The sequence below is a fragment of the Mustelus asterias genome, chromosome 24 (assembly GCF_964213995.1).
Source record: "Mustelus asterias chromosome 24, sMusAst1.hap1.1, whole genome shotgun sequence".
NCBI lineage: Eukaryota > Metazoa > Chordata > Chondrichthyes > Carcharhiniformes > Triakidae > Mustelus > Mustelus asterias.
In genome coordinates this window covers 25,251,211-25,313,594 of record NC_135824.1, presented here as the reverse complement: position 1 = coordinate 25,313,594, position 62,384 = coordinate 25,251,211, and the positions used below count along the sequence as shown (strand labels likewise).

At 42.8% G+C, this 62,384-nt stretch overlaps 1 protein-coding gene across 1 annotated transcript; it reads left to right on the top strand.

Annotated features, from left to right (window-relative positions):
- The first annotated feature begins 9,680 nt into the window (after positions 1-9,680).
- On the top strand, positions 9,681-43,545 carry pdia3 (protein disulfide isomerase family A, member 3). The gene is made up of 13 exons (XM_078241478.1): positions 9,681-9,948; positions 19,070-19,148; positions 20,595-20,712; positions 22,760-22,867; positions 25,810-25,939; positions 28,908-29,024; positions 31,659-31,784; positions 32,853-33,035; positions 34,708-34,816; positions 35,863-35,991; positions 36,084-36,163; positions 36,248-36,305; positions 38,619-43,545. Exons 1-13 carry the CDS (start codon positions 9,683-9,685, stop codon positions 38,739-38,741), a joined length of 1,626 nt encoding a protein of 541 aa, XP_078097604.1. The 5' UTR covers positions 9,681-9,682; the 3' UTR covers positions 38,742-43,545.
- The last annotated feature ends 18,839 nt before the right edge of the window (positions 43,546-62,384 follow it).

The following is a 62,384-nucleotide window of genomic DNA, read 5'->3' as shown; positions in this document are numbered from 1 at the left end:
GGTGCTCTGGTTTCCTCCCACAGTCCAAAGATGTGCGGGTTAGGTTGATTGGCTGAGCTAAATTGCCCCTTAGTGTCCCGGGATACGTAGATTAGCGGGTAAATATGGGGGTTAGAGGGATTAGCAGGTAAATATGTAGGGATATGGGGATAGGGCCTGGGTGGGATTGTTGTCGGTGTAGACTCGATGGGCCGAATGGCCTCTTTCTGCACTGTAGGGGTTCTATGGTTCAATTGAAGTTATTCACAGGTTATGCACAATCATGTTTACTTTTGACAACCCCAGAGGGTGTTTTAACTCTCCAAAAGATGTCCTGGGATCATATCAAAAGGAGAACCTTACTTCTCCTTTCTTCTGACTGTCCAAATGAATCCACCAAGTTCAGATGCGCTCTTACCTGGTCCAATCTGCAAACATCAGGTGTCACACTGCTCGTCCATCAAATCCCACTTCAGTGGAGGCAGCTGATGATTTAAATGGCCAGCTGCCTCTGTAACGCAAGCATGTGCTTACCCTGGTCCAACTTCAGGCCCACATCCACAAAATTAGGAAGTGCTTAATTCAGGGTGCAGCCTGAGAATTTCCGGGCTCATCCACCATTTTTACCATGATGGAAAGATTATCTGAAGTGGCTAAAATCTGCACCAATGTTCTGATAAGATTCTTTAAAGTTGCATTTCAATATACTCTATGCATAAAGTGGATAGTGTTCTGTATACTTAAGTTGCATACCTCTCCTCTCATATTTATTTTTCCAATTTAAAACCCTCCCTTAACAGTTTACAGGGAAAAAGCTTCACATAACAGGAGCCAGGATAAGACAAGAGTGAGGAGAGTGTGTGATCATTAATGCAACAATATTAGACTTGTTATGAGAAGTGAGCAAAGAGGTTATTGACATGGAAGCTATGGAGGAAGTGGGGAATGTTGAAGCCAGAGGCCTCCCTAGTGGCTGGTACGTTTTATTTTTATTTTCTTCTTCCCTTATCCATTCCCTCCCTTACACAAGTAGCTTTGTAGCATTTAAAACAGTGAACTAAATGTCTTACCATAAAAAGCTGCTTCAAGATGCATCTTACTGCAAGTACAGATGCGAGTTGAAAGTGAAGCACAGAATTTGGGAAAGGAAGAGCAAATTTAGATTTGCAAGCGATGTGATATGCAGATGATCTCCTTCAGGGCATTTTCAGTTGTTGAGTTCAGGGATTGAGTATTAAGAAGACCTATTTACAAATCTACCTTGAAAGCTCTGCTTCTGCACACCATGGAATCATTTGAGAATTTGCCAAGCAGGCTGTGCAGTTTGCAGTCATCAATTGCGGATCTTCTGTCCTCTGTGTAGCACTGCAGGACAGCTGATTGGAGCAGGCTACTTGGCAAACTTCCCATTCAGTTGTTATTACAGAAGCCCCACTGGCTAATGTTATTAGCATAAGTAAAGTAAGGAAAGTCGTCATTGTCCCAGATGACCCTAGACTGCTATCCCCTTTAAGGGGGAGAGCTGACTGGTGGTGATTTCACCTGACGATCACCACACCTCAGGTGAGGGGCAAGTTTGAGAAGGCAGGGCCTTCATGAATAACCTCAACTGGTATGGGAATTGAACCCACGCTGTTGGCATCTCTGCATCATGAAACAGCTGCCAATCAAACATAGCTATCATCATGAGTGTTAGTGCAGGGACTCTTGTGCTCCAATTTACAAGTTTGTATTAACTATCTTGGAGAATCAACTTGTGGTTACCATCACACAGGGATTCAACATTCTGATTTTATTGCAGCTATGAGTGCTTGGGCCTTTCTGCTTGAGGATACATCATCATTTGGGATTTCAACATCATTCTGCTACAGGACACTCCCTCAGCATGTCTACAGAAACTGGATCTGATGTTGAATCCCAAACGATGGTGCTACATCAATATCATTTCATTCATATTGCTAAAGATGTGTCCTCAAGCAGACAGGCCCAAGCAGTTATCGCTTCAATGCTTATGGTGCCTACAGTTGCAGGATCATTTTCAGATTCAATATTGCAATTCTGAGCCATCTCTACCTCTACAAAGGCACACTGAAACCCATTGCTATCCTTTAGCCATTGAGGGAACATTTAAGAGCACATGGTGAGGAACATAGAAGGCATATAAGCTACACGGTCACAGAGACGTGAGAGGGTAACTGAACATACATATACCATCCCTGTACATAAATAAAATAACAAGTTCTAATGTACCCTGCCAGTTGTTTTGACATGAGGTAAATGAGAGTCATTGGAGAGGAATAGGGCAGCACAGTAGTACTGGTTACCACTCCTGCCTCACAGCCAGGGACCCGGGTTCTATTCCCGCCTCGGGTCATTGTCTGTTTGCACGTTCTCCCCGTGTCTGCTTGGGTTTCCTCTGGGCACTCCGGTTTCCTCCCACTGTCCAAAGATGTGCAGGTTAGATTAATTGGCCATGCCAAATTGCCCCTTAGTGTCAAGGGGATTAGCAGGGTTAATATGTGGGGTTACAGGGATAGAGCCTGTGTGGGATTGTTATTGGTGCAGGCTTGATGGGCCAAAAGGCCTCCTTCTGCACTGTAAAGATTATATGAAAGGTGCAACAGTCTTGGATGTGGAATCAATATTTCATGTAGCAAGAGTTCTGTGCATGCAGAAAAGTGTACGGTATTGAAATAATGATTTAGCCTATTAGACTCCACCTGATGACTCACACTCATGGGGTTATGTATTGCACAACTAATTTCTCTGTCTTGCTTTCATCCTCTGCTTATTGCCATCTTTCTTCATTTGTTTGCTTTATGATTGGGCTCAACAGCAGGGCAGAAATTGCGCAAAGTACAAATATACTGCAGTAATTCGGGTGCCCTTGGTTGTATGTGTTGTCGCATTCCATCCAATCTATTCAACATCAGAGGATGTGGAAAGTCAGCTCCAGTAAGAAGCACAGGCCACAGTATAACATCTGCAGCATATACCTTTGTTTCCCAAACAGCGGAACCTGTTTTTAACATTTTGAATAGTACTGGTACAACAATGAACTGGTTCAGAAATTTAGAGAGCTTCAAGTTTCTAGGTGTTACCAACAACCTGCCCTGGTCCCCCCACGCCAACACCATAGTTAAGAAAGTCCACCAACGCCTCTACTTTCTCAGAAGACTACGGAAATTTGGCATGTCAGCTACGACTCTCACCAACCTTTACAGATGCACCATAGAAAGCATTATTTCTGGCTGTATCACAGCTTGGTATGCTCCTGCTCTGCCCAAGACCGCAAGAAACTACAAAAGGTCGTGAATGTAGCCCAGTTCATCACGCAAACCAGCCTCCCATCCATTGACTCTGTCTATACTTCCCGCTGCCTCAGCAAAGCAGCCAGCATAATTAAGGACCCCACGCACCCCGTGACATTCTCTCTTCCACCTTCTTCTGTCGGGAAAAAGATACAAAAATCTGAGGTTATGTACAAACCGACTCAAGAACAGCCTACTCCTCAAGAACAGCTTCTTCCCTTCTGCCGTCACACTTTTGAATGGACTTTCCTTGCATTAAGTTGATCTTTCTCTACACCCTAGCTTTGACTGTAATAGTACATTCGGCACTCTCTCGTTTCCTTCTCTATGAACAGTATGCTTAGTCTGTATAGCACGTAAGAAACAATATTTTTCACTGTATACTAGTACATGTGACAATAATAAATCAAATCAAATTAAGAAACCATTGGAGGTACTAGGATAACAGACATTTTCAGGCATACTTTGCAGACTAGCTGAACCTTTATGAAATGGACAGCCTGTTGTATTCATGAATGGAGTAGCATTAGGAGTAGGCACACATAAGAACCTGCGTGTACGGTAAGTTATATCCTGCAGTCCAGAGAAAACTACAATAGGGTTGAAGTGGAAAGCGGTTTTCTGCTGCTGGCTAATGGAATATTGATGGCATAACTAAAGCTGGCAAACAATGCTTCATTGATCTATATGATGCAACTCTGCATTCAGGTTAGATTTGGCATTAACCTTCTGCGGTTGCTTGGAATAAAGTTGTAACCTTCACAGCCACTGACAGATATCCGCGTGCATAGTTCCCTTTAGGTGGTCTTCGGGTACTTTAGTCTGGACATGCAACTAACTTTGGATAGGTCCAGATACAAGGGTACGGCATTGCACACACCTGACAGCATAAGGAAGAATCATCTAAGGTGCAAACATGTTTACCTGCTATGCTTTATCGGTACCTCCTCTTCCTGTTCCAATGGTTGAAGGTAAAGAGGTATGAGGACTATGAACCAATGTTCACAAGCTCAGCACACTAATAGATTCTACTGTAAAATGAGTTTGGATAAGCGATGCAGCCAGGAAGGTGCAAGAAGCACATGGTATTCAGTGTCTCCAATCACATAAATAAAGAACAGCAATTTGTATTTATTTAAGACCTTTCATAGAGTGAGACATCCCACTGCACTTCACAGCAGCTTTATCATACAAAAATGAACATCAAGTCATGTAAGGATGTATTAGGACAGATGACCAAACATAGGTTTTAAGAAGCGCTTTCGAAGAGCAGAGAAAACTAGAGAGATGGCAAGGTTTAGGGCAAAAGTTATAGAGCTAATGGCCTCAGCAGCTGAAAGCACAGATGTTAATGCTGGAATGACTGAAATCAGGGATGTGCGAGAGACCAAAACTGAAGGATTGTAATGATCGCAAAGGGAAAACAGGTTAGCTCAGTGACAAGTGTGTGGTTCAGAATAACACCAACAGTGTGGGTTCAATTCCTGTTCTGGCTGAAGTAGACTCGGGACCCGACCCCCCGCCAGCACTTGATGCTGAGTGATGCCCACAAGCTACTTAGCCAATTGTCTCTTTGATAGAGATCGATGCCTATGGACTATGGCTCATAATCTTGTGATCTCGTAGGGCTGGAGATTGCAGAAATAGGGAGAAATTTGAAAACAAGGGTGGCACAGGGAATAATGCTATAATTTGATCAGTTTCCTTTCTTATGATTTATAATTGCAGTTTATTGTGTGGGTCCCTTTAAAACGGGGACACTTTTATTAAGTTGATTTTGACTGATGACACCTGGCTCATTATAATTGGAGGAGTCAAAGAGTGAGCTGCTAAGAGATACCATTAGCGAGTGCCCAACTAATACACCATGGAGTTACCTCTTGGCATTTTGAGATCCTTATCTGCATCAGAGCTGAATGGCGAAAGAAGCGTATGCACAGACTGAAGCATAAAGGAGAAAGGTGAGGCGGAGGTTCGGCTGAACAACTGCAGAAGATGCAGCACTGATCAGGCTTTGTTGAGTCTTACAAATGGATTTGGCGCTTCTGTTCATACATTTTTTTCTAAGACCAATAATTCAGAGGCACCTCTGATGCTGATCATAAGAAGATCTTGTACATTGGTCTGCTGTGGTACTGTGCTTTCATGTACAGTAGTTGCAAAATAAAATGGGGTTTTCAGGAATAGAAATTAGGTCATTCCCAAATTAGTGCTGTTCCTTCAATAGGCCTTTCATGAAGCTTATGGACAGTGCATGTTCAAGCTTCAAACATTTGTGGGCCACAGTTACGCACACAGTTGAAACAAAATTAACTCTGGAGGCTTTTAGATGGGGTTCCAGCATCTGAAAAGCCAATGCTATAGATCCCATAGTTTTTTAAACTTTTGCTAGTCATGTATATCAAGCTCCACTATATTGAGAATTACCTATACTTTCCTGCAAAGTTTGATGGAATTTACGTTTTTTTCATTCAGAAATAACCATTTAAATACTGTGGTTAAAAGAGCAGGTCAGAGGCTAGGAAGCTCGGAAGCCTGTGGCGGGTAGCATAATTCCTGGCTCCCAAAAGCCTGTCCACCAACAACAAGGCACAAATCAGAAGTGTGATGGGATACCCTCAATTTGTCTTGAATACAAGACGTTCAACACCATCCAGGACAAAGCAGCCCGCTTGACTGGCCAGAAATATTTGTAAGATGTTCCCGATCGTGTGAGGATCATTCAGCCTCACTGATTGTGACCAAGCTCTCTCATTTGTGGTCGAAGATCTGGGCTTAAATTTCTGAATCACACTGAAGGATGATGAATAATGAATCTCTGTGGCGCAATTTGTTCACGCGTTCGACTATTAACCAAAAAGTTGGTAGTTTGAGACCATCCAGGGGCATCTGCCTTCTCCGTTTGGGGTGGCATGGTGGCACAGCTGTCTCACAGCGTCAGGGACCTGGGTTCGATTCCCAGCTTGGCTCACTGTCTGCATGGAGTCTGCATGTTCTCCCCGTGTCTATGTGGATTTCCTCCGGGTGCTCTGGTTTCCTCCCACAGTCCGAAAGATGTGCTGGTTAGGTTCATTGGCCATGCTCAATTCTCCCTCAGTGTATCTGAACAGGCGCCGGAGTGTGGCAACTAGGGGATTTTCACAGTAACTTCATGGCAGTGTTAATGTAAGCCTACTTGTGGTACTAATAAATAAACTTAAACTTAATGCAATTGACACAAGTTTCAAGTTTTGAATAAGAGTATGTTTATTATGTACAGCAAATCCAAATATGGCACAACCGAAGCCAAAAGTTCTAATATGGCTAATAACAAAACAGATTATTTCCCCTTGGACTTTACTAAACTAAGGCCCTCTGGGTTCCCTAACTCACCGTTGTTAAATCCCCAACATTATCTAGTTTGGTCAGGGGATGTGGGGCGAGTCTCCACACGGTGTTGGGCTGAGTATTCTGCAGACTCCAGATGAAACATTCACCCCACCATGTCCGCGCTGGTCAAAGTTTTCTGCGAAAACAAACCCAAATTTTAACGATTGATCCCCCGACCAATAGCTTTATTCAAATGTATATTGTTTTCCCGCCCCTCGTCCAACTGGTATTGTGGAACAATGGGAGCTCCTGATCTTGAATATTACACAATGATCTGCCTTCCGATGGCTTCTATTGTCTCCTTGATCACATCAGACCAGTGGGACTTTAACCTGGTGTTGTTAGACTTCTTACTTGGTGTTTTAAACAGGGTCCCTTTTCCCAAAACCGGGATATTCCCTGGCGAAAAATGATGACCCTTCACATTCAGTCACTCCACCACCAATGCACAGAGTCAGCAGAGTGTACCATCTAAAAGATGTACTGCAGAATTCACCATAGTTTCTTCGGATAGCACTTTCCCAACCCACAACTGCTACCATCTAGAAGGTCAAGGGTAGCAGGCACATGGGAACTTTGCCACCTGGATGTTCCCCTCCAAGTCACTCACTATCCTGACTTGGAAATATATCACCATTCCTTCACTGTCAAGGGTCAAAATCCTGAAACTCCCTCCTTAAGAGGTGTACCTATGCCAAAGGGACTGCAGCAGTTCAAGACAGCTTAGCAGCGTCTTCTCAAGGTCATTTAAGGATGGGCAATGAATGCTGGTGTAGCCAGCAATGTTCACATCCTACGAATGAATTTTGTAAAGAAACAACCTCCTTAATCTTTCCTTTACTTCAAAGAAAGAAAGTATTTAGTTTTGGTAAGCCATCATCATAAAGAGGAAAGAAGATAATAAAATTAATTCTGATCAGTTTCACTTTCCACATATGCTGCCTGTTCTGCTGAGCACTTTTCAACTTTAGAGTCTAGTAAGTAATTTGCTTTTGCAATAAAATGAGCTTATTTGATTAGCTTCTGTTAATATTTTGCTGATTAAAATGTTGCGAATGAAGAATTCTACCTGTTTCATGTTACTTCTCAACTCAGGGATCTGAGTTCAATTCCAGCCTTGGGTAACTTGTCAGTGTGGAGTTTGCACATTGTCCCTATGTCTGCGTGGGTTTCCTCTGGGTTTTCCGTTTCCTCCCACACTCCAAAGATGCCATGCTAAATTATCCCTTAGTGTCATGGGATTAGCAGGGTAAGTACGTGGAATAGGGCCTGGGTGGGATTGTTGTCAGTACAGACTCAATGGGTCGAATAGCCTCTTAGATCATTGAATCACTATGGTGCAGACGGAGGCAGTGCAAGGCAGCTCACCAGTGTCTTCACAAGGGCAATTAAGGATAGACAAAATGCTGGCCTAGCCAACGATGTTCATGTGCCATGAATGATTTTTTAAAAAAAACTTCCTTAATCTCGAAACGTTGGCTCCACATAGATGCTGTCAGACCTGCTGAGTTTCTCCAGCATTTTCTGTTTTTGTTCCTTAATCTTTTCTTTACTTCAAAGATAGAAAGTATTGAGTTTTGGTGAGTCATTATCATAAAAAGGAAAGGTAATAAAATTAATTCTGATCTTTTTGCACTACAGGGATATGTCAAATTGAAGAGCTTTTTACATACTTTCATTTAGTTAGAAAGATCTCCTTCTACAATATTTGCACCAAAAACTTTCTAAGTACTTTTCCACATCATCATAAAAAGGAACGGTAATAAAATTAATTCTTATCTTTCTGCTCTGTAGGGATTCTATGTCAAAATAAAGAGCTTGTTACCTACTTTCATGAACCTGCAAAGTTTTTGTTGCAAATACTGTTGAAGCAGGAAAGACCCTTCTAAGCTCTTCAACTTGACAATCCTTGCAGCGCACAAAGACCAGAATTAATTTATTTCCTTAAAGATAGAAAGTATTTAGTCTTGATGAGTCATTATCATAAAAAGGAAAGGCAACAGAAGTAATTCTGATCTTTCTACATTATAGGGATATACCAAATTGAAGAGCTTTTTTACATACTTTCATTAAGTCAGTGGTTCCCAAACTTTTTTCCACTGGGCTGCACTCTCGTAATAAAAATTTGCTTGTGCCACATCTCCTAGCAGTGCTTGATTCATAACATAGAACACAACTACTTTATAATATGATCATGGGACATCCAGAAAGTATAAAACAATGCTTTTTTAAACCATGTTTAAATGTTTCTTTAATTGTCCTTGAATCTTCCCGCCACACTTGCCATCCTCTCTCGCCGCACCCCTTGGGAACCACTGCATTAAGTAGTTAGAAGGCTCTTTTCTGCTTCTACACAGTGTTTGCAACAAAATCTAAGTACTTTTCCAACATAGAAACCCTACAGTGCAGAAGGAGGCCTTTCGGCCCATCGAGTCTGCACCGACCACAATCCCACCCAGGCCCTACCCCCACATATTTTACCCGCTAATCCCTCTAACCTACGCATCCCAGGACTCTAAGGGACAACTTTTAACCTGGCCAATCAACCTAACCCGCACATCTTTGGACTGTGAGAGGAAACCGGAGCACCCGGGGGAAACCCACACAGACACGAGGAGAATGTGCAAACTCCACACAGACAGTGACCCGAGCATCGAACCCGGGACCCTGGAGCTGTGAAGCAGCAGTGCTAACTACTGTGCTACCGTGCCGCCATAGCAGGAAATGTAATAAAATTAATTCTGATCTTTCTGCACTGTAGGAATTCTATATCAAATTGAAGAGAGTCTATATCAAATTAGAAGGGTCTTTTCTGCTTCTGCGGCGTTTGCAACAAAAACTTTCCAGGTACTCTCCCAACACTTTTGGGACATTAGCACCAGCATAAATTGCAATGACAGGGCACCTTTAGAGGGTCCGACCTCACTGCGCAGAATCCTGACCGGCCTCGCCATTGGTCCAGGTCGCGGTCCGGGCGCCGGTGATTGGTAGGCCGGCCGCCCACGTGGGACGGGTGCTGTCCAATGGGCGGGCGCCACACTCGGGGCTCTGGGCGGCTTTCGGTTTGCGGCGTCGCCGCGCGGACACAAGAGCGCAGCGCGAGCGCCGGACACTCACTGACTCTCCCTCTCTCCCCTCAGCCTGTCCCCGCCGCCATGATCCGCTTCCTGCTCCTCGCCTGCACGGCCGGCGCGGCGCTGGCTACCGACGTGCTCGAATTGACGGACGACGATTTCGAGGATCGGGTCGGCGAACACGACCTGATGCTGGTGGAGTTCTTCGCCCCCTGGTAAGTGTCCCTCCCTCCCCGCCCGGCCTGCCTTCCGACTGGAGACCCGAGGCCTCCCCACCCCTCCCTCCTCTCTCAACCCCCATTTTGCCGACGGTGTGCAACTGCTGAATGAGTCCTGAATGGCGATGGCATCAGGAACCGCCGCCTTGCCTCGGAGGCCGATGGCGCACTGACCCGGGGTTTGGAGCTTTGATGTGTCGGTGGGTGGATGGCGCCTTGCTCTTCCCCCACCCTCCCCGGTTACTAACCGTCCGGGCTCCGCGCTCCCTTCGCCCCGCCCCCTCCTTTCGCCCTCCGAACCCGATCTGGACGCGCAAGGCTCTCTGGGATTTGTGGTGCCCCCCTGACTGGGCCGGCCGGGACTACAACTCCCAGAGTGCCCCGGACCAAGCGCGGCCGGAAGCGGAAGTGATGAGCACCAGCCCCGTGGCTCAGGCCCATTGGCTCGCCAGGACTTTGGTGGCTGGCACTGATTGGGTCCCACTCGCCCCACCCACTTCCCGGTAACGATGACGACGGCTGGTTCCAGGTTAGGGTGGCCTGAGCCCATAGAAACTAGTGCAGTGTTACCTGGATATACATTACTGCCTATAGATAAAAGGCAACTGCTGCAGTGTTACCTGGATATACATTACTGCCTATAGATAATGGGGAACTGCTGCGGTGTTACCTGGATATACATTACTGACTGTAGTGCAGTTAAACGTAGAAAATAAATGCAGGAGTAGGCCATTCGGCCATTGAGCCTGCACCACCATTCAATCTGATCATGGTTGATCATGCACTTTCAGTATCCCACTCCTGCTTTCTCTCCATGTCCCTTGATCCCTTTACCCGCAAGGGCCACGTCAAGCTCCCTCTTGAACATATCTAGTTAACTGCCCAACAGCTCTCTGTGGTAGAGAATTCCACAGGTTCATATATCTGGGTGAAAAAGTTCTTCCCCATCTCAGTCCTGAATGGTTTACCCCTTATTCGTAGACTGTGACTCCTAGTTCTGGGCTACTGCAAAGGGCAACTACTGCAGCGTTACCTGGATATACATTACCGACTATAGGGAGATACTGCAATGTTACCTGGATAATCACTGCTGTCAATAGGTAAAAGAGTGCAATCAACACAAAACAAGAGGAGCTTAGTAAATTGAGTAATAATTCTATTGTCTCTCTCAACAGTAAACTCCAATCCTGGTGGTAATTCTAGAGTGGATTACTAACTGGTAATCATAGAATCTCTACAGTGCAGAAGGAGGTCATTTGGTCTATCAAGCCTGCAGAGACAACAATTCCAACTGGGTCTAATCCCTGTAACCCCATGCAATTACCCTGCTAATCCCTCCTGACACTAAGGGGCAATTTAGCATGGCCAATACACCTAACCCGCACATCTTTGGAATGTGGGAGGAAGCTGGAGCACCTGGAGGAAACCCCCACAGACACTGGGAGACGGTGCAAACTCCACACAGGCAGTCATCCAAGGTCAGAATCAAGCCCAGGCCCCTGGCACTGTGGATAGTAGTGCCAAACACTGTGTTGCCCACAGGTTAATCTGGTTAGATGCTATAACTTCTCTTTCTCTTATTCTTTCATGAGCTGTGGGTAGGCCAGGTCAGTACTTTTTGCCCATTTTCGAGTTGCCCTTGAGAAGGTGCTGGTGAGCTGCTTTCTTGAACCACTGAAGTCAGGTCTGTGTAGGTACACCCAACTACTCACCTGATGAAGGAGCAGCTCTCCGAAAACTTGTGATTCCAAATAAACTTGTTGGACTTTAACTTGGTGTGTGAGACTTCTTACAGTGCTCTTTTAGAGAGGCAGCTCAGTGACTGAAGGAATGACCATATTGTTCACTGTCAAGATGTTGTGTGGCTTGGAGGGGAACTTACAAGTTCCTATGCATGTGCTGTCCTTCTATGGCATTTGGGTAACTAGTGTAGCCAGATCTACTACCAGCAACTAAAAGCATATTTTTCATGTGTTTACATCCCAAAGACTTTTATGTAACATTGACTTGGTCTTCTTTGGATAATGTTGTGACATTTCTTGGCTTATGTCATCTGATCACACATCTAAACCAGGACTACTTAGCCTTTGGTTTGTTTTAATTATTTCATGGAACATGGCCAGCATTTATTGCTAGTCCCTGAGGGTGCTGAGTTGTTGTCTTGAACTGTTTGCTGAAGGTACAGTGCTGTTTGGGAGGGAGTTCCAGAATGTTGGTGTGGTTTCAGGTCAGATGATGGGTGAACAAGTTTTTGCAATCTTTGTGGGCCAGATGTAGGATGAGAATGAACGGAGTCCAACTTAAATCCAGTGATATGCTATTTTAACCAATCCCCAAACTCTATTTGGAATGATCAAGGACAAATTCAAGAGATTATAAACACTTGCATAACTTCCCTTCATGTAACAGGCCATTGACGGTTGAAGTTGCTCATCAAAAAGAGGGGGGTCGGTTTAGGACAGAGTTGAGGAGGAACTTCTTCTCCCAGAGGGTGGTGAATCTCTGGAATTCTCTGCCCACTGAGGTGGTGGAGGCTACCTCGCTGAATATGTTTAAAGCGCGGATGGATGGATTCCTGATCGGTAAGGGAATTAAGGGTTATGGGGATCAGGTGGGTAAGTGGTACTGATCCACGTCAGATCAGCCATGATCTTATTGAATGGCGGGGCAGGCTCGAGGGGCTAGATGGCCTACTCCTGCTCCTATTTCTTATGTTCTTACAACATATCTAGTTCTTTTACCATATCAATGGTCCTTTAAAACAAAAGTTATGGAGATGTCATTGCAATCAGTCTCCACTATACAGCAGACACAAATGTGAGGTGGTGAAACTGTCCAATGGTGGTAAGCTTTGGAGGTCATTTGTCCAAGTTGCATAGTCCTTTCAAGCATGCAATACTTTTCTTGTATCATGGCTCAAATTATTCATGCTGTAATGTTTTCAAGTTTCCTTTGTACTTTGATTTTTGTTCGGGCTGTTCCCCCTCCTTTTGGGGAGCTGCCCCTTTTACTTTGTCCTGACTTAATTTGAGTTTGTTTATTTGGTTTGACCTAAAAAGAGGCCAAAAATATTGTCTGAAAAATCTATCTGCATTTGAATGAATAGATAATATCTGCTTTTACTTTTTTCTCTAAGGAGCTTCTTCCATTACCATTTTCTTACTTGCGATTGTTTTTGATTTGCTTTAAATTTCTCTCCTACCGACACCTCCAAGTGCCTGTTGTGCCCTGTGGTTTGACCTATGCTGGATGAGGTAATGCTACAACAGCAAGCACTCCCCTCTCAACATCCTGTTTTTCCAATGTGAGCATGTCCAATTTGTTAAATTGCTGTTCATGATTCAATCCTCACATCTCCCGCTGCTGCTGCGTTCTGAGGAAAAGAATCATCAGAAAGATGATATTCTGACAACGCAGTTGTCCTCCGGTATCAGCAAAGATAATGTGGGAGTTCTGGAGTGAGGTTTACAGGCAATCTTCTGACTTAGCCCAGTGATAGCACTCTAACAGGCTGTTGCCACGCTATCAGATAACCAAACATTTCCTAAACCGTCAAAATTCAGAGTAATTGTGAAACTGAAAGTTCATTCCCCCTTGCATGTTCTGAGTTTTGAAAAGAAAATGGTGACAAACACCAGAATCTCTTGGATCTTGCATGGTTTTTTTAATGTTGGGACAACAGAGGGATGCATTAGATGATATGAAACAGTCTAATTGATTTTAAAATCTTGCATCATTATTTGATTTACAAATTAACAAACTATTCTCATCCAGTGATGTCATGAGAGCATAAACTTTATTGAGCAATAGTGCTCTATTCAGTGTCAAGGAATACATTTTATTGTAAGTCCTACAAATGGATTAATCTGATTACTGACTTTTTTTTCTCATGCTACCTATATGCCCAATGTGCATAGCTTTCAATATTTATCTTGGCTGCAGTTATGGCACTTTATATTTCAGTTGTCAGTTATGCATTTCTTTTACAATGCTCTAATTTTCAGCTGCTAATCCAATAGGGAGTACATTTATTTGTTGGATTCCTCATTGCATGTGAATACAATGGAGCTTCTGCTCCTTTGCTGGGCTGTGGAATTTGGCAATGAGCATTATCCCTGGTCAGCACTTCCTAGAGGAACAGAGTACAGCCAGCTTTTTGCTAAAAGCCTTTAAACCAACTCCTTTGAATTTTGGCACTATTTTATTAAGTCCTATGACAGTGACTCAATAGACATTAACTGACATAAAATATAGAATACACTTAAAACTGTCAAGTGGAACTGTGTAAATATGTAAATTAGGTGGGAGTGGAAATGGAAGGTGAGTGAGTAGCTTATTTTCAACTCTGACATAAGTGGAGGGTGACACCAGAGTAAGCTGTGCCAGACCAAGTTGTAAATGCCCTCCTGCTTCAGTGCCCTCTCCTAAGCAAGCCACCAGAGAAACACACATACTGACCTATAAAAGGGTTGTGGATTCAAGCAGACCTTGCAGTTCTGATTCAGTGCAAAATGAGTGGTGAATTCCTGTCTCATGCGATCATTGAGTTGGTTGAATTACAAGGTTTGAAATCATGTGGGACCTGGCTGCCTTTGATTAATGCTGCTGCCGCATTGCAGGATGCTGCCAGCTTGAGTTCAGCTAAAGGTAACAATAGAAAATGAAAATTTAGAAGTCCAATTTCCCCAAGCCAAAGTTTTTAACAGTTGAAATAAATAGCAGTACCAGAGGAAGGTTGAAGCCATCCAATCAGCTGCCAGTGTTGCCTCCCTCCTTTCCACTCACCCACTTTAAAGCTTCCCCTGTCTTAGCCCTGAATTCGGAAGTTTCTGTAATTTCTCTCCAATGTCTCCTCATCTTGTCCACGCAATTCACTTTCCCTCAACCTTATTCCGACTAAATTGCTGCCCACTCAACTTCTTCCTTCTGGTCTCCATGTTGACTGATGTCTACAGTTCACTTCAGGTGTTGTGTTCCTTTTCTTTAAATCGGCTGTCAACATGCTTTTCAAAAACTAACCTTGACCTGTTGTCCTTGAAAATTGCCATCCATCTCGACACTCTTACCTCGAGTCCTTGAACATGTTGCCTCAAATCTGTGCCCATCTTTCCAGGAATTCCATGTTTGAATCCCTCAGGTCAAATTTCTTCCCTTCCACAATACTAAAACAACTCGTCACAAATTATGTCCTATGTGACTGTGACAAAAGTAAACGTTCTCTCTTGGTCCTTCTTGACCTGCCTACAGCCTCTGACATGGTTGACCGCACCATCCTCTGCTCTGCTAATGCTTCTACACTCTCATCCTGCTGGGAGGGACTGCTGTCAACTGGTTTTGTTCTGATACCCAGTGTCAGTTGCTTCCTGCACTTGCACAGTTCCCTCTGGTGTCCCGCAAGGGTCTAATCTTGCTCTCCTATTATTCCTCATCAATGTGTTGCCGCTCAGCAACATTGTCTGATGGCACACTGGTAGTTTTCAAAAGTAGGCTAATGGCGCAGTTCTTAACTCGCCACCGCATCGTTGATTTCTCCACTGTTGCCAAATTATCAGATTCTCATCATAAGGTCACCTATCTGCAACGTCATCCCTGTCTCAGTTCCTCTGTCGCTGGGACCCTCATTCATGCCCTTGTTACCTCTAGTCTTAACTATTCATGTGCCCTCATTTACGCTCGAGTATTCTACACTCTAAGGTCATTCAAAACTCTGCTGCCCTTCTCACTCAAACCAAGTCCCATTTCCCTATTACTTCTGTGCTCGCTGACCTACATGTCTTCACTAGAAGCCAGTGCCTTGATTTTAATTATTACCCTTATTTTCATATGTTTCCATGCCCTCACACCTCTGTCTAATCTCCTCGGCCTCACAACCATCAGATACTTGTACTCAACAGATTGTAACCTCTTTGAGCATCCCTGTTTTATTTTTAAATCATTTTACCATTGATGACTATGCTTCAGTTGCCTAGGCCCTGAATTCTGGAATATCCCCCTGCCTCTCTCTTTTGCTTTCCTCCTTTAAGACACTCCTTAATACCTAACTCTTTGACCAAGCTTTTGGTCGTCTGACTTAATATTTCCTTTTTGCACCAGGATCATGTTTTGTTTTATACAATAATGCTCCCTGGAATGTTTTTATGTCTAAGGAAAGGAGTCAATGGAAAAATGGTAAATTATACATAAGATGTAAGAGGTTGGAACGAAAAGCTCAAAATGGCAGCATTGCCTTTGGTTCTAATCTCGGGTGGACTAGCATTGGAGATTGAGTGGTTTAAGGATGTAAATTTGTATGTGGCAATCACCTGAGAAGAAAATCTGAAATATGAGCCTCTTATTACTAGAAGTGACAGTGAGCAGTAGAGAATTGTGTAGCAGGTGACTTGAACTGTTCCTGGCATATAGGTTTAATGATGTGAAGATGCCGGCGTTGGACTGGGGTAAACACAGTAAGAAGTTTAACAACACCAGGTTAAAGTCCAACAGGTTTATTTGGTAGCAAAAGCCACACAAGCTTTCGGGGCTTAAGGCTCCGAAAGCTTGTGTGGCTTTTGCTACCAAATAAACCTGTTGGACTTCAACCTGGTGTTGTTAAACTTCTTACTATATAGGTTTAAGGCAACATTGGTGTCTGGAACCGGGATTGTTGGCTACTTTTATAGGACCGTGTCAGGAAGTCCAAAACAATAGAGCAAATGTTTTATAATTATTTAAATTACTGGAAGCTAACAATGAATGCATTGTTGCAACATTGCAAATCATTATATTAATGATGTACTGCATTATGGGCATGGCTGGTACGAATCGTCTTTTAATTTGTATTTAGAAATTTGAGTTGAAATTAAATGCGAAGCCTATTACAGTATAAATGCTTCAGCTTTGTTTCCTTTATTAAATTGCCTCAACCAATTAAAGTACTTGGCTTACTTGTAGGATAACGCAGGAGTGAAGCTACGTTGACCTTGATAGTTCTCTTCTCGTCCATGTCTGTAGAAATAACTGTACTAAGATTTTTTTAAGGTTAGCTTGAGTGTGAATGAGCAGCCATGGGGTTATATCCAACACTGGGATGGGGGTGTGCCACTGTCCTGTAACTGGCCAATTTAGGTTGCTTTGGAATTTCGTAAGTGTAGACTTTAGCAGAATTTATGCTGCTAAAATTCTGAAAGTTTCAGGATTAGTTTGTTTATTATTGTCACAAGTAGGCTCACTGCAATGAAGTTGCTGTGAAAATCCCCTCCTCGCCACACTCCGGCACCTGTATGGGTACACTGAGGGAGAATTTAGCATGGCCAATGCACCTAACCAGCATGCCTTCCGGTGGGTGGAAACCAGAGCCCCTGGTGGAAACTGAAGCAGACACTGGGAGAACGTGCTGACTCCACGCAGACAGTGACCCAAGCCGAGAATTGAACCGGGTCCCTGGCGTTGTGAGGCAGCAATGCTAACCAGTGTGCCACTGTATCATATTGTGTTTATAAGCTTCCAGCCATATGATAATTGAAATAAGTAATATGCTTTTCTCTGATCTTTTAAACAGAAATTGAGATAAAATTATAAATATTACCTTGTGAAATTTGCAGTATTGTAAAAAAAATAGCACATTATCAGGCTTTGTATTTCAAGAGCTTGTGTCATTGTCTTGTCTTTTCTAGTCATCCCATATTCATATGAAGGCATATGCGTCCCAGGTTAAATCACCACCAGTCAATTCTCTCCCTCAAAGGGGAGAGCAACCTATGGTCATCTAGGACTATGGTGACTTTGCCTTTACCATTAATATAAACATATAACTGGAAAAGACTTTTGGCTTAACATCACTTCTGTGAACCAACATGTAAGGTTATGGCACTAGAGCAGCAACCCAGAATTCAAATCCAACCGTGAAAATTAATACAAAATCTGATCATGTGTCTTGGTCAGACTGAATTGTCTTAATGCTACTTGTTTTCTAATGTTCCCATTCTTGATAGAAACCTTGTTTTTAAATGACTGCTTTAAAAACTCATTTTAACTGAAATGCTGTGGAACATGGTGGCTGGACATCAGATGAGCATTTTTTGAGTTGCCAAGTTGATTGCTGTAAATTGGAAAAAAGCTTCTTTTAATGTGGTTAATATTTGGTAACAAATATATATAGTGCCTAAAGAGAGCCACAAAAAGCTTGCCTAATCATTTCAAAAGCCGAGTTCCTCCTGGTGTAAAATTGTTAACAGGCAATTGGTTGCATCCTGCTTTCCCCCACCTTTTGGTGAAACCGCCTGATTTGTGATACCGAATAATACCTACGACAGTTACAAATTCATTATGGCAGGTGGCAAATGTAAACGGTTTGAGTAAGTGCTACATGCGTCATCTGCAAGTTTTGTAAAATGATCACAGGTGCATATCTTTCAGAAATGAGCACGGTTATTTAAGATTCTTTATGTTGGAATAAGGTTGCCGCATTATAGCAGTGGCAAGATACTGAAAATGTAATGCTTGGAGACAGTATTGGAGACATCATAAACTGCAGTATGTAGAATGTTGTAATGTGGGTGGTTTGTCTTGTTCATCGAGCCTGTGCTGATGCTTTTCTGTCTATGTAGCATCATACTATTGTAACAATGCTCTTTTTCAAGCAATTCAAGTGGATTCTTCAAGTTTGTGGTATTGAATTTCAAATTCTCAGCACTTCCTATATAAAAGGACCTTTTTCTAACTCAAATGATTGATTATTTCTGTAATTATGTTAAATTTGTGCTCTCCTATTTTATTGAGCTGTTGCCATTTACTTTATCATAATCCTTAATTGTGGACCAGATTACTCAGCTTCCTCAGTTTTAGTTTAAAATAAAACTAATTTCTTGACTCTTCTTCCATAACTAATTCCCCCATTTTTGGTAACAATTGCTATGTCAAAATCTTGGAACCCCCTTCATTTACAGCACTGTGGGTGTAATTACATGTGGGCTGCTGCATCACCACCACCTTATCCAGGGCATTTAGGGAGGGGAATAAATGCTGGCCTAGCCAACAACACCCACATCACATGAAAGAATCCAGCCCAGCCGAGTGCAATTGGTATAAGATCTGCTGGGGCATATTGTATTTTCTAATAATTTATATTCACTTTCTGCAGGTGTGGCCACTGCAAGCGGTTGGCCCCAGAGTATGAAGCTGCTGCCACAAGGCTGAAGGGCAAAGTTCCTCTCGCAAAGGTGAGTTACTGAGGGCACATCCAGGCGGGCTATTTATTCCTAGTTTTAAACCAAAAGATAACAAACTGATCGCCTTTTCAAAAATGTAAATCTGCATGTATTTTTCTACTGCCCATTTCCTTCACTATATACTATTTACAGGTAGTGATAACCAAATTAAAATAGTAATAATGCACACATCTCCTTGCCAGAGGAAATTTTTCTCTAAAGCATATTTTTCTGCGTCTGAATTTTAGCTAGCTTGATATGCATTGCATCATATAAGAACTAGTTAAATTGTAATTCTTGGTCATGCGGTGTTGTAATCTGCTGGAATTTGAAAGGGTGGAGTCCAAAGATGTGCAGGTTAGGTTGATTGGCCATGGTAAATTGATCCTAGTGTCAGGAGGATTGCAGAGTAATAATGTGGGATCACGGGAATAGGGCCTGAGTGGGATTGTGTTCGGTGCAGACTTGATGGGGCCAAATGGCCTCCCTCTGCACTGGAGGGATTCTATGAAGTTACCTAGTGCTGGTATATGACTAAAGGGAAATGAAGGTTGGGAGTACTTTCTGGCACACCCAATAATAAACCTTCATTTCAAGCTACAAAGTGGCAGTCCTCAACTCTGAATCTGGGAATAAGCCAACGTGGCTTGGCAAGGGTAGACAGCATTTAAAGTTTATTTATTATTGTCACAAGTAGGCTTACATTGCAACACTGCAATGAGGTGACTTGAAAATCCCCGAGTCATATTTGGGAAGCGCAAGGCACCTTTATGATCTGGAGGAGATGGTAATCTTCTCTCTTATGAACGGGATTGCATCCGGGAATGCATCTTGGTTTGTTATGACTATGACCTTGGAAACTGAGTATGCAACTGCACAGAGGGACACTGAATGCCAAACGCTTTCATTTGTTCAATTGTGTGCATTCTTGCCAGTCTGGCAAGGGTTGTGTTTGGGTTGAAGTTTTGTGGTTTTGCACTTGTCATAATACTTCATCCTTGATTTATTATGGATTTGTAAAAGAGTGGAAGTACAGTGTGTGCGCAACTCGTAGGTTGCTTGTTCAGCCTTCAAAAAAGTGATGGGATGAGAAAAACACAAGTTGGCAGTAGTGTAATTAAGAGACCTTGAATCAATCACTTGCATATCATTGCTACTGATTCTTGTCCAATATTATTAAATTGAATAATTTCCCATAACACTAATGCCAATAAAATGATGAGTACTGATCTGAAGCTAAAAACACCAGTGTCTCAGTTTAAAATTGCATGGAAATAAATTAAAATTGCAGGTGACCTGCCGAAAATCTTTGAAATAGGAAAACAATACTTGAATTTTCCTTTTCATTTTCTTATAACAGCTGAGGTATCATGTTTGTGTTGTAGGATTTGAATTTTCTAAGTAGCTGGGGCGTTCAGCTGCCTTTCTGGTCTGATGTTTTGTCTGAACTCCTGCCAGGTTGACTGCACTGCAAATACAAACATCTGCACCAAGTATGGAGTTAGTGGTTATCCAACTTTGAAAATATTCCGTGATGGTGAAGAATCTGGTTCCTATGATGGTCCAAGAACAGCAGGTAAGAACTAACATGGTGAAAATTATTCCCCATTAGTGGCTATGATTTTGAACGATCTGGGCGGCATGGCGGCACAGTGGTTAGCACCGCCGCCTCACAACACCAGGGACCCAGGTTCGATTCCCAGCTTGGGTCACTGTGTGGAGTTTGCACATTCTCCCCGTGTCTGCGTGCGTTTCCTCTGGGGTGCTCCAGTTTCCTCCCACGGTCCGAAAGGTGTGCTAGTTGGGTGCATTGACCCGAACAGGCGCCGGAGTGTGGCGACTAGGGAAATTTCACAGTAACTTCATTGCAGTGTTGATGTAAACCTTGCTTGTGACTAATAAATTAACTTTAACTTTTATGATTTTACAATCCTTGTGGACAGTTAATGCCACTACTGATGGTTCAGGTCATTTATGCTGTGACAGATTTAAATTGTTGTAATCAAGAACTCTCAGATACTAAGTCAGATTTACTTAAGTTGTTTTTTAAGGATTGGGTCAGGCTTCTCTATTGTTTGAACTTTAGTCTTGATTTCACCTCTTCCTCTTTTTCTCTATCTCCCTGTGTGCTCCTGTTTTGAGTCCATGAGTCTCGTATCCTGCTGTCTTAATCTTATTAAAAAGTATTTTTCTCAATCTCCTGCAGCCTTTAATGCCACACCTCAAGTTTACCTTCGGTTTTTCAGCTCAGTGGAACTACCCTGTCTCTGCTCTTGTCTGTTAAATAGCAGCTTGAACATATCTTCCCAACACCAGTGTCCTTCAAAAGTCCATCTATCTGCAGCTCCCTCCTGGTCCTCATTGACATGCTGTTCCTGGGTGCCATCATTCAAAATCATGGAGCAATTTCTATTTGTATTTATAACAACATTCAATTCTAGGCATCCATTGCCTATTTCAATCCCTCAACTGCCTTTTTGTCACACTGCTTATCTGGCATTCAATCTTTGAGCCGGAGTGAAACATTTTGGCCCTACCACAAACTCCATATACTTCCTAAATAAAAGCAAATTACTGCGGATGCTGGAATCTGAAACCAAAAGAGAAAATGCTGGAAAATCTCAGCAGGTCTGGCAGCATCTGTAAGGAGAGAAAAGAGCTGACGTTTCGAGTCCAGATGACCCTTTGTCAAACTTGTGACAAAGGATCATCTGGACTCAACGTCGGCTCTTTTCTCTCTCAGATGCTGCCAGACCTGTTGAGATTTTCCAGCATTTTCTCTTTGGGTTCCATGTACTTTCCACTGATTCCATTTGATGTCCTAGCATTGATGTCCGTTTGATTATAGCAAAACTGTTTGAAACCCTGGTCTCTTATCTGACCCCAACCTGAATTTTTGCTGGTATATCATTTGTCAAAAGACTGCATGCTGTCTTATTGCCTGTAATTTCCATGCTCAGGTGGTGATAGCATAGTAGTAATGAGGCCTGGATTCATGTTTTAGTGACAAATTCAAATCCCAGCATGGAGACTAGGAACTTAAATTCAATTAATTAAAATTTGGAATTAAATAATTGTGTAACAACTGGATTGTTGCAAAAACTCACCTGGTTCACTAATGTCCTTTATGGAAGGAAATATGCCATCTTTTTCTGGATTGGCCTGCATGTGACTTCAGATCCACAGCAATGTAGTTAGTTCTTAACTGCCCCAAGAAATGGTGCAGCAAGCACTGTTGTATTAAAACGTAGGAGAGAGCACTTGCACTGTGGCTCACTCACCCAGCAATGTCTCAAGGACAACTAGGAATGGGCAGTTCGTGTTGACTGCAGTGACACTCTCACCCCAAAAATGCAGGTTAATCTGCTGCTTAAACCCTCTGTGCCTTTTGTCACCTCCAGGTGTCCATTCCAGCACTTCAGCTTGCCCATAATGCTGCACTCATTTCTTTGCCCTCCTTGCTGACCTATACATCGGCTTCAGATCTCCCAGGGCCACCTCTTCAGCCTTGTATTTCAAATTTTTTTTTATGGCCTTGCCTTTCCCCAATCAAGAACACTAACTTGATTTGTAAATACGTCTTTAGTTCTGCAGTAACTCATCCATCTGTTGTATCTTCACAGATGGGATTGTCAGCCAGTTGAAGAAACAGGCAGGACCAAGCTCCATAGAAATTAAAACTGCTGAAGATTTGGAGAACTTCATTAATGATGTCGATGCTTCAGTTGTTGGTGAGTAGCTGTCAGTAACACTCTAATGGAACACAAGTGTTTTTTTTTAAGTGAACTTTTTAAAGTCCAAGTTGCCAGTGGGGAAATTTTGATCCATTGCTACTGCAACTCTTCGCTGAGAGTAGGTTATAAGGAATTGTTAGATGTTTTAAAGTGTCTAAGCAAAGTGACGCATCTGTGACTTTTATATTGTTTCATGTGATGTGGATGTTGCTGGATATGCCAGCATTTATTGCCCTTGAAGAGGTGGTGATGAGCCACGTTATGTGTTGTGGGTACACTCAGTGCTGTTAGGGTGTGAGTGCGAGGATTTTGATTCAGTGACTGAAGGAACGGTGATATAGTTTCAAGTCAAGGTGTGGTGTGACTTGGAGGGGAACCAGGCGATGGTGTCCCCATTGTGTTGGAGAGAGTGAATGTTAAAGGTGATGGAAGGGGTGCCAGTCAAATAGGCAGCTTTGTCCTGGAGGATGTCAAGCTTCTTGTGTTGCTGAAGTTGCACTCATCCAGACAAGTTGAGTATTTTCAATCTCGTTTCTGACTTCTACATTGTAGATGGTGGACAGATTCTGGGGAGTCTAGAGGTGAGTTACACTCCTCAGAATTACCAGTCTCTGACCTTCTTGTAGCCACAGTATTTATATGGCTAGCCCAGTTTAGTTTCTGGTCAGTGGTAACCAGGTGGGGGCTAGGAGAGATTGCAACAAAGATGTAGGTCATGAGACAGAGGAAGCGTTAATGTCAGGAGAAGGTGTTAGTGGTTGCATAAAGGTAAGATATCTGAACACGTTAATGGGAGAATAAAGGTCAGTGATCAGTGAAAGTAAAACTTGATTTGTAACAGATGGTCTGTCCGCGGGGGTAGCATTGGGATAAATTATGTTTTGTATAGGGCGGCATGATGGCTTGAGTTTTCTCCCACAGTCCACAGATGTGCAGGTTAGGTGGGTTGGCCATGCTAAATTGCCCTTAGTGTCCAAATATATGTAGGTATGGGGGGATTAATGGGGTAAGATGCTCTGTCGGAGTTGATACAGGCTTGATGGGCTGAATATTTTTAATTAAAAAGAGGGTCATGAGAAGAGAACAGTCAGTCTAAAGTTGTTGAACTCCATGTTCTGTTCTGAAGGCTGTAAATTGCCTAATCGATTCTCTTGTTGGAGGCGATCATTGTGCGGCATTTGGGTGATGCTAATGTTACTTGTCACTTATCAGTCAAGGTCTGAATGCTGTCATGTTTTGTTGCATGAGGACATGAACTGTTTGTGTCTGTAAAGAGTCATGAATGATACTTAATATTCTGCAGTCATTAGTGAACATCTCCACCTCTGACCATGTGATGGAAGGAAGGTCATTGATGAAGCAGCTGAAGATGGCTGGGCCTAGGACATTATCCTGAGGAATGATGTCTTGGAACTGAAATGATGACGTCAACAACTACAACCATTTAGCACAAATGAAAATATGACTCCAACCAGTGGAGTTCTTGCCCTCGATTCCCATTGACTCCAGTTTTGCTAGGGCTCCTTGATGTCATGCTTCCTGAGATACTGCCTTGATGTCAAGGCCAGTCACTCACCTCCACTCCTGAATTGAACTCTTGTCCATAATTGGATCAAGGCTGGAATGAGATTTGGAACTGAGTGACCAGATTGTGGCACAATAAGTGCCTTTTGATAGCACTGACAACACTTTGAGTCACTTTGAGAGTAATCTGATGGGGTAGTAATTAACTAGGTTGGATTTGTCCTGCTTTTTGTGGACAGGACACCCCCAGGCAATTTTCCAGATTGTCGCCAGTGTTGCAGCTGTGCTGGAATAGCTTAGCTAGGCATCAGCTAGTTCTGGAGCCAAAGTCTTAGCACTATTGTCAGGGCCCATAACCTTTGCAATATCCAATGCCTCCAGCCGTTTCTTTGTCACGTGGAGTGAATCAAATTGGCTGGAGACTGACATCTGTGATGTTGGGCACCTTGGGAGGAAGCAAAGGTGGATCATCAACTTGGCATTTCTGTCTAAAAATGATTTCAAATGTTTCCGTCTTGTCTGTTGCACTGAGGCACTGGCCTCCCCATCATTTGAGGATGGAAATATTCGTAGAGCTGCCTCCTCCAGTAAATTGTTTAATTGTCCATCGCCATCCATGACTGGATGTGACAGGACCACAGAGCTTAGATCTGATCCATTGGTTGGGGGATCACTTGGCTCTCGTAAAATTGGCATATGTAGCCTCTCTAACTGGAAGAAACAATGGATGTGTTGAATTAGAATATTGGGTAAGGTTGGGTAGAAGATAGTTTATACGCTTAATATAGATGGAAGAGCTTGATGATTCAGTTGTTATTGTTTGGGTTGTCTTGTGTTTTGCAGCTGACCGAATTCTCACTACTAACCAAATCTGAGCCAAATTATGCATTTAGTCTAAACCTGTCTTGTTGTACTTGTCCATTTAATGAATTCATTTAATTAATTGCTCTGGGATATGGTTAATTCTTTTGGTATCTTGCTGCAAGTACCAAAAAGATTGTGTTTTCTCCACACTCTACTCAATCATGCAATTAACTTAATGATGCAAGTAAAACATTGCAATGTACTTGACTGTAACTTCATATTTTAAATAGCTTTGCCATCATTATCTCAACAGTGTTCTAATCTGCAGGGAGAGAAGCTGATAGGTACTTGTTTTTACAAACTTTGTGTCACAGACTTTTGAAATATTTCTGCATTTCAAGTCTATTGGGTTTTCATCTGTAGGTTTATTGAAAATGTCAGTTACAACCACAACTAAGCCTGCTTTTTCTTGACAATGAACGAAGGTTGATTTATTTTGGTGGAGAGGGACCATTGGCTCTCAAAGGTGCATTATGTGTGAGTCTACTTCTGGTGCTGATTTTCCAAGGTGTTGAATAACTATAACTTGTATTAATTTGTGTGTTGTGCAGGTTTCTTCGCAGATTCTGCCAGTGTCCCCCAAGCTGATTTCCTTAAAGCAGCAAATGCAATGAGGGAAAACTACCGTTTTGCACACACCAATACAGAAGAACTGCTTGAGAAATATGACATTAAAAGCAAGTACGTACTGAATCTTAACTATGTTTTCTGACTATAAAGCAGTAGCACATGAGAGCTTTTACATTATGGAGAAACTTGGCTCCCAACTTTTAGCGGACTTCAGCAAATCAACCTTTTCATTTTACCTTTTCTAGTTCTATATAAAACCTTTTACAGCAAAGGATTGTCTTCACTAGTGATCCTTTTTCCATTGGTTTTTAGTGTCCCTTCCAAAATAGTGCATTATCCTCAGGTTTTTGAAGATTAATTGAATAGATTCTTCTGTTTAAAATTGCAGCCATCTGAATTGCAACCTTTACATGGGTGAACTAAGAATTATTTAAGGCCTTGCTGTTGAGCTGCGGTGCATTGGCATTTAAACTTCTGTTTGAGTAGACACATTAACACAGTGGCTATATATCTCTATTTTTTTTTAAGGAGTAGACAAGAGGAAGAGGTTTTCATATTTACATAAGAACTAGGAGCTGGAGTAGGCCCCTCGAGCCTGCTCCACCATTCAGTAAGATCATGGCTGATCTTTTCGTGGACTTAGCTCCACTTACCTGCCGGCTCACCATTACCCTTGATTACTGTTCAAAAAATGTATCTATCCTTGCCTTAAACATTCAATGAGGTAGCCTCAACTGCTTCACTGGGCAAGGAATTCCACAGATTCACAACTCTTTTTGTGTGAAGAAGTTCCTCCTCAACTCAGTCCTAAATCTGCTTCCCCTTATTTTGAGGCTATGCCCCCTAGTTCTAGTTTCGCCCGCCAGTGGAAACAACTTCCCTGATTCTATCTGATCTATTCCCTTCATAATCTTATGTGTTTCTATAAGATCTCCCCTCATTCTTCTGAATTCCAATGAGTATAGCTAAACTCATTGAACTTTTAATAATACATGCTTAATTTTGAGGCTTTATTATGTAAAGAAAAGTTTGCAACCCATTTTTAAATTACTAAAACCATACTACTTTCTTTAGTCCTACTTTTTTAATTCCATTTTTATGTTTTGGTTGCTTCCTGTTCCATGTATAAATGCTGGAGGTTGTATGCAAGCTGCACCCAGAGTAAAAATATATTTATTAAACATGTGTAACTTTGATCCAAGCCAGCATTAATCCAGTTATCCCATTTCCTGGATATCTTGAGTAAAGCATTTAAGAATTCGACCAGAATGTGGCCAGTTCTCAAGATAATGAAATTTGGTTCCAAATTCAGTAAAAGCTGCTGTTCATTCTTTCTTGCTCTTTGGGTTGTGAGAGCTTGGCCGGGTATATGCTGAGAGGCTGTTTCTCCTGGCTGGAGTGGCCTGAACTAGGGGTCCTGGTGTTGGAATAATGGATTGGCCATTCGGGACTGGTGAGAAATTCCTTCATTCGCGGGGTTGTGACACTTAATGTGTCTACTCAAACAGCAAATGTTTAAATGCCAATGCACTGCAGCTTAACAGCAAGGCTTTAAATAATTCTTAGTTCACCCACGAAAAACTCGCAATTCGGATGACTGCAACACAGAAGAATCTGTGCAATGAATGGGTAATGCACCATTTTGGAAGGGACACTAAAAACCAATGAAAAAGGATCACTAGTGAAGATAATCCTTTGCTGTGAAATGATTTATATAGAACAAAGTTATGGAATTGAGAAATATGGAAATTGGGTGAGAAATTGGAATTGTGAACCTTCAGCTATGATCTTATTGAACAGTGCAGCAAGCTTGAGGAGACTCCAAGGTCCAGTCCTGTCCCTATTTCCTCATGTTCCTGTATAAAGTGATTATTTGAAATCCTACTTGATTGGTGACAGAAACCAACTTGTTAACAATTCTGGACAGCTACCACAAAAGGAAAGTGCAACCTGCAATGAAAAGCATGCAGCTGGTCCTGCTAAGCCCTCTGTAAAGGAAAAGAGTGAGAGAAGCACTTGGGCCAGGTGGCACGCAATGACCTGGCCTCCATAGCCCTCTGTGGCAATGAGTTCCACAGATTCACCACCCTCTGGCTAAAGAGGATGGTGTCTATCACAGTTGGCACACACCCATTGTTTGGGAAAGCAAGTATATCTGGAGTTTCTATCTGTGCTTTTCTGGGTGTGTGCCAGCTGTGATAGACACCATCCTCTTCAGCCAGAGGGTGGTGAATCTGTGGAACTCATTGCCACAGAGGGCTATGGAGGCCAGGTCATTGCGTGCCTTTAAGACAGATAGGTTCTTGATCAATAAGGGGATCAAGGGTTATGGGGAGATGGCAGGAGAATGGGGATGAAAAACATATCAGCCACAAGAGAAAATGCTGGAAAATCTCAGCAGGTGTGGCAGCATCTGTAAGGAGAGAAAAGAGCTGACGTTTCAAGTCCAGATGACCCTTTGTCAAAGCTAAAAAGCATAGAAAGTGGGAGATATTTATACTGTAAGGTGAGGGAACAGCCAGGATTGAATGGCGGAGCAGACGTTACGGGCCAAATGGCCTCATTCTGCTCCCATATCCTATGGTCTTATGGTGATCAAGAATAAAGAAACAGACATTTTGTTAACTCTGTTAGAGGTGAAAAGCTTTAACATTTCGGATCTAAATAACCCTTCTACAGAATTAAAGCTATTGGCTGCTTGCTGACCTTTTGTAAAACGTTTAAAATAGGTTACCCTTTTAAAAATGACATTCAGAATTGTCCTGAACCTTTCCTTCCCTCTGACCTGCTGATAGAGCCCATCATGAACGTACGCATTCTCGGCAATGAAGTGTGCTTTATGTACAGCAACAGTGTCCATGATAAATACAGGCTATAGCAATGTAGTAAACACTGATTTTTCAAGCATCTTGAATGGATTTGCATTAATTCCAGAAAATGTTGATTCTAGCGAAGTAGGGTAAATATAAAAAAAGCAAAATATATTGTTGGCTTTCTAATCACTGAAGATTGAAATTGATTAGACTATTTTAAATTATTTACTAACCATTTTCCTAATGCTGGCTTTTATTTTTAATAGGGGCATTATCTTGTTCCGACCTCCAAGACTGGCAAACAAGTTTGAGAGCAGCACTGTCCAGTACACGGAAGAAAAATTCACAAATGCAAAAGTAAAGAAATTTGTTCTGGACAACATGTAAGTGCAGACTCTGGCAAGTTTTATAACCAGCATAACTTTTCAATGTTACAGTTTTGATTATGGATCTTGATGCCTTGCAATGCTGCTTGAAGTTGGTTCCAGTGGTGGGGAAGAGTGTAATAATTGCACAAGGCAACTGAATGATTCAAATCACGTTGATGATCATGCTGGGAGACTTGAAAGCTGGTGTATGAACATCAAATAAATGGCATTATTCATTTCTTCGATGTGGGCATCAATCCAACATTGTCCGTCCCAAATTGCCCTTGAAGATGGCCTTGAGCTGCTATCTTGAACAACTGCTAGGTGGTGTAGGTGAACCCACAGTGCTGTTCGGGAGGGTGTTCCAGGATTCTGACCCAGCGACAATGAAGCAATGGCAGTATAGTCCCAAGTCGGCTTGGTCAGTGACTTGAGGGAAACCTACAGGTGAAAACACCACGTTTCCACACATCTGCTGCACTTATTCTTCCAGCTGGTAGCGGTCGTGTGTTTGATGGTACAGACTGCCGCCACTGTGTGCCTGGGATGGAAATCGTAAAAGTGTGTGTAGGATTATGGTGCCGATCTCGCAGGCTGTTTTGTTCTGCATGGTATTGAGCTTGAGTGAAGAATGTCCCACCACATTCCTTGCACCTTGTGGACAAACTCTAGGGCGGTGAAGGTGAGTTACTCGATACAGAATTCCCAGCCACGGTATTTATATGGCTGGTCCAGTTTGGTTTCTGGTCAATAGTAAATCATGCCTTCAATGTTTGTGGTAAGGGATTCAACAAAGTTGATGCCATTGAATGATTGTTAGAATCTCCCTTTTTGGAAATGGCCATTGACAGGCACTTGAGTGATGCAAATGTTACTTCCAACTAAGCAGCCTGAGCCTGAATACGGTCTCATTGTGTACGTGCTTGGACTGTGTCAGTATCTGAGAAGTTGCAAATGAATGCTGAACACTGTAATCATCCCTTCCAACCTTCTATTTGAGGGAAGATCACTGATGCAGTTACCCATGAACATTGCTCTGAGAGTTTTCCTCTTCCCTTTTTATTAATTCGTGGGACATGTGCATTGCTGGCTGGCCAGCATTTATTGCCCATCCCTAGTTGTCCTTTTGAGGGCAGTTGAGAGTCAACCATATTGCTGTGGGTTTGGAGTCACATGTAGGCCAGACTGGGTAAGGACAACAGATTTCCTTCCCTAAAGGACATTAGTGAACCAGATGGATTTTTCTGACAATCGACAATGGTTTTATGGTCATCAGTAGATTTATAATTCCAGATTTTAAGTCCAATTCCACCACCTGCCATGGCAGGATTCAAACCCGGGTCTCCAGAACATTAGCTGAGTTTCTGGATTAGTAGTCTAGCGATAATACCACTAAGCCATCAACACCCACCCCCCACCCCATCATTGTAAGTTTACGTACATGTCGGAATCCTCCCTAATGCCTGTATTGCAGTATTACCCTGCACTTGTGTTAAGTGCTCTGGTTTAATACCAAGAATTCCATTTCCACCATAAAATTGCCCATTTAATGTTGACTCAATTAAAGTTGTTGTCCTTACAGTATCAGTATGTCCATTTAATGTTGAGTTTCATATTAATGTTGTTTGCCACAAACTTCCTATCCTGTGGCCTGCCTGTTCACGTAATGTTTTCCCCAGTGCTTCAGCCCCTGCTCGTCCCCCACCTCCCGTACTCTCCTCTGCTCTTAACTTTAAAATCCCTGGTGTGACCATTGGGGACTTCAGTTGCTGCTCCTGCTCTGCCCATGTTCCTGGCGAGGCTCCTGGCCTTGCATCCACGATGGCTCCTGCTCCTGCCCTCTCCCTCCGTCCCTTTTCTCCTTGCTTTTCACTCTCGGTTCCTATCTTGGGTCCCAGGGTCTGTCTTTGCTCCTGGCACCAGAATTTGCACCAAGTGCTGGGCTCCATCAAGTGGCAAAACTTGGTCAGTGCAGGTACTCCTGCACCAATTAACCTTCGTCACTAGGTGGAGCTTGGCCAATCTAAAACTAAAGTGGGTGAGTGTACAGTAAGTTAATATTTATACTATTTACTTTGCATTTTATTTAAATATTTGTTTTGAGGATTGTTATGCTTGTGTGAATGTAGACATGATGCTTTAATGTTTTCTGTTGAGATTCTGGAATGCCTAACTTTTTTTAATATTTAGTGATGTGATTGCAAGTTATTTCAGCTCTGAATGCACAGGTGCTGCACAGAATTTCAACTTGTACATTGGCTTTTTTATGGGGGGCAGGAAATGCCCTGAGGAGCCTAATTCCGGCTTTAACAATGATTTGTACAAGAGCCCATGATTCACTTAAATGTCATTTCACCTCGGGGTGTGATTTTCAAGAATGCAGCCACAAAGCAAATTCTGTTGTGTAGTACCACAAAGTTGGATTTTCAACTTGTTAATTTTCTGTAAGGTGGTTGAGTTGCGATACAAGTTTTAGTTGGCAATCTACCCCATTGGTACCTCCCCACTCAGTAACTGAGTGGGATTTGACTACATGCAGTTAGTTGATTTCAGTCCAAGGCAATTCACTCTGCTCAATGTTGTCTCATGAGAACGTTATAGTAAACATTGCGGTCAGTTTTTGTAACTTGATATTTCTTTTGAATGCAGCTTTGGTATCTGTGCCCATATGACTGAAGATAATAAAGACCAGTTGAAAGGGAAGGATCTGCTGGTGGCTTACTATGATGTGGATTATGAAAAAAATCCAAAGGGTTCAAACTACTGGAGAAATAGGTACTGGCTGCATGGTTGAACTATTTAAATCCTTTTAAATTGTGTTCCTGTTTTTTTTTGCCTGAAGGGTTAGACTTGTTATATCTTTAGAACATCTTATGTTCCCCTATTATTTTATTGTAAGATGTCTCATAGCACCAGGTTAAAGTCCAACAGGTTTATTTGGTAGCACGAGCTTTCGGAACGCTACTCCTTCATCAGGTGATTGATGAAAGAGCAGCACTCCGAAAGCTCGTGCTACCAGATAAACCTGTTGGACTTTAACCTGGTGTTGTGAGACTTCTTACTGTGCTTCCCCCAGTCCAATGCCGGCATTTCCAAATTATTTTATTGCACTGTCCAAGAACAGCATAGTTATCAGTACTAAGCAACTGTCATCTTCAAAATTATAAGAAATGTTTAAAATAAAGCCAAAATTAGTGTACCTGTGTTAGTGTGCAATGGGCATTCTCACTACTGAGTGATGTTGATTTGGTAACTGCTGCTAGGAATTTGGGTTTAGATCTTAGAAGCGATTCCACTATCAGCGAAATACCTAGCGTGTATGCAACACTTCAATTTGGAAAATGTGGGAGATATTTGAGTGTTATGCGTGATTTTTGTAACCATGGATTAACTGGGTTTTTTTTTTGTGGGGGTTAATTTCGGAATTGCTCAACCTGACACTGTCGAGGTGAATAATCTAGATCAGTCTCAAGCATGATCTGACACCTTGGCTGCGCTGTGTATTGCAGGCAGAAATGTATTTTTATTTCCTGTTTGGTTAGGAACACTTGATAAATGTGAAACAGAAATGTACATCCTTAGTGTTAAACAATAGAAGCGCATACACCTAAATGCAGTGAATAAGTGTTAAATTACTGCCAAAAAATTAGCATAATCTGTAATGTATTACAACTGAGCTGTTTCTTAACCAAGTGTCATGGGGGAGCCAGCAAGCACTAGGGATTTAATTTTTTAAAAAGCTTAGTTTTTGGAAATTAGTTATCTTGGTTCTGTCTGTTTGTTTACTGACCAAACTGTTCACAATTTTAATTTTTATTTCCGTCCATTTGTCCAATTGCACAGAGTGATGAAGGTTGCTCAGAAATTTCTGGATGCCGATGAGAAGTTGCACTTTGCCGTTGCAAACCACAAAACCTTCGGCCATGAGGTCTCGGAATTTGGCTTGGACAGTGCCACTGGTGACGTCCCCGTGGTCGCTATCAAAACTGCAAAGGATCAAAAATATGTGATGCAGGAGGAGTTCTCGTAAGTAACTTGAATCAGTGGTGGAAATCAGTGGCACTCTAGAACGTTCCAGCAGCTTTGTCAAAAGAGGAACTGAGGTGCATGTGATTAGAAAATGTATTTGTGGTGTAAACGTGAACTGGAATGATGAGAGAATAGATTACACTTTTTATGACTGTTTAAGTAACACTGGCTCTGAGTTTGGAAAGCACAGTAAGAAGTCTCACAACACCAGGTTAAAGTCCAACAGGTTTATTTGGTAGCAAATACCATAAGCTTTCGGAGCGCTGCCCCTTCGTCAGACGCTCCGAAAGCTTATGGTATTTGCTACCAAATAAACCTGTTGGACTTTAACCTGGTGTTGTGAGACTTCTTACTGTGCTTACCCCAGTCCAACGCCGGCATCTCCACATCTGAGCTTGGATGCAGAGCACGTGTACAAAACCAAAGTGTTGTAAGTTTTGGTTCCGTTGTTCAACACCAACCTTTTTCTGAAGAGAATTACTATAAAGGTGCAGTTTATAAATCGTGTTTTTTTTTAAACTTTTGTCCTTTTTAAAAAATTAAGTTTTTGTGGTTTGCTATCCAGTTGCTTTATAGTACAGATGCTAACCAAATCTTTTTTATTTAGACTATTTTGTCACAAGTCTAAAGTCATAACAGTGCAGAAAAGGCCCTACGGTCCATTGAGTCTGCACTGACAATAACTACCACTAAAGTTGCACTTGTCCCATATCCTTGAATGTTATGATGTTTCAAGTCTTTTAAATACGTAAAGGTTGTAAGGTTTCTGGCCTCCACTACCTTGATGTGGAGATGCCGGCATTGGACTGGGGTAAACACAGTAAGAAGTCTCACAACACCAGGTTAAAGTCCAACAGGTTTATTTGGTAGCACAAGCCACTCGCTTTCGAAGCGCTGCCCCCTCATCAGGTGAGTGGGAGTTCTGTTCACAAACAGGGCATATACAGACACAAACTCAATTTACAAAATAATGGTTGGAGTGCGGGTCTTCCAACTATTGTTATATAACCGTGCAAGACCCTCATTCCAACCATTATTTTGTAAATTGAGTTTGTGTCTTTATATGCCCTGTTTGTGAACAGAACTCCTACTTACCTGATGAAGCGCTCCGAAAGCTAGTGGTTTGTGCTACCAAAAAAAACCTGTTGGACTTTAACCTGCTGTTGAGACTTCTTACTGTCTCCACTACCTTCCTAGTGCGTTCCAGATTCTCACCTCCCTCAATTTTTTTTCTCAAATTTCCCTCTGAATCTCCTGCTCTTTGACCCCTCAACCAAGGGGAACAGCTGCTTCCTGCTCGCCCTGTCCATACCCCTCAATCATATTATTTCCACATTCTACCCCCGCCCACCCCCAATCCCCCAGCCTTTCTGCTCTAAAGAAAACATTCCAAGCCTATCCAGTCTCTCCTTGTAGCTCAAATGCTTCATCCCAGGCAACATCCTGGTGAACCACCTCTGTACCCCATCTAGTGCAATCACACCATTCTTATAATGAGGTGACCAGAACTGCTCTCTCTGCTCCAGCTGTGGCCTAACCAATGCCTTGTCAGGTAATATTTCCTTGCTCTCCTTAAAGCTGCCCATTGTTACCAAGTAACTAAACATTCATATTTTATAAGTAGCACTTCTTTGTTTAAAGGTCTGATTTTTATTTTCCCTCTTGCTAGGCGTGATGGCAAAGCACTGGAACGTTTTCTAGAGGACTATTTCGCTGGCAAGCTGAAACGTTACCTTAAGTCTGAACCAGTTCCAGAGAGCAATGACGGCCCTGTGAAGGTTGGTCTCTTGGGTGTTGTTGTTCACTGTCAAGCGGCTTTCTCTGATACTTCAAGCTGAAGTAGCTCATTACTCTAATTATTCTGCTGCAAGTGCACAGCCTCTATCGCACTTCCTTTTATTTGCTGACTAAGTTATTTGACTGAAGCGCCAATGTCTGGGTTCTAATAACTTATAAATGTCAGTAGCAATGTGGAATAATGCACATTATCTTTTTTCCGGTGGTTTGTTTTAGGAGAATTAAGCAATTTTGAATCTATTTTGGCACCATTTTGTGGGTTTCACGAGGGAGCGCACATGAATTTCTTTTTTTTAAAAAACCACTTCTGCCACCAGCTAGCCTCAGTACAGTAATGGAATTGCTGGGTAATTATGGCAACCTAGATCTAAACATGAGGTGAGGAAGCTAAGTGGGGAAACCTTTATATTAGTGGGTCCATAGCCATCAGTTCCTGCTCCACTTGAGATGTCATGCTGAATTACTGGCTACGCTTGTCAAAGTTTCTGTTAATCTTTTAATGTTTAGCATCACATGTTTGAAGTTGTGTGTTGAAAGTGGCCATCGACTTGAATCTGGAGTTCTGTTTGTACATTTGAGAAAGGAGTTGTAGAAATGAACTGGGGTGTTTCTCGTATTTTGTAATGGTTAGGGACCGAGATTTGATTCCCAGCTTGGGTCAGTGTCTGTGTGGAGATTGCACGTTCTCCCCGTGTCAGCGTGGGTTTCCTCCACATGCTCTGGTTCCCCCCCCCCTCAGTCTGAAAGATGTGCAGGTTAGGTGCATTGGCCATGCTAAATTCGCCCTCCGTGTACCCGAACAGGTGCCTGAGTATGGCAACTAGGGGATTTTCACTAACTTCATTAGTTTTAATGTAAGCCTACTTGTGACTAATAAATAAACTTTAAAAAACTTAATTGTTTCCAGCATGAACAATTTTCAGAAACAAAGTTGACTTTTCCTGTCCTGTCAACGTGCTACCGAGTTAGACTTTTGTGTTCCTTTCTGAAACTGCTCACTTGCTATTGTAAACTTTTATTTTAACAGGTTGTAGTAGCTGAGAACTTTGATGACATTGTGAATGATGAAACAAAGGATGTCTTGATTGAATTTTATGCTCCATGGTGTGGCCACTGCAAGAGTCTGGAGCCCAAGTATAAGGAGCTTGGAGAAAAGGTTTGTAAAAATGTGGATTGTAAAAATGGATTTTGGTTTTTAAAATGAATTGTTCCATGATAATCTTGACTACTTTATTTCTCCCCTGCTAGTTGAGCAGCGATTCTAACATTGTCATTGCCAAGATGGATGCTACAGCCAATGATGTGCCTTCACCGTATGAAGTTCAAGGGTAAGAACCGAGAAAACGGCCATCTTATTGGTTCAAATTAATTCCCTGATTTGGAACTTGCTAATTTTTGTTTTTAACGTTTAGGTTTCCCACACTTTATTTTGCCCCGATGGGTAAGAAGCAGAGTCCAAAGAAATATGAGGTATGTTTTTCTTTTTGTAACTACTTTAGTAAATTGCTATTTTGTAGCAATATGGTTGATCATCAGTTTCCATACCGAAAAGATGATAATGATTTAACCCTGCATAATTGATTGTCATTCGGTCATAGTCTGTTAGAAGACAGTATGCCCTTCAAGCAAGGAACTTCATTGGAACTGTGTCCCATCCAAATAACTCATGAGAAGAAGGTGCTTTCATCAATTAGGTACCACCTGAAACTGCCACCCACAGAGGAGTCTATATTATTTCCTCAGTCGAGATGTCTGTATATTATGCACAGTAGCAAAATCCCCTCCAGCTTCGGAATCAGTTAATTTCCAAATTGATCCTGGCCTTTTCACCAGGCGTCAAAACCTGTGAGAAACTAAGACAGCAAGTGCTAAGGTTCAAGCTTTTCTGCCATCTAAAATACCTTTTGCGTTAAAGAATATAAAGTGACCCCTATTGCTAAGGGATAGCTAATCCCCACGAATAAACCTCGCCTTTACATGATACATGAATCAACTGAGACTTGAATTTTTTGACGAGCCATGCTGCTCCGTACTAAGCACAGTGCAACTCCGATTATGTCAGTAACAGGATTTAGCAGTTGTCCCTTTCTACATGGTTCACACGAGAGAAGAAATATCACTTAGGGATATTTCCTTGAAGTGCCATGACTTGTTTTAGGAGTGATCCTTTTTTATGATGTAAAGCGGTATTCTCTCTCTCTTCTCTCCCCACTACCGTCAAATTTTAAAGATTTTTCAATTCTTTTCCCCAAAAGTTGGGAGAATGGACCCCTCCCTCTGATAGCTGGATGGTGAATTGCTCAAGGACTTGTAGAGGCAGGACTACCTGCATGTCAGGTGACCTACCTTAACCCACATGCACTGTCAGGGATATTTGGGTATCTCTGAGATGGTCTTTTACCCCTTAGACTTGACCAATGATTTGGTGCTTTTGTTGTTTTTCAAGGCAGATTGCACCACCCAGCAAATAAGCACTCTTAGTTGCTGGGGGTTTGAAGGACACGATAAGGAAATGCCAACATAATGGCAAACCTGATTACTACCAATGCCTTGTGCATTTTGGTTATATTAATGCTGTGAAGTATGGTGCCCTTCGAAGCTGAATCTGGCAACGATGTCAATTATACATTGTATCTTGAATGTGCATTCTCTGAAGATGCATTTGCTACAGTGAAAGTGCTGTAAGTTTGTGTGATGGTTTTCCATGGGTGAGTGATGTATGTATAACAGTTAAAAAGACAACTAGGATGCAGTGCTCTGGATGTCTACTCGATGCCTGGCACTGTTGGATAGTCTTGTCTTTGCCAAATTACTTAAAGGTTTGCTGTACACTAAGGAAGTAGTTTATAGGTCCTTGGTGGTTACACTGCAGGACAGAGTATTCGTGTGTCTACAAGATATGTGTTGCTGCCTCTTGTGTCGGTTCTGAAATACCAGAGAGGACAGACAATGTCCACTTCACCAGCCATCCAGCACTCTTGTTCTCCTCCCTCTGCTATGATTCGTATTGCCAGAGGCTGTCAAATGTTTAAATATACATTTCAAATATTTTGAAAAGGAAATGATTTCCTGCTGTGCAGTCATTTTCTTCTGAGCACACTTCTGAATGAGCTGCTCACCAAATTTTATTGATGCCTTATTTAAGGCGATGCATTATTGTTTAGATCTGCACACAGCTAAGCGTACAAGCAGCTATAAATAACTGAAAGAACTAATACTGCAACATGAGTTGGCCAACTAATATTTTAGACAGAAAAGCCTAACCTGAATTGCAAATTTGTCCCAATGTTTTCCTTTTTCATGCATTGATTTACTGCCATCTAGAAATGCCTAAAATATTGGAATCTTCCTTATTCCCTGACTGTAACCTGTGTCAGTCTTTTGACCTCCAGACATAATTGGAATCACTGGACGTTACTGATTTTTGTGACTGTCTCGGTTCATTACCTGATTAAGTACAAACCACTCTTTGTTGCATCTGAAAAGAACCTTCAGTTATCCACAAAGTCAGTTCTCTCCTGTTTATACAATTTTTAATAGCTGCTTAGTCAAGTGCCTTGAAGCAAGAGGATGAGCAGAATAATATTTGTACGTTTAAAATCTTTGCACCCCAACCTTCAATATATAGAAGGTGCATTTACTTGATGTGGACAGAGGGGGAGAGTTTTCCCCTGAACCCCAAACTTAGTGTATACTGAGCAAAATGGTTCTCATGTTTTATCTCCTGGTTTGTCACATTAACTGTCAGTGCCCGATAAATTAATAATTGTGTTCTTACTTCAGGGGGGTCGTGAAGTTAGTGACTTCATGAATTACTTGAAGAAAGAATCCTCACACCCTCTGGCCGTACCAGTGGAAGAGAAGAAATCCAAGAAGAAGAAGAAGGAGGATAAGGAAGAATTGTAAATTATCAGAAGCACCTCGAATGCTAACATGTTGATATGCAAGGAGTAATTGGAACCAGGGTTGGGTTTGAGATTTGGTGGTGGTATAGTCACTTTCTAAGAGGATTCACAGTCTGCCATACCGGTCCCATTTCTGTATCAATTTTCAGATGCACTATCGGAGTTACTGAATCAAAAGGGGCAGAAATTCAGGTTTTGTTTTGGTCTTATTTTGTACTGGTGAATGTTTTTGTACATTTTGGAAGAATAAACCCCTTTAAACCAAACCGAATGCACTGCAATATTTGCACACTAAATTTGTAGCACTCCATATATTCCGTTTTCAGTTTGCTCCCATTATCAAGGGATTGTACTTTCATTAAGCATGTTTTAGTTCAGTCTTAACTGCCCACTTTAATCTTTTGAAACCTTCATCTGAATTGTAAATGTGAGGAGCTAAACTACGTTTACAAAGATTAACCTACCTTTGGGATGCGCTGGTAGTGTTGGGGCTAAAACACTCAAGTAACGGTTCTTGTGAGAACACGACAGACGTCCTGTTTTCTAAGTTCCTTTCTACTTCAGTGATCTGAAGAGTGAGTACCCCGATGTACTCACAGGTGTACGTTGTCTTACTTTATTTTTTTTAAAATTCCCACGTGTGCCCCACAGTCTATAGATGACCCAATAGAATTGAAGATGTCCTGGATCAACTAGGTCGCTGCTAATTTGGAATTAGCCTGGATTCCACACTTCCTAATACCCAATATTTTACTTTAACCTTTTTCCCCATAAACTGTCTATTTTTGTACATCTTCACAATGGGGGCAGTCTGTATCGCCTACAATGGGGCTGATTAGAGTCCTTGTAGATCCATTCCATTCTGTTAGCATTTCCATTTAGTGCTGTGAATATATGGTAGTGAATAATTTGCCTACCCTGAAAATAAGTATCGTTTGTAAAACCTAGTTCGGTTTCTTCTTCACGATCCTATAATGGGTTACCTCCCAGATTAGCTCCTACATCTTCGACTCCTTTGTTTGAGTTACTCCAAACCAGCTGTCACCGCCCCCCCCAACTCCAACATTAAAATGTCCCCAGTCATGAGTGATATGGTGACTCTGGCCTTGACCTTTCTGCAACTATTGATGCATTGACCCACCTCTCTCTCTCTCTCTCACTTGCTCAGTTCTGCTTTCAAGTATTTGATAGAGGGTAAACTCTAACATTGGTTTCTTTTTATTAATGCGTTGTCAGTTCCAGAACCCCTCAAAGTGCCGTAATTTCGTACCCTTGCATTTCTTCATCTGAATGCTGTCAAGAGGCAGCGTTATAACTGCAGACAGGGAGGGTCAGAGAAAGATAGAATCATGAAGACAGAAACTTATAAATCATTGGCTAGACTTTAGAATATTGTGTCCAACTCTGGGGACCACCCTGCAGGAAGCCAGCGGGGATGATTTTCAAAAGATGAGAGAATTTGGAGACCTGGAAAGATTAGAGAACTTGGACTTGTTCAGAGAGCAGGGAAGGGGAGATGAGATGCTTACAAGAATAAAGTTCCCACTGTCAGGAGTGTTGTTAATCTGGATTTAAGGTAATTGGCCAAAAAATCCACAAGGAAGATTAAAACTTTCAAACCATTTCTGGGATGCATTGTCTGAACGGGTGGCGGCTGCAGATTGGATAGTTATTTTAAAAGGAAATTGGATATATACTTGCGGAGTTGAGTAAAGTACAAGTCAGTGGGACCAATAGGAAGCTTGTTCAAGAGTTGGCATTGCCACATTGAGTCAAATGACCAGTGGTCCTATAAAACCAGATGGTTAATGGACAGTGTAATTGAGATGCTTAAAGTGATCATGGGGTTTGTCGCGTCAAATACAAAAAAAATTGCCTCTGCCAAGGAAATGTGGAATAAGGAGGCACGATCTTAGAATTAGAGCTAGGCCATTCAAGAATCAAATTGACACACAAGACTGTGAAAGTCTGGAACTCTTTCCATGGCTTGCATTCTTCATTCCCACCCCCCTCCCCCCCCAAAAAAAGGAGTGGGTGTTGAATTAATTGAAATATCAAGAGTTGGATTCTTGGGGGAGGTATTGGATAGATGGATCAGACTGGTAAATGGAAGAGAGACACAGTTCAGCTGTGATCCGAGTGGCAGAATGAGCCTGAGGGGCTGGATGGATTCCTATTTGGTGTTGCCCATCTTTACCACCTTGAATTGTTAATCCCCATGTGTTGTTGGTTTGTGTGAGATATGGGCTTGGGCAGGCTTTAATTTTGACTAGAAAAGCACCAAGAAGATTGAAGCCATTGACTTTTGGATCCTTGCTCTCACTGCACATCTACTGTCTTGGCATGAATCCAACTGTTGCTTTTTTTAAAAAAAACAAATATGAAAACTCAAGCATCAATGGGGATAGTCCACTTGACACTTGAAAAGAAACATTCCTTTTTTAAAACTGGCAATAGAAAATAAAAGGTAATAAATGGAAGACCTGTTGGCTTTGAGCTGTAAATCAGTGGCGTTTTTGAGGATGTGCTTTATGTTGACAGTTACAGATGATGTGGAAGCAAATACTTGTAACCTAAACTTGCTTAAAACCCCAGGCAACGAGACCAAACTATAAACCTGAGATTGGTATCAAAAAAGGATTTGCAAGGGCTGGTCTGAATTTTTCATATAAACTTAAGTATGAATTTTGGAATGGGAGATGTGTACATGTAGAGGAATGTTCATTTAAAACAAAATTGCTAGGTATGTAGTGAAACATTGAGGCTAATCTACAGGGATGCACCGTGATGGTATTTGACTACAGTTATTATTGTAAACTTGTATAAATAATGTGAGACATCCCAGTTGGAATGATGTGTGCAATGTTTGGTACATTTCCAGAGTATTAACAAGTCAGAGAATGCTCAGAGAAGAGCGGTAATGAAGGTTGTAGGATTTAGAAATCACTAGTCATGAAGAAAGACCAAAATGAACTTTCCTCCGTTCGCAACCAAAGAAATGGGCATTAGAAAAGTCTATTTTTAGAACATTGGGTGGAATGAATAGCTTAATTGGAAACTTGGGGATTGGATGCAGAAATAGAGATTGATTATTAAATTTTTAAAAACTTCAAGCATGAAGGAATTTGATCCAAGCACTGACCTGGAATTGTCTAATTAAGAAAGAATTTTGGTGAAGTAAACCCAGAGTGAACCTTAAGAAACCTGATTGGGAGTTAAAATTAAATCCAAAGAATATGGCTCGCTCAGTGTTTACAATATTGTATTCGGGATGTTTGCTTGATTCAGTGGTTCTGTTGTACTAGAATGTCATTCTTCCCTTACCTTGAGCACTAAATGTTTAACATCACTTCTTGGTTGTAAATTTTATTTCACTCTAGTATTCTTAGATCATGTCGCCTTCTATTTTACATTAATTGCTCTCAGTATAATTTATACATTCAGTCTCTACAATATGCCTTCCCTGATGTATCTGCAGAGCAACAATGTCACAAGCTAGTGCATCAACCCCCGATCACAAGTTGCACATGCGGGCAAGAGATGTGTTCGAGTCTAGGCTGACATCGGGGCATGATGCGAAAGCAGGAGACTAAACCTAAAACTGTGTTAACAAACACTGACCAGCAGACAATTAAACAAAACACTGAATGCTAACAGGTCATTATCGGTGACAAGCCTGGGTACTCTTAGCTGGCATACTTAATTTTCATAATATTTAAGGTGTTTAGGAGTCACATTTTTGTCGAGTAACCTTAATCCACAGGATCAGAAAGGCACTCTAAATTGGAAGATCAACTTCCTCAAACGCCTGATCCTGCTAAACTTTACCCATCCTAAAGTACATGCTGAAAAAGTTTGGAAATTTTAATCTTAACATAGGTTTAAGATTGTTTTAATCATAGAATCCCTACAGTGCAGAAAGAGGCCATTCAGCCCATCGAGTCTGCACCAACCACAATCCCACCCAGACCCTATACCCATAACCCCATGCATTTACCTTAGCTAGACCCCTAACACTAAGGGGCAATTTAGCATGGCCAATTCACCTACCCACACATCTTTGGACTGTGGGAGGAAACCAGAGCACCTGGAGGAAACCCACGCAGACACACGGAGAACGTGCAAACTCCATACAGACAGTGAAGCTGGGAATTGAACCCAGGTCCCTGGCGCTGTGAGGCTGCAGTGCTAACTACTGTGCACCATGCTGCCCTGGTCATTCTACCATGATCCATAAATAGCTTTCTGAAACCCTATGCTGTGTAACTTTTATTCAACATAACTTAGTAATCTGGAATTTACTGTGTTGTAATGAGGCAAAAATGTGGATGCTTTCTGACATCCACAGTGTAAAACTGCCAGCAACTTCTGGCAACTGATGTGCTGTTGAACGTGGAAGTTACTGGCAGTAATAACTTGCCCCTCTAAAGGGTGTGCTGTTAGAATCTTCACAGATACAATCAGATAGCGAACGCAAGCAGTAATTTGATGTGAATTTCAACTTTTTATCCACTTCTCAATGTAACTTTGAAAATGTGAAACCTTGTTGGATGAAATGTAAATGAGTTTTCAGTGGCTTACTGAGCCATAATTACTGTTGAATGACTTCTCTGGCCCCGAGAAACTTAATTTGTCATTCCCTCAATAACCTCTTTTTAAAAAAAAAATAAATCCATGATATTTAAAATAATTTTCATTTTTTAAAAGCTTGCTTACAATATTTCAGCATCTGCCATAATCCCACTTGCATGTCCCAATTTTAATTTTGTTTTCTGTAAAATTATTAAAAAGTGAATTATAAATCAGTGCTTTTTACGTCCTGGTTTGCTGTGTGTGAGCATCCTTCAAACTGGCCTACTTCATGACTTTATTTGGATGGTTAGCCCTGCTGCTTCACAGTGCCAGGGACCCAGATTTGATTCCAGCCTTGGGTGACTGGAGTTTGTACGTTCTCGTATCTGCGTGGGTTTCCTCCCACAGTCCAAAGATGTGCAGGTTAGGTGGATTGGCCATGCCAAATTGCTCCTTGGTGTCCAAAGATATGTAGGTTAGATAGATTAGCTATGTGTGGGGTTATGGGGATAGGGCCCTTGGTAAGACACTAAGAGTTGATGCAGTCTTGATTTGGCCTCCTTCTGCACTGTAGGGATTCTGATTCTATTGTTGCTGGATACCAAACTCCTATCGATGGCACAAGATTTAAAGTCAAATCAGAATAGAGGAAATCAATGCTCCAGAGCGTGCTCAATCTTCATGAGCAGCTTTTATTAGTGTCAGCAGTGAATGTTGTCCCTTCACCATTGAATGCCTGAAAATCCCTTTCTACAATCCATGCCGATTCCTCAAAATGAACCTACTTTTTATGCTTGATCACGCGTTGCCAAATTTCTGCCATCAACATGCACCTCTCTGTTGCCCCAGTCTGTGTGGTGGCTGTTGAAGTCTCCAATATGGACAGCTGAGTGTGATCAGGCAGGAAAAACATGTTTTGATCCAGCTCGGGTGGTAGACATTTGCTATCCAGCAGGCCCCTCTTGATTTATATCAGTTGAGTAGAAGAGAAGTATGCTGTGTCTTTCCTGGTCAGTTGAACAACTCTCCTGGCTCCCAGTTCTGAACAACATCCTACCCCTTAGCATAAGGAGGGATTTTGTAACAAGCTAGTACCTGGAGAACGTCTACATCAACCCAAGTCTGCCACTACACAAGGACCTTATCAACCCAGTCTCTACTTGCTGCCCTTCATGCCAGTCTGTATGGCTAAGACCATGCCCTGGTGTCAAGGAATGATGTGGAGATGCCGGCGTTGGACTGGGGTAAACACAGTAAGAAGTTTAACAACACCAGGTTAAAGTCCAACAGGTTTATTTGGTAGCAAAAGCCACACAAGCTTTCGAAGCTCTAAGCCCCTTCTTCAGGTGAGTGGGAATTCTGTTCACAAACAGAGTTTATAACAGAGTCAAGGAATAACAGCAAAGGTGCTGTGGTAGCAGGAATGGGATCAACACGCCACTATTAAAAATCACTTCATCACCTCCCACAGTCTGCCCACCTGGCTTCAACCTGCCACGCCAACATTGGGCACTCCTTAACCATTTCCACAATGACAAGGCCTTTGTGTAGCAAATCGGCACAGGTGGAGCCTTGCAGGGAACCTGCAGTTGTGGTGTACCCCAAACAATGACTCTCATGGAAGACTGCCCCCTGACAAAGTCCATTTAATCACTGTGGAGGTTATTGCCTGGCTTAGTGATTATTACTGCACATGCTTTTTTAAAAAAAAACTCATTGGCTATATTGTAGTGGCCAACTATTCTAATCAGAGGCCTCTAGCTCAGCCACATCTTTTTCCTTTAGTGTTGCATTGCCCTTCACTACATTTTAATTTAATCTCGAGTTTTAGCTGCTCCTTCATCAAAAGAGTGATGGAGGAGCAGTGCTCCAAAAGCTTGTGATTCCAAATAAACCTGTTGGACTTTAACCTGGTGTTGTGAGACTTCTTACTGTGCCCACCCCAGTCTAACGCCGGCATCTCCACATCATGAGTTGATACAAGGTCCAAGGGTTTGGTCAGTAGGGTGCGACAGACATTTTAAGTCACCTATACTGAATGACCAGCAGAGAGCGCTCTGGCACCACATTCAAAGAACATGCTCGCCCTCCAATTTGTTCATAGCTTTTGGTTTCACTTCTGCTTTAATGTGAGTGCAAAGCTTCTCATCGAGAACAAGATGCCTAAAATTTAACTGGGATTTTAACATTGGCTCCCCCATGGCACTGATCATAGACAATATAGATAAGAGAACAAATCTTTTACTCCGTGTCATTCAGTTTGTATCTTATAGAATCTGACAGTGCAGAAAGAGGCCATTCAGCCCATCGAGTCTGCACTGACTCTCTTGACAGAGCATCCTACCCAGGCACTATCCCTGTAACCCTAGGTATTTGCCCCACTAATCCCCCTACACGTACTGGGACACAAAGGGGAAATTTAGCACAGCCAATCAACCTAACCTGTACTTCCTTGGACACCCTAAATGGTGTTTATAAAATGGCAGCTGGCAACAGAAAAGTTACCTGAGATTTGATCCATTGAAGTACTTAAATTATAAACATTCCCTCCCCTCAAATCCAAAGATCATGATAAAATTAAACATGCCAAAACACAGAAAAGCAGTTTAAAATGATAAAGGAACTCCTTTTTATTCACAATGTATATAATAAATAGGACATGAATGCTACCAAAAGGCTGAATTGACTGAGTTCAGTTTGATATTAGCCTCTTATAGACTCGATTCTGGAGAAAGGCAATCTATATCTGCACAATCGTGAATACAATTTTTAAATTATTTAAATTATAAATGTATTCACGATTGTGCAGATATAGATTGCCTTTCTCCAGAATCGAGTCTATAAGAGGCTAATATCAAACTGAACTCAGTAAATTATAAATCTTCTGCAAACATTTAGAAATATGTCAAAGGTTTCAATAATATCAGATTAAAAAAGAGCAAAGACATTGATTGTAGAAGTGAAAATGACTTGATTTATTATTGCCAGGTATTGGGATACAGTGAAAAGTATTGCTTCTTGTACGCCATACAGACAAAGCATACCATTCACAGAGTACATAGGGGAGAAGGAAAGGAGAGGGTGCAGGATGTAGAGTTACAATCATAGCTAGGGTGCAGAGAAAGATCAGCTTAATATATGGTAGGTCCACTGCTGCACTGTCAGAGGGTCAGTACTGAGGGAGTGCCGCACTGTCAGAGGCTCAGTACTGAGGGAGTACTGCAGTGTCAGAGGGTCAGTACTAAAGGAATTCTGCAAATCAGAGGGTCAGTACTGAGAGAGTGCTGCACTGTCAGAGGATCAGTACTGAGAGAGTGCTGACAGCAGCAGGGAAGAAGCTGCTCTTGAGCCAGTTGGTATGTCAGACTTTTGTATCTTTTTCCCGACGGAAGAAGGTGGAAGAGAGAATGTCTGGGGTGTGTGGGGTCCTTGATTATGCTGGCTGCCTTTCCAAGTGTAGACAGTCAATGGATGGGAGGCTGATTTGCGTAATGTTGGCTACAATGACAAACTAATGGTTAAAGCTAAATTAATATGAAATTGACTTTGAAAAGTTTATTTATAAAACTCATTGGTGACTCTTCATTGACAAATGTTTAATCCTGTTTTACACTCGAATCTTCACATCAGATTTTAATTCCCGCTGTCATACGGCAAGTTAACTTATTGCTGCCTTCCCCCTAAAATGCCTCCATCTGCGTCAGCTACAACACTTTAATCATGCTATTTGGTTCCAAGTAAGAATATTAAGGGACAGCAAATAAATTGCGTCAACATACAGAGAAGTCATAGTAAAATTGGATGGCAGGACAGGTCTGAGGGGCTGAATGGCCTCCTCCATTTCATCTGTTCTGCTGGACAGGCTCCTCCATGTATTCAGAATGTAGTTTTTGCTGCGTGAGGGGACTTGAGGAAGAATCATTTGTGGCTTCATTGAGGACTTGAGATTTGAGCAGCTCCTGGTGGAACTGTGGATGAACTGAAAGATTGTGGTTGCAATATGCAACTCACAATTTCTTTGCAATAAATCTAAGTGTCAAAAATGACCATTTTGTGATGGTGTTTCTTGAGAGAGAAACGTTGAGCATGATGGTGGGTGAATACACTGCTGTTCTTTGAATAGCAACATTGAGCCTTTCCCATCTACCGAAACCATTAGCTGGAGTAGACAGGTTGTGGTTTGTCCTTCCATCTGAAGGACAGCACCTCTGACAATGCAGCATTCCCTTAGTACTGACCCTCTGACAGTGCAGCACTCTCTCAGTACTGATCCTCTGACAGTGCAGCACTCTCTCAGTACTGACCCTCTGACAGTGCAGCACTCTCTCAGTACTGACCCTCTGACAGTGCAGAATTCCTTTAGTACTGACCCTCTGACACTGCAGTACTCCCTCAGTACTGAGCCTCTGAGAGTGCGGCACTCCCTCAGTACTGACCCTCTGACAATGCAGCACTCCCTCAGTACTGACCCTCTGACAGTGCAGCACTCTCTCAGTACTGACCCTCTGACAGTGCAGCACTCTCTCAGTACTGACCCTCTGACAATGCAGCACTCCCTCAGTACTGTATTGGAATGTCAGCCTAGGTTTATACATAACTGTTACCACACAGAAACAACTATTGGCTTAATGTGTCCATGGGAGTGTTTACTCTCCACGTGAGGAAGCAGCTCTAATTGAATTTATTTGTCCGTTTCCATGTCCCTTCAAGTCCATTTTATTCATCCACTTTTATACAATCTCATCATTAATTGGGACTTTGAGGGGGTTATAGCGCCCCCCCCCCCCCTCATGAACATCTCCCTGTTCTCCCCATGACATAGGCCCACCCCTGCTGCATCACCCCAGCAGATTTTCCACCTTCAACCCCACTCCCCAGTCACCACCCCTGGAAAGTTCCCCCCTCTCGCCCCTCCCCCTGATCACACTCCCCCGATCATCTCCCTCCCCCCTCTCACCTCCCTGCCCCCCAATCACCACCCCTGCAGAGTTCTCCCCTCTCATCCCTCCCCTATCACCGCCCTTGCAGATTTCCCCGATCAGTCCCCTCCCCTGAACATCTCCCTCCCCAATCAGCCCTCTCCCCAATCAGCCTCCTTCCCCGAACATCCCCCTCCCCTAAACAGCTCCCTCTCCCGAACATCCCCCTCCCCCGATCACCCCTCTCCCTCCCAATCATCCCCTTTCCTGATCAGCCCCCCTGCAGACTGCCCCCATCATCCCCCCTCCATATGATCACCCCCTGCCCCCTGATCATCTCCCCTCCCCCCGATCACTCCTTTCCTTTTTTCCCATCAGTTCCCCTCTTTGATCGCCCCCCCCTGCAGACTCCCCCTCGATCATCCCCCCTTGTCCCCGATCACCCCTCTGCCCCCCGACCACCCCTCTTCCCCCCCTCCGATCAACCTCCTCCCCTGATCACCCCTTCCCCCAATCATCCCCCTTTCCCCCCATCACCTCCCTCCCCCAGTCACCAACCCTGCAGAGTCTGCCCCAGCCCTAGCCCCATCAGCAGCCCAGCAAAGTTCCCCTTGCCTCCAGCCCCCTAACTTATTACAACAAAGCAGCCTCCAGTGAATCTCACTGGAAAGATCTCAGCGGATGCGTGACTTGCCCAAACTGCCTGCAGCTGAATTCCCTTAAATGGAAGAGCTCCATATCAGCTTTAACGATGGACACACAGGACGTTACACCAGGAAGTTTTTAACCTCATATAAGGCAGTCTGCCATACCACTGAAGAGAAAAGTAAGTATGAGGAAGTTTTAATCATTCTCAAGTACAGCTATTTATAACAATAGGTGGGTAGAAACAAGCTGTGATGACAGATCCCGAATATTATTAACACTAGAAGATTCTGAACTATGTAAACTGAATCTGCACCAGAAAATTCTATTAATATTGCACATATGTAGTTAGCTGAAAAATGTATTTCAGGAAACAAACTCAATTCTTTAAAATGATAAAAAAAAGATAAATTCTACTTCAACTTAATTTAAACCAAGGGCAAGATTTTCGCTGGTAATTTGAGATGAGAAAACCAGGGCAATGTTCAGGCTTGGGCTGAATAGCGGCAAGGAACATCCACGCCACTCAAGTGCCAGGCAATGACTAGCTCCAACAAGAAAGAATTTAACCAACTTCCCTTGACATCCAATTGGTTATGCCATTTGGTTCACTAATTCCCCCTTTAGGGAAGGAAATCTGCCATCTTTACTCAGTCTGGCCCACATGTGACTCCAGACCTACCTCCTGGTCTCTCATTGAAAATTACAGAATAATGAAAGGCCTGGATAAAGTGGATGTGGGGGAAGATGTTTCCATTTGTAGGAGAGACTAGGACCCGTGGGCACAACCTCAAAGTAAAGGGATGACTTTGGAACTAAGATGAGGCAACATTTCTTCAGCCAGAAGGTGGTGAATCTGTGGAATTCATTACCACAGAAGGCTGTGGAGGCCAGGTCGTTGAGTGCATTTAAGACAGAGATAAATAGGTTCTTGATTGGTAAGGGGATCGAGGGTTACGTGGAAAATGCAGGAGAATGGGGTTGAGAAACTTATCAGCCGTGATTGAATGGTGGAGCAGACTCGATGGGCTGAATGGCCTAACTCTGTTCCTATATCTTATGGTCCTACATGTTGTCTCTTAAAATATCCTCTGAAATGGTCTAGGACTGAATTCAGTGATAGACTTAACTGGCAGGGGAGTCTTTGCTCAGGCAGGTTCATCTCCCGGGCTAGGGGAGAGTCAATGATCAGGGTAGCAGGTGAGGTTTAACCAAGACATCACCTGATGCACTTTTTCAAAACCAGCTCGGCCATTTGGCTAAGAGAAAGCGTCAGATCAAGCCCGAGATGGGGTGTAATGCCTCATCTTGTAAACTTGGATCTTGTTTATCTCTCTTGTGGAGACCATGAATTGGATTTGATTTGGATTGATTAAAATTTGAAAATAAGTTCGGGATGGGCAATAAATGCTGGCCTTGCCGGTGATGCCCACATCCCATGAAAGAATTTTAAAGAGGTTGCAAGATAAATGGTCCCAGAAAGTTGTGGTAAATACTAAAACTTTGCCACTCATCCAGGAGTACATAATAACATTGTAGTCTTTTATGTTTATTTATTTGTTGCACAGTATGTAGAAATATGTATAAATAACAAATTCTTATCAGTTCCTTTCCTCCTTCTGTGCTCCAGTGCTAGCCCTGTGTGAGGAATGGCTTTAAAAATGTGCGCATCTGGGACATTTCTGTGCACAATAATACATATTTAAATAACAATTACATTATATTAATATTAATGAAATGCAAATTCACCTGAATGCTCCTTGAAACAGCTGCCAAGATCAGCTATCGTCATTAAGGGCTGCTGTGATTTGCAACTGTTTAAGTTTGGAGAGAAAAATATGAGGTATGCTGCTGTACCAGAGAGATACCAGTGGATGCCGAGATGGGTATTTAAGATGAAGTTTATTTATTAGTCACAAGTAGGCTTACATTAACATTGCAATGAAGTTACCGTGAAAATCCCCTAGTCGCCACATTCCGGCCCCTGTTTGGGTAACACTGAGGGAGAATTTAACGTGGCCGATGCACCTAACCCAGCACGTCTTTCGGACTGTGGAGGGGAGGGGGGGGGGGAACTGGAGCACCCGGAGGAAACCCACGCAGACACGGGGAGAACATGCAGACTCCGCACAGACAGTGACCCAAGCTGGGAATCGAACCTGGCTCTCCAGCGCTGTGAGGTAGCAGTGCTTGCCACTGTGCCATTCCGATAGCTGTTATTCTGATATTTACTAAGTAGCTGTATTTATACAGCACCAATTGTGCCCCCCCCCCCGGATGTCCACAAGCACATTACAGCCAATTAAATACTTGGTTTAGAGTTTCGGCTATTTGGAATTAAATCGGCCACACGAGTGCAAGAGGTTTGGCTCGGGCCCTTGGGAACACTTCCCCTTTTCTGTGAAGAGAGTTACAAAGTATTTACACTACAGAAACAGGCCATTCAGCCCAAAAGGTCCATGCTGGTGTTTATATTATATATTAAACCCTGAATCTATGCTATATACTAGTCCCTTCCTGTAAAGCGTTACCTCTAATGCTAGCTACTGAGCATGTGTGTAAGGAGCTGTGTTAGAGTGATGTCACTCACTGAGAGGAGATGAGTGTGAAGCATCTCAGGGAGTAATTCCAGCCATGTCTTGGTCTTATTTAACCAATAAGTAAATAAATGTTTTTGAACAAAAGATCTTGCCTCTAGCAAGATCTCCTCTTAGAGTCACAGAGTCATAACATCATACAGTGCAGAAGGAGGCCTTCCGGCCCATCAAGTCTGCACCAACCACAATGCCACCAAGGCCCTATCCCATAGTTAGTCCCCATGACACTAAGGGGCAATTTAACATGGCCAATCCACCTAACCCACACATCTTTGGACTGTGGGAGTTTGCATATTCTCCCCGGGTCTTCATGGGTTTCCTCCAGGTGCTCTGGTTTCCTCCTACACTCTGAAGATGTGTAGGTAAGGCCATGCTAAATTGTCCCTTGTGTACCAAAGATGTGCAGGTTAGGTGGATGAGCCATGGTAAATTCACAGGGTCAGGGGGATAGGACACATGGGAGGGTTTGGGTGGGATGCTCTTTCGGACAATTCTTGCAGACTCAATGGGCCGAACGACTTCTTTCTGGGATTGAATGATTCTATGAAAGCCACAATAACAGACCCCTCATCATTAACCATTTAACCCCATCAGCTAATCTTTCTATTTCTTTCTCCTTCATGTGTGCATTGAACTTCCCCCAAATGCACCCATCCTATTGGCCTCAACAACTCCATGTGGTAGTGAGTTCTATGATCTAACAACTCTCTTTGTCAATAGGTTTCTCCTGAATTCTCAAATTAATTTATGACTGAATATTGTCACAAATGCAAGGTTTTATAGGATTGTTATGTTCTGGGGCTGTCTCTTTTATTTAGGATAAAACGGAGGACTGAATGGGTCATGTAACTCGAATTCTGTCTGACAGCAACTCTGGGTGGCTTGGTTATTAAAGATTAAAGAGGGGCCCTGGCTTTTTACTGGGAAGAAGGTGCATGATATTCGTAGCTGTAAATAATAATAAAGCCAGCTGTGCAGACAGTGAATAGACTGTATCCAAGCCCTAGGGAGGTTTTAGGAAGATCAGCTTTTACTTTGAAATGATTTTACTTTAAACTGTCTATTTCATTTCAAGATAGAATGTGGTTGTGAGTTCAAAGTATTGCTAATTAGCATTTCTACCTAAATACAAGGCCCATGCAATTCATGTTGCGTGGAGATAGGTTTTGCAAAGGGTCTAGTCCATTGGGAGCCATTCTAAAAATATCACTGAACCTCACAGACAGGTTAAGACTGAAAGAATCCAAGAGAGAGGAAAAATCAGAGAACTGAGAGATAACGGAAGTAAGTCCCTTTGATTCACCACACAAGAGCGTGAGTGGGAGATCATGATCACATTGGAGAAACCTAGGGCGGAAATTTCCCTTCCCTCCCATCATGGGAATTGTAGTGGGCAGGGGCGGACCATGCAAAGGTCCATTAACCTCAGGCGGGAATTTCCAGCCCTGGGACAAGCGCAGCTGGAAAACACCGCCCCAAGTTAGTGAAAATTTAAATGAGACTGGAAGATTCGCCTAACTTTGGATCGAGGGAGCAATCTCCAGAGTAATTCTCACTATAAAAGCCAGTTCCAGGATTACAAGCTATCTGGCTGGAAAAGAAAGAAAGCAAACCCTCAAGAGCTAAAAATCAAATCAGACTGGTTCCAGTGTCTACTTAAGGAATAGAGTAAAGTATAACCTTGGAGGGAGATCTTTGGTTCTGTTAAAGCATTAACAAGGGAATTGTTCCATAGTTTAGAGTATGAGCTGCCTGAAAAATAGTGTTTGATCAATATTGCTTTTCATTTGTTACATTAAAAGTCTTAAAACTTGAAATCTTGTCTAGAGTCAATTTTAGTTAGTCACAGGGAATTCAAATTTCTTTTAAAAGTTGCTGGTCTCTATGGGGGTTGTGACAATTTCTCATGTTTATAGAATATGGTTTTGGTCTTGCCCCCAAGTGGAAACATCTTCTCTGTGTCTGCCCTATCAAACCTTTTCGTAATTTTGAAGACCTCTATCAGGTCATTCCTCTGTCTCCTCTTTTCTAAAGAAAATTCCATGGGCTGTTCATTCTTTCTTTACTATGCAGATTTGGTATCGGCACAGTAAATCATCTCCAGTGTCTGATTATCCTGTTTATAATATGGAGACCAGAACTATTCAAAGTACTCTAAGTGTGGTCTAAATAGTGTTACAGTTTATTCATTAGTGTCACAAGTAGGCTTATATTAACACTGCAAAGAGATTACTGTTTGCACGTTCACCCCGTGTCTGCACGGGTTTCCTCCAAGTGCTCGGTTTCCTCCCACAATCCAAAAAATGTGCGGGTTAGGTGCATTGGCCATGCTAGATTCTCCTTCAGTGTACCCGAACAGGTGCTGGAGTGTGGCGACTAGGGGATTTTCACAGCAACTTCATTGCAGTGTTAATGTAAGTCTATCTGTGACACTAATAAATAAATTTACAAACTTAGTTTGAAGTTGTTACAACTCAGAATATTTTTAGGTAATAGAGCATTAACTTTCTGACTACAGAAAAATGTCGTGAAATGTTAAACTTTGCCTTTACATTTCATCTGAAGGAATCATAGAATCCCTACAGTGCGGGAAGGAGGCCATTCGGCCTATTGAGTCTGCACCGACCACAATCCCACCCAGCCCCTATCCTAAAGCCCCATGTATTTACCCTAGCTAGCCCTCCTGACACAAAGGGGCAATTTAACATGGCCAATCAACCTAACCCACACATCTTTGGACTGTGGGAGGAAGCCGAGAGTCGAACCCGGGTCCCTGGTGCTGTGAGGCGGCAGTGTTAACCACTGTGCCACCGTGCCTCCGCAGAAAATATTAACAGAAAATCAGTTTCTGCTCTTCCCAGCTTGAACTGTGTATAATTTTATTTCCAAATGATACTTTGTCAGCCTTAATGGTTCAAAGAGTAATTTCCACTCCATTGTGCTCCCTGTGTGTGGCTCATTACTCTGCTTAAAGTCTCACTCAAATATTCTACTGGTTAATTAAGCAGCAATCTGCCAATTGACGTACAAGTTTACAACCTCTAACTTTTTTTCTCAGGAGTGTGAGAAATCTAATGATTTGACCCAGGTCTCCCGCAGATGGAAACCAAGATTTAAAATACACCAGCAATTGGGATCCATTGGCCAACCAATGAGTGGCCAGCTTACGGAGGAATCCAATGGTAAGAACAGCAGAAAGTTTAAACCGAGACTTGAGAACTTGGCACTGACCCTGACACGAGCTAGAGTAAGCAGGTTACTCACACCATGAGAAAGCTGTGATTGTGGTAATAATTTGAAGGAATTCAAGCAGTTCTTTTAACCAATAGTTCTGGTGAAAAACACACATATTAATTTGATTTGATTTATTATTGTCACATAGCGTACAGTGAAAAGTATTGTTTCTTGCGCACTATACAGACAAAGCATACCGTTCATAGAGAAGGAAAGGAGAGGGTAAAGAATGTAGTGTTACAGTCACAGCTAGGGTGTAGAGAAAGATCAACTTAATATATGGTAGGTCCATTCAAAAGTCTGATGGCAGCAGGAAAGAAGCTGTTCTTGAGTTGGTTGGTACGTGACCTCAGACTTTTGTATCTTTTTCCCGACGGGAGAAGGTGGAAGAGAGTATATCCGAGGTGTGTGGGGTTCTTGATTATGCTCAAAAACAGAAAATGCTAGAAAACTTCTGCAGATCGGAGACTCAGCATCTCAGCATCTGTGGGAAGAGAATAGAGCCAACATTTCAAGTCTTGATGAGAATCAGCAGATACAATGAGGGCGGGGGTTAGGGGGTGGAATGGGGCAAAGGGAATTTAAATGATGATGGTGATGATGGAGGCTGAGACGGTGCTTAAAGTGTCCATTAAGTGATCAGAAAGTGTGAATGGGAGAACAGAAGTACTGATTGTTAAAGGACTACCTGAGGAATGTGACAGTTCCCTGAAGTGGAGGGGAAGCAGATGGAGAGCTGGAATGGAGAAGTGGAAAAATAGAAGTGAAAAAGAAGGATGATAAAATGGATGAACGAGATTAAATGCAATGAAAAAAAAATGGAAATGGGGTGAAGGTGGAGGGGAGATTTCATCCCCTGAAGTTGTTGAACTCAATGTTCAGTCCAGAAGCTGTAAAGTGCCCAATCGGAAGATGAGGTGCTGTTCCTTCAGTTTGTGTTGGGGTTCACTAGAATATTGCAAAAGGCCAAGGACGGACATGTGGACAGGAGAGCAGGGTGGTGTGTTGAAGTGGCAAGTGACAGGAAGGTCTGTGTCCCTCTTGTGGATGGACTGAAAGTGTTCAGCCAAGCAGTCACCTAGTCTGCGTTTGGTCTCTCCGATGTAGAGTAGACCGCATTGGGAACAGCGAATGCAATAGACCAGATTGAAGGAGGTGCATGTGAAGCACTGCTTCACCTGAAAGGAGTGTTTGGGACCTGGGATGGTGAGCAGGGAGGAGGTAAAGGGACAGGTGTTACACCTTCTACGATTGCACGGTAAGTGCCGTGCTCAGGGGGTGAGGTGATAGATGTGATGGAGGAGTGGACCACGATGTCCCGGAGAGAATGGTCCCTGCGGAATGCTGACAGGGGGAGTGAGGGGAAGATGTGTTGAGTGGTGGCATCATGCTGGAGTTGGTGAAAATGGCGAAGGATAATCCTTTGAATGCGGAGACTGGTGGGATGAAAAGTGAGGACATGGGGGTTCCTATCCTGGTTCTGGGAGGGAGGGGAGGGGGTGAGAGGAGTGGCACGGGGGATGGGTTGGAGCGGTTGAGAGCCCTGTCAACCACAGTGGGTGGAAAACTACGATTGAGGAAGAAGGAAGACATATTGGCAGCGCTAATTTGGAAAGTGGCATCATCAGAACAGATGTGGCGGAGGCGAAGGAACTGAGAGAATGGGATGGAGTCCTCACAGGATGTGGCGTGTGAAGAGCTGTAGTCAAGGTAGACTGATGGGGTAGTAATTGGCCAGGTTGGATTTGTCCTGCTTTTTGTGTATACGACACACCAGGCATTTTTCCACATTGCTGGGTAGATGCCAGTGTTGTAGTTGTACTGGAACAGCTTGGCTAGGGATGCACAAGTTCTGGAGCACAAGTCTTCAATACTATTGCTGGAATATTGTCAGGGCCCATAGTCTTTCCAGTATCCTGTGCCTTCAGCCATTTCTTGATATCATGCGGAGTGAATCGAATTGGCTGAATGTTGACATCGATGATGTTTGGGACCTCTGGAGGAGGCTGAGATGGATCATCCACACAGCACTTTATGCTGAAGATTGTAACAAATGTAGAAGATTGTACCAACTTACCTTCTGCACTGATGTGCTGGGTTCCTCCATAATTAAGGATGGGGATATTTGTGGAACTTCCCCTTCCAGTGAGTTGGTTAATTGTCCACCACCATTCACAGCTGGGTATGGTAGGACTGCAGACCTTAGATCTGACCTGTTGGTTGTGGGATTGCTTAGCTCTGTCTATCACTTGCTGTTTTTGCTGTTTATAAGTAGTCCTATGTTGTAGCATCATCAGGTTGACACCTCATTTTTAGGAATGCCTGGTGCCCGGTATGCCCTCCTGCACTCCTCACAGAACCAAGGTTGATCTCCTGGCTTGGTGGTAATGATAGAGTGGAGGCTATGACGGGCCATGAGGTTACAGATTGCGGTTGAGTTCAATTCTTCTGCTGCTGATGGCCCACAGTGCCTCATGGTTGCCCAGTATTGAGTTGCTAGTCTGTTTGAAATCTATCCTATTTAACATGGTGGTAGTGCCATGCAACACGATGGAAGTTATCCTCAATGTGAAAACAGGATGTCTCCACAAGGGCCAGTCTCACAGCTATATCCTTTAGGACCCAGCCAGCTCAGTATGTGGTAGCGCGGTCGAGCCACTCTTGGTGACGGACACTGAAGTCTCACACTCAGGGTGCATTCTGCACTCTTGCCACCCCCATTACTTCCTCCAAGTGGTGTTCAACATGGAGGAGTACTGATTCATCAGCTGAGGGGGAGGGTGGTACGTGGTAATCAGCAGGAAGTTTCCTCGCCCATCTTTGACCTGATGCCACGAGACTTCATGGGGTCTGGAGTTGATGTTGAGGACTCCCTGGGCAACTATCTCCCGACTGTATAATACCACCTCTGCTGGCTCTGCCCTGCCATTGGGACAGGACATACCCAGGGATGATGACGATAGTGGTACCTGGGATATTGTCTGTCAGCTATGATTCCGTGAGTATGACAATGTCAGATTGTTGCTTGATGAATCGGCGGGACAAATAGAATTTTGCGGGACATGAAATAATTTTGGCACACGTCTCCAGATGGTAGGTTGCACAGGGCTGGGTTTGCCGTTGTCATTTCCAGCGCCTAAGTCGATGCCGGGTGGTCCATCCAGTTTCATTCCTTTGAGGCATTTGAGCGGTTTGAATTGTGCGAGGCCATTTCAGAGGGCATTTAATAGTCAACCACATTGCGGTGGACCTGGAGGCCAGACCAGGTAAAGACGGCAGATTTCCTTCCCAAAAGAGAAGGGTTTTTACAACAATGGTTTCATGGTCATCATTAGGGTTTTAATTCCAGATTTCTTTTATTGAAATACTGTGTATGTTAGGAATCTGAGATAAAAATCAGAAGATACTGAAAATACTCAGCATCTGTTTTTTCCCTCAAAATTATTTGTCTGTTTAGCAAAAAATATTTCTGCATAAAATCAGTGGGATATATAGGATTACAAGCAGTTTCGTGGCCGAACTGACTTCATGACAAATAAGAAAAATAACCTCCTTGTCATGTTTCTGATGTGAGAATCAGGAAATGAAAACTCCATTAAAAACAAATGTAAACAACAGATTTAACAGATAACATGAACTAGAGTAAACCTTATTATCTATTTCTTTATTTCCTTATTTCTTTATTTCCTTATTTCCTTATTTGCTCACCAAACACTGAGCTACATATACAACCCCCAACTCTTTGAGTTGATGGCATTACGGCAGAAGGGTTTCGAGGACGTTTGTAACTTCTTTCATTGGTGCATGGATTATGGCTCCACTGCCAATCTAGCATTTATTGACAACCCCTAATTGATCTTGAGAAGTTGGTTTTGAATCGCTTTCTGGTACAGTTACAGTCTGTTGGAGAAGCTACATCCGCAGTGCTGTTAGATAAGGATTCCAGTGTTTTTTTCAACCAGCAAGCAACAGTGATATACTGATATGGGCGGCACGGTGGCACAGTGGTTAGCACTGCTGCCTCACAGCACCAGGGACCTGAGTTCAATTCTGGCCTCGGATGACTGTCTGTGTGGAGTTTGCACATTCTCCCTGCGTCTGCGTGGGTTTCCTCCGGGTGCTCCGATTTCCTCACACAGTCCATAGATGTGCAGGTTAGGTTGATTGCCCCTCAGTGTTAGGGTGATTAGCAGGGGGAGTACATGGGGTTACGGGGATAGAGCCTGGATGGGATTGCTGTTAGTGCAGGCTTGATGAGCTGAATGGCCTCCTTCGGCACTGTAGGGATTCTATGATTCTGTGCCATTCTTCCAAGTCAGGATGGTGTGTGGGTTGGAGGGGAACTTGTAGGCAAGGGTGATCCCACATGCTGCCCTTGTCCTTCATTAGAGGCCGTGGCTTTGAAAGGTACTGTTGAGGAATCCTTCGTGAGTTGCTGCAGTGCATCTTGCAATAGTACACATTGTTACCACCATTAGCTGGTGGTGGAGGGGGCGTATGTTTAAGGTGATGGGTGGGGTGTCAATCAGATGGGCTGCTTTGTCCTTGATAGTTTCTTGAGTGTTGTAGGAGCTGCACTTATCTAGGCAAATGGGGACAGAGGGCAATTCTTCGCAGTCCTGACTTGTGTCTTCTAGATGGACAAGGCTTTGGCATGGTGACACAGTGGTTAGCACAGCTGGCTCACAGCGCCAGGGACCCAGGTTCAATTCCAGCCTTGGGTGACTGCCTAAGTGGAGTCTGCATGTTCTCCCTCTGTGTGGGTTTCCTCTGAGTGCTCCGGTTTCCTCCCACAGTCCAAAAGACGTACTGGTTAGGTACATTGGCCATGCTAAATTCTCCCACAGTGTACCCGAACAGGCGCCGGAGTGTGGCGACTAGGGAATTTTCACAATAGCTTCATTGCAGTGTTAATATAAGTCAATTGTGACGCTAATAAGTATACATTAAACTTTAAAAACTTTAAACTTTGGGGATTCAGAAGTTGAGTATTAATGTGGCTAGTACAGTTAACTTGCTAGTCAATGGTGACACCCAGGAGTTAATGTTGAGGGATCCAGTGACAGTAATGGGCGGCACGGTAGCACAGTGGTTAGCACTGCTGCTTCACAGCTCCAGGGACCTGTGTTCGATTCCCGGCTTGGGTCACTGTCTGTGTGGAGTTTGCACATTCTCCTCGTGTCTGTGTGGGTTTCCTCCGGGTGCTCCGGTTTCCTCCCACAGTCCAAAGATGTGCGGCTTAGGTCGATTGGCCATGCTAAAATTGCCCCTGAGATGCGTAGGTTAGAGGGATTAGTGGGTAAAATATGTAGGGATATGGGGGTAGGGCCTGGGTGGGATTGTGTTCGGTGCAGACGCGATGGGCCGAATGGCCTCTCTCTGTACTGTAGGGATTCTATCTATCTATCAGTAATGCTGTTGAATGTTCAGGAGAGGTGATTGGACCGTCTCTTGTTGGAGGTTATCATAGTCTGGCACTTCAGAGGCCAGTAACATCCACACCATACACCAATGTAAGCCTAAACATTGTCCGGGTCTTGCTGCATGTGGACATGGACTGCTGATGTGATTAATAAACTGAGAAAGACACTTAATGGAAATGTTAAAATTTGGATGTGTTCTTCCCACCTATATGATATACCTACACATCAATTGCTATTTATTCTACTGACCTGGGTAACATTGCTCCCATTTTGATTAATGCTAGATTTCCCACTATTCACGAGGACAAATGTAAACTGGTATATAAGAAAATTGTACAATTGTACAATGTATAATCGTTCACAAACTTCACATTTATAACTTGTACTATAATTGCAATCTAAAGATAAGAAAGATCTCAATGAAGGCAGATTTCTGCAATGCACTATATTTAACCACAATCTAATCCCATTGAAAAAGAACAATTTAGCTACATATAAAGCACAGAGTTACATTTCCCCAACAATTAGGATAAAATTCCGGATATTGTTCTAAGATCTCGGCTGGAATTTTCTGGCCATTCACACCCCACTACTGCTGCAAGCAGGGACAGAGAATTTGGCACTCAGCCAAATCTCCGTTCACTGCAGCGGAACCAGAGAATCCCACCGGAGTGAACTGCCGAAAAATTCCGGCCCTCATATCACGGACACTTGTTTTTCCCCAATGAAAATGTTGATACAACACGGGAGTCAAGGGTTATGTGGGACAGGTAGGAAAGGGGCCACAATCATTGGATGGTGGAGCAGCTTTGATGGGCCAAATAGTCTACTCCAGCTCCTATTATGATCTTCTAATGAACATATGAGGCCATATGCCAATATGTGATTATTGTAGGATATTACATCACAGATTAACAGGTTTATTTGGAATCACGAGCTTTCGGAGCGCTATTCCTTCACCACCTGAGTGGTGAGGTAGGTTTCACAAACAAGGCGTATATAGACTAAAAGACACAACTGCAAGATAATGGTTGGAATTGTGTCTTTGCCTATATATGCCGTGTTTGTGAACCTACCTCTCCACTCACCTGATGAAGGAGCAGCGCTCCATAAGCTTGTGATTCCAAATAAACCTGTTGGACTTTAACCTGGTGTTGTGAGACTTCTTACTGTGCCCACCCCAGTCCAACGCCGGCATCTTCACATCATCACAGATTAAAATCACAATGGGACCATTAACATTGGATGCATACATTGTGATGTGATTAATTTGCTGCTGTGCTGTGGTGACATTTACAGGATTCATAAAATCCAACACAATTAATCGCTGCAACTTTTTATTTTTTGTCACTCCTTGCCACGTCGTGCAACATGCAATGAGTGCAGCTGTTTCCTCCTTTGCAGGAGAAGATTGCACAGCTGGAAGAGTTGGCTGACTGGTGTTGATATGCAGAAGGTAAAACTGTTCACATGGAGGAGGCAGGAAGTCGAGGACGGTGGCCTAATGATTATGATACGAAGGCTATGGCCTGAATGTTCGCTATGATGAAGGGCCTCTCCGGTGTTGGAAGCCTGAATCCAGATGGACACCCACCCTGAGCCCAGCCCCCTCCATTTTTGTGGCACATAAAGGGATCAGGGAGAGGGTCGTAAATTGGACATTCATGATACACGGAGGCAAATATACATATAAAACTGCAGCTTTGGAGTGCGTTATCTCCCTTTGAAACATTAATTTAATTGAATATGCTAAGTTTCCTTTCAAGTTCTGTTTTTGTTACAGTGAGCCTTTAAGGGGAAGTTCATTAGTCATTTAGTTTATTGGTGGCACGCAAAAGAGTATAAAACTGCAGCTGCCTTCAGGCAGATCATCAGCAAACAGTGTGGAATGTGACTTGTATGCTTCAGACTTACCAGAAGAAGATGTAGAGTTTGGGAATCCTTTGGCGAGGGAGAGTATTCTGTTGGGTCAGGGGATTACTGCTGAAAAGTTATGGCAATGGCCACAGAAATGGCAAGAAAAAAATCAATCCCAGGTCAGGGACTTTCACCCATAGAGTTGGAGACTGGGACTGGTGGTCTTAAATAGGTACAATTGTTTTGCCCCTCCTGACTCAGGCAACCAAGGGGCAGGAAGGAGAGAGTGCCAAGGAAGCGAACAGTGCACGTTGTGCCAAACAAAAGCCAAATTGCGGATGGCACCTTCACACATTCATGACATAGGGTCAGTGAATGTGACCAAGGTGAGATCAGA

Bases quoted from the DNA above. Each gene is read 5' to 3' on its own strand.
- pdia3 (XM_078241478.1), top strand. From the start codon at position 9,683: ATGGGCGGGCGCCACACTCGGGGCTCTGGGCGGCTTTCGGTTTGCGGC. The intron at 29,025-31,658 runs GTAAGTGCAGAC...TTTTGAATGCAG, and splicing joins AAATTTGTTCTGGACAACAT to CTTTGGTATCTGTGCCCATA. The intron at 33,036-34,707 runs GTAAGTAACTTG...CCCTCTTGCTAG, and splicing joins GTGATGCAGGAGGAGTTCTC to GCGTGATGGCAAAGCACTGG.